Source organism: Nothobranchius furzeri, chromosome 14 (genome assembly GCF_043380555.1).
Source record: "Nothobranchius furzeri strain GRZ-AD chromosome 14, NfurGRZ-RIMD1, whole genome shotgun sequence".
In the NCBI taxonomy this organism is placed as follows: domain Eukaryota; kingdom Metazoa; phylum Chordata; class Actinopteri; order Cyprinodontiformes; family Nothobranchiidae; genus Nothobranchius; species Nothobranchius furzeri.
Genome location: NC_091754.1, coordinates 34128573 through 34200661, shown reverse-complemented (window position 1 = coordinate 34200661; position 72089 = coordinate 34128573). Strand labels below are relative to the sequence as shown.

The 72089-nt window shown below is 42.5% G+C and overlaps 2 protein-coding genes and 3 long non-coding RNA genes across 7 annotated transcripts in view; 3 read left to right on the top strand and 2 right to left on the bottom strand.

The window, feature by feature from the left end:
• The window catches only part of LOC129160003 (E3 ubiquitin-protein ligase TRIM45-like), a 9736-nt gene extending 341 nt beyond the window's left edge, over positions 1-9395 (top strand). Inside the window, exons 1-7 of the mRNA XM_054737143.2 lie at positions 1-347; positions 3269-3557; positions 3673-3818; positions 6889-7205; positions 8264-8393; positions 8490-8818; positions 9079-9395. The exon at positions 1-347 is cut by the window's left edge and continues 341 nt beyond it. Coding sequence (XP_054593118.1) covers positions 1-347; positions 3269-3557; positions 3673-3818; positions 6889-7205; positions 8264-8393; positions 8490-8818; positions 9079-9233 — 1713 coding nt within the window. The 3' untranslated portion in view covers positions 9234-9395. The remainder of the gene's footprint in view (positions 348-3268; positions 3558-3672; positions 3819-6888; positions 7206-8263; positions 8394-8489; positions 8819-9078) is intronic.
• Positions 9396-22909: 13514 nt separating this feature from the next.
• LOC129159998 (uncharacterized) lies at positions 22910-23430 on the top strand. 2 transcript variants are annotated; one of them, XR_008561004.2, is made up of 3 exons: positions 22910-23007; positions 23091-23169; positions 23246-23430. It is a non-coding gene; the product is annotated as an uncharacterized lncRNA (long non-coding RNA). The 2 variants fall into 2 exon arrangements; XR_011516206.1 differs by having other exon boundaries at positions 23249-23428.
• Positions 23431-32799: 9369 nt separating this feature from the next.
• LOC139062639 (uncharacterized) lies at positions 32800-33299 on the bottom strand. The gene is made up of 3 exons (XR_011516205.1): positions 33241-33299; positions 33004-33132; positions 32800-32870 (listed from the first exon to the last, which is right to left on the bottom strand). It is a non-coding gene; the product is annotated as an uncharacterized lncRNA (long non-coding RNA).
• A 1440-nt stretch (positions 33300-34739) lies between these two features.
• LOC129159992 (E3 ubiquitin-protein ligase TRIM45-like) lies at positions 34740-46950 on the top strand (the record flags this gene model as incomplete). Its single annotated transcript, XM_054737135.2, has 8 exons — positions 34740-35044; positions 37966-38254; positions 38370-38515; positions 41586-41902; positions 42961-43090; positions 43187-43301; positions 43389-43515; positions 43776-46950. Coding segments are annotated over 8 exons (1584 nt in total), but the record flags the coding sequence as incomplete, so codon positions are not given.
• Positions 46951-62174: 15224 nt separating this feature from the next.
• LOC129160668 (uncharacterized) lies at positions 62175-62696 on the bottom strand. Of its 2 annotated transcripts, none has more exons than XR_008561232.2 (3): positions 62598-62696; positions 62436-62514; positions 62175-62359 (listed from the first exon to the last, which is right to left on the bottom strand). It is a non-coding gene; the product is annotated as an uncharacterized lncRNA (long non-coding RNA). The 2 variants fall into 2 exon arrangements; XR_008561235.2 differs by having other exon boundaries at positions 62177-62356.
• Between the last annotated feature and the right edge of the window lie 9393 nt (positions 62697-72089).

The following is a 72089-nucleotide window of genomic DNA, read 5'->3' as shown; positions in this document are numbered from 1 at the left end:
CCTAAAATCCTCCCCTGCCTTCACACGTTCTGCTCCGACTGCATCGGCCAGCTGGAGGCGTTCTCGGTGTCTTCTCGTGGGAACGGGAGTTGCGGAGAGGCGGTGAAGACAAGCCGACAAAGCGTCACAACAACGGTACTGTGTCCCGAGTGTGACTCCGAAGTGGACCTCCCTCAGCAGGGTCCGGCCGGACTGAGTACAGACCACCTGGCGCTGGACGAAGTGTTCCTGGAGACCCTGGTGACCAACGGCCCGCTGGGATGCGACCTGTGCGGGGAAGGAGGCGCTGAGAGCCGCTGTGAGGTCTGCTCGGTCAACCTTTGCGAGTTCTGCTGCCAAGCTCACAGGTGGAGTAGGCCCAGACCTCCTAGCTTCATGTCTATTTATGTCACAATCAGATTGAAAAGTTTAGCCCACAGGTGGTGCACATTCTCACAAGCTCCTCATCTTCCTTCTCTGCTGTGCTAAAGCTCTTGGGATAGAACCTTTCTAGAGTTGAAACAAAATCCAAATACCTCTAGTTTGGTACTAAAAATCACATTTTTTAAAACATAGATATTGAGTTGGAGAACATTTCAGAGTCCGACTTTTAAAGAGACTGCAGATATTGAGTTTTAGTAGCCGGAGGTAGAATTTATCTGCTTGGTGTTGATTAAAACTTCTGAGGATACCGTGAATCCTCTAATACAGACCCGGGCCTGTATTTGACTCGAGCTCATCAAGCTCCAGGCCTTTATTGGAAGGGGGGCCAGTATTAGAGGCAGGCCTCTATTTCTATTTGAACAAAATGAACTAATGGTTCGCTGGAGTTTTTGACAATTAAAATTGCGCCCACATTTTCAAAGTTAAACACATTTCTTTTAACAACGGTAGTTTCTGCTTCAGCCCTCTCCCCCCTCCCCCTGCGCAGCGGCCGCAAACTCACTGATGCACCTGCAGCCTCTCAGAGTTCCTGCTGCTCTAAACATTAAAATAATTATTTCATTTTCTGTTCCTCACTTCTGATTACCTTCAATGGTGTCTGTTTGTTGCAACCAGCAGGTACAAAAACTAACTTGTTTTTATTTGACTATTTTTCTGTCCTGTCTGTTTATTATCTTCCTGCATCTCCTCTCAATCCTAAAAAAAACTGCTACCTGGGTTCATATATATTCACCTCATGAGTTACCTTTGAACTGCAGTTCTAAAAGATCTACCGACCGCAAAAACAGCGGAGCGCTTGCTGTTTGGCGGCTGTATCAGTGATCAGTGCGTCGGAGGACAAGGTGATGCGCGCAGCGCCCCGCTCCACAGCATGCAGCGAAACGCATCAGCCGCAAATAAAAGACAGAAAACATTAAAGGAAATGAACTGACATGAACGATCGCGTGTTAAATTAGTTTTTGAGGTGGCGACACCTGATTGTTACTGTGGCCGTGCTCAGGAGGCAGATCTACCGACCGCGAAAACAGCTGAGCGCTCCCTGCTGTGATCTGTGCGTCGGAGGACAAGGTGAAGCGCCCCGCTCCACAGCAGCGATACACATCAGGCGCAAATAAAAGACAGAAAACATTAAAGGAAATGAACCGACATGAACGATCGCGTGTCAGTACCTACGGTCTGGCACTTGAGTTTTACCCCCAAAAAGAGAATGTGATCATACGATAATTCAATAGGGAGCGTGGTTTCACAGACGCGGAAGTGATAGTGTCGGTGAAACGCCGGCTGATCTAGGAAACCCCCAAGCGTTCGAGCGTCAACGAAGTGACACGGAAATGCCGGGCTTTCCAGAAGTAAGTAAGATAACTTACTATGAGCTGATAGTTCGTTGGATTGATCGGTACGTTGGAAACTCTGATCGTGAATCTGAAGAAACGATGACTGAGTGGTGAGCTGGAAAGGCGACTTCCGTTTATACGTTTTTTACAATTTAATTTTAATGTAACGTGTGGTTGTGATAATATTTAACATACAAAACAAAAATAATGAGGAAATTATCATGTAGATAATAAAATCTTAAACCAAAACAGGAAATTGATGTTAACCTTTGACCTCATTTTCCACCTGCGAACGAGTGAAAGGTAGAGCTAGTGGTAAAATGGATCGGTTTTTGTTGCCCACATTTCCACGGGTTCAGTCAGAAACAAATGAATCTTTGGAAGTGATCTCAGACCCACAAAAACATACGGATCTGGATGAAGAGAGTCAACCCTCAACCGCCGCAGTAGTCGAGGGTTTTGCCGCTGGAAATGCTAACACTAACGTTAGCTTACCTTGCAACACTATAGATGGTTTTCTGTGTGGCTGTATGTGTTTATGATTTCATGGACAAGTCAGCGATTGTTCATATGTTTATGATGTATATTAATGATTGTTTCAGGTGTTGTTGAGGTTTTGTGCACGCATGTGTATCTGCTAGTGTTGAAGGTGTTTTAGAGAACAATAGGTACGCATGACCACTTCCTTCATAGCACCCTCAATAAAAAAACTAGCTCCTTCATAGCACCTTCAGAAAAAAAATTTCTGGAGCCGCCACTGCTCTAGCCTATTAAAGAAACAAAGTTCATCCTTCTAGATATGCATTTGGGGGCTGTGCAAAATCACAGAAGGCCACAAATAGCCCTACGGACATTCCTGATTTGGAGCCACTATATTAAAATGCACATGCCTAAAATGTATCTAAACAAAAGCTGAGCCACTACTATCCAAACGGGGTTAGAACTTGTATAAATGTGCTTTTCATGAACCTCGGGGCATGGGAATGTACAAAATAATATCTCTGGAAGCTTTACTACAGGTCAGTTGATGCATGTCATAAATGGTTCAGTGGGTTTTGCCCTCATTCTATCACCTTTGTTGAGCTGATCATTTTTTCAAAACACCTTCAGACTAGCCTTCAGAAGGACAATATGAACATGTTTACAAAGTTTAATGTGAAAACATTTCAATAAGAATACACACTTTTGTTAACTAACTTGTTTAGGTAGTAATTTAGAACAAATAGTTGAATTACACGGCCTTAGTTTGTCTCATTTTGTCCAGATGCTCTCACCCTAACACTCAACAAAGCGTTTGTGTTGATCCAGGGCATGGCCCGTCCACTTAAACCCTCAAGAACTCAGTTAAGCAACAAAGATTAATACTAAAGTGTTCAGAGAATCTTCAGCAAAGCTGAAACCTTCCTTTGTATTTTGATTTGTCATTAATGTGGGAGTTACTGCCACCTAGTGGTGTGGTGCTCATGAGCCTATCCAGATGTGTGAAAACCTGCTCTCTGCATCGTGTCCAGACGTCAGAAGCGAACAGCGTCTCACTCTGTTCAGGCGGTGGAGGACCTGAAGGCTCGTGGACGTCTTGGTCGTCCCATCCTCTGCTCTCTTCACCCCGGCCAGGAGCTCAGGCTCTTCTGTCAGCTCTGCGACCTACCCGTATGTCTGGACTGCGCTTCCACGCTGCACAGAGACCACCACTGCTGTCCTACGCACGACGTCATCGACCATCACGGTGACCGTATTCGAGATCTGGTCAGCACGCGTCTACGACCCCGACTGGAGCAGATGGAGGAAGTTCTACAGAAGGTTCAGAGAGGCCGTCTCTAAGCCCATTCTTTTGTTATCTAAAACACACTTGGTGGTGCGGCTTGTTAAGCTTTGTTTTTTATTTTGTTTAATTTTTCCTGATATCCTGCTACAGGTGGAAACTTCCCAGGAGAATTTGAAGGTACGGGTCGAGGCAACAGCCAGTGAGATCAGAGCCTTTGCTCGAGGCTACGCCAGCGCTGTGGAGGCCCATTGTCTGTCTCTGCTGCGGCGCCTAGAGGAGCTTCAGGTCCAGCGCAGGTACGACGGGGTTTCCGCGCAGTAGTAGCAACCAGGGCTGCTCGATTATGGCAGACATGATCATCACGATTATTTAACTGAAACTGAGATCTTGATTATTTAAGATGATTTTTAAATTAATGTTGATTTTATGTTTATATGTTTGTATTTGCTCATATGATTGCACAATCAGAGAGAAAAAAACATGAAAAATAGAAAGAAACAAGGTAATCGCAAAAACAACTGATTCCTAGTACAAAGGAGCCGATACACTTGCTCATGACTGAAGGAGTTTAACCCTCCACCCCGTCTCACGGCGCGTGCCGCGCACGCACATTTTCTCAGCGGCTTGGGAGCTAGGCCTTAGAGCCGTTTCATTTTGTAAACGAAACACTTCACTACAGCATTCCCTTCCGAATGTCCAGAAGGACGCTCTGACCTGCAGGAATTATAAGCGACAGTAGAAAGTAGCTAAGGGTTACCAGAAGTGTTTTGTAATGATTTAAATTACATGTTATTTAATAAGCCATAAGCCATATGATTCCATAGTAAATATGAAATCCACCTTATGGATCTGACTGTGGGTACTGTTTAACCAGAAGATTGGAACTTTTTATTGCAGGGATTAGATAACAGCTTCGAATTCACTCAGAGACAACAGAAGAGCGAGTCAAGTTTAAAAGTTTAAAGATTTATTACTAAACAAATTAAACTAGACTAACTTTAACACTAAATGTATGGTGTAACTAAGGTGAGTGAGACGGAGAATGGTGTAGTGTGGAATGTTGCTCAGAACCAGCAAATCCGAAGAAACGATTAGTTCTGAGGGGAAATGAAGGTGATGTCTTCGCATTAAGCTTTGGTTAGAAGGTTCATAAACACATTCAACGCCATTTGTCGGTCTACGTACCCGTCTAGATCAGGAGGTGTAGAGGTCCAGCTTGACCTTGTGGAGCCGGAGCATGTAGAAGAGCCACGGCAGCCGACCACCAGTCTTGAGATACTCCCAGGTCACGACAGTTTGTTGGCATCTAGCGAGACCCAAACCTGGGTCGTGATGGTTCAGCTTTTATTGTGAAATGAACCGTTGCAGCAGTTGGAACAGCAACAGATTTTATCCAGCTTGTCGTTGGTTCTTTTGGCTGAAGAGGAAAGTTACGGATTGGCCACTCCGACAACTTCTCTAGAACGCTTTGAACTGGCGTTGGAGATGGCGCGGCCAAAATTGGAGACCCGGCCTTTAATTGAATGCCTGCCTGTATTAGAGGATTTACGATATATATTTGGAGAACACTGTTGCTACACTTACTGCTTGTTTTACTGACGAGAGAGGTGAATGTTCAGCTGCATCCGTGGCGAGTGGCGTGTCAGATGGTTCGCTGAACGTGACAGAAGCGGCAGCTGCAGGAGCTGATTGTCGGCTCAGGAGAGTGTCCAGCGTCTCTCGTCTCTCCGAGGGTGTTTAGGCCCCTTGTGTGGGAAAATGGCCAGTAAAGCATTTAGTTTCTGCCCTCTCTTATACCCAGCCGCTCCGGTGAGCTCTTAAAGTATTTGTGGTTGACTATAAGCCTCAAACGCATCAGGAGAAAAATGTTGGGAACACAGCCTTCTTTTAGAATTCTGAAACTTTCTTTGGGAAGTTGTGTCCGTCCACAGGCATCTTCCCACTGCTTTCTCCTCTTCTTGCCAGTGGGAAAGCTGTGTAAAGTCACATCACTCCCCTTGTTGCCCTCTGACTGGAAATTACATCCAAAAGCAGCACAATGCAGCATTTTACTTAATAATTAATACAGTGAGCGCGTAAACAAACACTAGCGTCAATAGCTATTCTTCCAAGTGCAGCCAATATCCGTCATTGCCCCTAGAGTGCATTGCATGCAGAAAGCATGGCGTCCTGCATATGTCAAAAAATGTACTTAATATTTTAGATATATAAATAAACGGCTATATTTTGTGTGTTTCTAACAACATAGTTTGATACAACAGAAAACTTGTGGCTTATTAGGGCATCCACGTCCTCTTAGCCGGAGTTCCTTTTAAGATGGTGACTTCACATTTCTGTTTATAAATGTTCTTCTGTAGCCGACAAACAGCTAAAACATGTTGTTTTACAAGTATTATTCTCATGTCATGTTTTGTTCTCATATATTTATATCTTAGAGACTTACTTGTTCGTGAAAAGTTCATCAACTCTGCATCAGTCGAGGTATTCCTTAAATTTGAAGCATCTAAGCGGTAGTCTAATGATATTGGTTAGTTCTGGTCTGCACTCCGTTTCCTATTGCACAGAGCTCTGTGGGGCAGGGGGCGTGGTTAGCAAAAACAAAAAAAACTTGTCTTAGTTTCTACATTACATCACAGTACATGATGAGATAATCACTTTTACGGATTTCTGACAATCATACATCATTTCTGAAAGGGGAAAAGCTACTTTAAGGCCCTCGAGGCTAATAAATAAGTTTGGTAGTAACATTTTCTCTGCCCTTAATTATATTAATGTTTATTTGTTTGGTTTTAAGCTCTTTAAACTAAACATCTACGAGTGGGACTTGAGTAAAACATTAATCTAAATGATGCGTTCAATTCCCACCCCTGAACAATCGTATTAACCGCGTTCGTGAAGCTCTTCTAACCAGAACAGAAAGAATGAAGTGATAAAAACATCAAAGCTAAACAGGAAGTGAATGCTTAGGAAACATTTATCCACCCGTCTTCTGCTGCTCAGCTGGAACTGATTGGTGGAAAACGGCCTAATCAGAGATCCCCTTTTTCCCAGTATCCTGCTTATCATTTGATTTTTCCTACTCGGAGGTGGGGATTTCCGAGGACAAATCAAATGCACAGTTTGTCTGGCCATGACCCACACAGCCGTGGGACGGAGTCTACAGTTGTCCTTCAGACTGTCTCTGCTACAGTGCAGAGTGGCTAGACCGGTCTGCAGAGCTAAATCTGTAGCGAGAACCAGAGTTTATGGAACTCCTTCCATTAATCATCCTATCAAATCTGACCCTGAGCAGCTGGTTATTCTTCAGTAATCTGTAACCTTTTAACAGCAGGACCACTGAATCCAAGCCTCATCTGTTTCCCACAGAAACGTCCTCCACCTGCAGAGCGTGCAGCTGCAGCAGGGCCTGCTGGATGTCCGAGGCAGTGTGGCGTTTGCCGAGCGCCTCCTGAGCTGTGGGTCTGACGCCGAGATCCTCAGCGCTAAAGGAGTGACTCTAAGACGACTCGCCAGCCTGGCAGAGAGAGGCTATAACCCTTGTCCAGCGGCGGTCGCCCCAGACGATAGCAGCAGCATTTGCTTCCTGCCCAGAGAGCCAGCCGGAGAGGTGGAGGGCTACCCAGTGGTGGGTGTGATTAACTGGAGGACGCTGGATGTCAGCAGGTGCACCATTGAAGGAGAAGGTAAACAAAGGCAAAGTGGTGTTCTGTCTGTGTTCCTGTAAGATAAAGAGAAGGTGATCTCGGGACTGGGTTTGCACATCCTGTTTTACTGGTCACAGAAACAAGTCAGTGGTCAGACTGAGCTGATAGACCAGTGGGCGTTCCAGAATTCCTCCTGAACCAAAGGAATGCCGGTGTGACTCAACATGCCTTCTGGGAATGTCCTTAGAGGATGCTGTCAGGTCCAGACATGTAGACAGAAAGCTTCAGGACACTTTCTGGAGACAGTCATTTATTTAGAGCAGACTCTTCAGAAGGTCTGGAAACAAAAACGTGTTCTACTCATGTTCTCACCTCAGGAACCCACAGTAGGTTTGCTCGGGTTATATATGGCCCGCGGGCCTTGACTCTGACATATGTGCTGTAAAGGGTTGTTTTAGCACACACTGGCTCAAGAAAGTGACTTGAAAATTTGCAAAGTATTTAAGCTTTAAGGCTTCACGACCTCAGAAATGTAAAAACTTTAACACAAATAATCGTTATTTCAGTTTTGACCCAAATTAATCATCTATCAGCGGTTTAACATCTGAGGCATCTCTGTCCACCGTTTCTGCAGTAGCAGCGGTTTCATCAACATCAGCGGCTTCAGGATCTCAGCTGCTTGTGGACAACACTGAGTGATCAGATAATCAGTCTGACAGATGTCCAGCGTGACATTAATCATTGATGCGAACACAAAGTCTGTCAGCAGTGACACGACTGCAGCAGCAGCTGGATGTCTCGAGTGAGTGAAAGCGGGAGAGTCTGGAAAACTGATCAGCATCCGGAGCTGATCTGGAAGCAGTTGGCAGCGTTAGGAAGGACGGGAGTCATGGGTGGGCTGGGGAATGAGAGTTAATTCCACATTACAGCAGGCTAAACATCCAAATCCACATTAAGAGTCAACAGCAGATCTTAAAAGAGCTTCCTGGCTGGTGCCCCTTACACATGAACAAGCTATGTTTAGATTTATCCTCTTAGTCCTGCAGTACATTGTCTGTGTTCAGCTGTGTGACCTTTAACCTTTAGCCTGGTTACAGGTCTGCGGCGGGGCAGCGAGGGCCAGCCGGGCCGTTTTAGCCTGGTGTGTCGAGACTCAGCCGGGGAGCAGATGGCTCGAGGAGGAGAGCAGGTCCTCGTCAGCATCGTCCACAAAGAGAAGAAGAACTGGTGAGGGCTCTGCCCGCCTCTGTGGGGGATGCTTTGTTGGTAATGATTATTTGGTATGTATACTTTATAATACCCATTAATGGTTGTGTCCTTCAGCGCTGTGGAGACGGTGGTGGTGGACAACGCTGATGGAACGTACAGCGTTTCATACAAGCCTGAGGAACCAGGACCTTACTCTGTGTGGGTTTGTGTCAAAGCCCAGCATGTGAAGGTACTAAGGGCTGCACCCAAACAAAGGATACAGGTAGACAGGTGCTGGACTCACCTGGAGCTCACAGCTCCCCTCTCCTCCCTGCGGGGTTCTCCGTTCCTGCTGAATGTGAAGAAGAAGTTCAGACACCACGGTGGGACGTTCCACTGCTGCTCCTTCTGCTCCAGTGGAGGAGCCAAAGAGGCAATCTGTGGCTGCGCAGGAACGATGTCAGGTACTGGGGACAAGTCCGCTCACACAGGAAGCTGTCACTGTGTCACACCTGGTCTTTGGTATCTTACCAAGATGTGGAAATGAAAAGTTCTAAACTTTTAGTTTGTAGCAGGCGCTCTATAAACACGAGCTAACGCTCCAACCATTCTATCTCTGTTGGGGTCATCATGAGGGTCTTTGTTGGCCTGATGAATGCGAGATGTTTCATTCACATGGACCAGAGCGTGAGCCCGTCTAGATGTCCTTCCTGTGTCTCTGCAGGAGGGTTTAAAGGCTGTGGTCACGGTCATAAGGGACATCCCGGGAAGCCCCACTGGTCCTGCTGCGGCAGCACCACTGAGAAGTCTGAGTGTTTACCTCCGAGCGTGTTGGCTGCTGTCTCTCCTCGTGGACATCTGCGCACCGTGGAGCTGTGAGGGACCCAGAGATGAGAACACAGATCCATCTATATTCTTGTCGTTGTTATAAACAACATTACAATGGAACAAATGCAGAGCTCTCAGTCAAAAACGGTCTGTTCTCTGGTGTTCACATGTCTGTGGACAATTATTTCACCTAAATGAAAATGTGAAATCATTCTTTACTTGTTTCCATCATATAGAGGATTTTTTAATAAATGACATCTAAAAAAAAAACACTATTAAATACAGCCATGATGTGTTGAGCTCCACTGTATCCCCTCTGTGGGCAGATCATGGCTCAGAAGAACAACACATCTCCTGGTAGACCATGCTGACTAACACTAACCCAGCTGAATGTTGCCGACCACAGTCTCCTCCAGTAACTGTAACAGCCCAAACCACTACACCACCTCCACCTTGGGTCTAATCCTAACCCTGGCTCTAACGAGGTTACCCTAACCCAAACCACTACACCACCTCCACCTTGGGTCTAATCCTAACCCTGGCCCTAACAGGGTTACCCTAACCGAAACCACTACAACACCTCCACCTTGCTTTGTTGTGGCTCTAATCCTAAAGGTTGGTTTATGCTTGACGCGTCCGTGAGGTCCGCACGGCTCCGCGCGGAAAAGTTGCGTCATTTTAACAACCACGCCCCTCCACCGCACCTCCGCACGGCCCAAAATTTCCGCAGCGCGCACCTAGGAAATTTTCTAACCACGCGGACGGTCGGACGCGGAAAAGCATGGCGGACCGGCAAGAACTAGTATGGCAGAGGTTCATAAATACAGACATTTGTGTGATTCAGCTCTCAGAGATCACCGCGATCAACATGTTGTTAATAATTCTTGGAGAGAAATAGCTCGCACTGTCAGAAAAGACAAGGACCCTGTTAAAAATGCTGGAATGCCATGTTGTAAACAACAGTAATTTTTACTTCTACTATGGTGTAGTGTTGGATGCATGTCGTAGAGCTCCATGCTGCCCCCTACAGTTTGGGAGAATATCGGCTCACCGCAGAGACAAGCCGCTTGAACCATAAACGCTGCAAGTTGTGAAGCGCGTTCCATCCGCGAGCCGCATCACCAAGCGGAAAGTAAATGCGTCAACCATAAACCAAGCTTAACCCTGGCTCAAACAGGGTTACCCTAACCCAAACCACTACACCACCTCCACCTTGCTAGTGTCTTGCCTCTAACAGGGTTTCTACACCAAAGAGGTTCCTGTGCTTGTCCTTAAAAAATAGTCTTGTGACCCATAATATCTGTCAGACAGATTAGACATACACGACTATTGTAAGAAAACCACCCATTTGTAGCTTTTCCCTCCCCCGCCCCCAAATTCCAGGATTTTAGGTAAGAACATATACAATTCTTGAAAGCAGAAAAACTGAATTTATTGGAGGAAAGAAGCTCTGAGTGTCTCTAAATGAGCTGCTGATCTGAGTAAAAGTGAAACCAACTCAGAGATTTTAGACTTGGAGCTCATGTTTTCCTCAGCTGTTCTCTTGGAACCAGCAGATGGTGCTGGGAGAACAGCCAGAGCTCTTGGTAATGGGAACACGAAGAACTGGTTCACTACTGGAACTGGAAAAAGTGGACCATCCATCCATTCCCAGTTGCTTAACCTTTTTTTCCTTTCAGGTTTTTATGCCATTAATTTGTGTTTTTTCAAGTAGTGCAGAATCACAAAGGTGGATCTGCACCAGAGTCAGCCCCGCCCATTCACGCAAACTCAGCCCAGCCCACTGACTTCTTCTGTTTGTTTTTTTTTTTTGTTTGTTTTGTTTTTTTACTTTATTGCAAACTAACCTGACCTACATGAACTACGGCTGTTACTAGTTTACAGTTGTTAATACTAAATTCCAATTAAGCAAGATAAGTATAATTTGCTACATGAAATGAAAGGTTCTTTTCAGCAAATTTCTGCCCACGGCCGCTCCGACAAAATGCGCCTAAACCAGGGTTTTAGGCTAACCGATTATTGTATGAGCTCTGGTAGTCCAGTGGTGTAACGGTCTGACTTATGCTTCGTTTTGCCCTCTGCTGACGCTGGTTTGACTCTCACTGGGGTCGGCAGTAATGTATTTAGCCAACTGAAACAGATTTAATTTATTAATATTTTAGTTTTATTGATTATTTTCTACAAAATATTTTATGTCTCTAAAAAGGTATTTGAATTTGGTTGTTTCTAAGCAGCATTTTAGTTTAAACTCTGGACCCACACTGGCTAAATAAACAAAGAAGGTAAAAACAAACTGATTAGTTGTTATATTTTAAACCGTTTACCAATAAAGGGTTGAAAACACAATATTGGCAAGAGTAGCTAGGAAAAAAAAAGTTGATGCCACGACCGGGAGGAGAACCTGCACAAAACTACACACCAGTCTGACACCATAGTCACCCCACCACTACATCTGTTACAGTATGGTTGGTGCCACGTATCCTATCTAGTGTGTCTTTGTAGACGGATGGATGGTTTTTCTGGCGGTGTCCCAGTAGAAGTCATTTCAGAAGTCATTTTTCAGAAAATCCACAGAATATCCAGATCTGAGAACCAAGACCAGACCTGCTTCAGGGGGAGAAGAAATGCACAGTAGTGGCTTACTTTCTTCCATTTGCAGGAAAAATCTTTACATTCAATTCAGTTCAGAAATACTTTATTAATCCCAGAGGGAAATTGATTGCTGTAGTAGCTCTGAATAATAATAATAATCAAGTCATCCAAGAGTTATTGTATATTACAATGGCTGTTGGCAGGAAGGATCTCCAGTAGCGGTCAGTGTTGCAGCCAAACTGAAGAAGCCTCTGACTGAAGGCACTCTTCCGTTGTCGGACAGTCTTGTGAAGAGAATGCTCAGGCTGATTTAAATCAGAATAAAATACAAACTTTAGGCTTCAGTTAAGCTGCGTGTTTGCGTGTATCTGATGTCGGCAACAGCCGGGAAACGTTTGTGTTTTCTGAAAATAAAATGTTGCTTTTATGTGAGATCAGCTGATGCTGTTTTAACCTCCAACCCTCTCCAAAGCTGCTCTGACTTCTCCAGAGGTTTTGACCCACCCACCCACTCCTTGTTGCAACATGAAAAATAAAGTTTTCACTCTCAGTCCTGCCTCGTGTGATCATTTAAAAATCATTATTCATGTTATTAAAGCATCTCAGATGAACACATGAAGACCCGCTCTGCAACCCTCCTCTTCCTCACATGCTGCAGTTTCTGTAGCACCTGTATTTTTGGGCTCCCATGTTCACTTCTTCATTATTGTCATTTTTTAACTAATTCTTAAACTTTTTCCTCCATTTTTGATTCTGGTCTTTTTAAGTAATTATTCAGTTTGTTCTGAAGTGGAATTACTCAGACTTTGATTTCCCGAGGGGGTCATGGAAAATCAGTCTGTTTCTTTGGGAGCAAAAGTGTTCCTGAGCAGACTTTTCCTGCGTCATTCTCTAGAAAGAAGAGATCATGATAAGACAAACCTGCTGGCTGTAGTATCATTAACACTTGCCCTGGCCAGCAGATGGCATCAGATAGTTTAAAATGACCCTGTCATGACCATTTAAATGTCTCCTGTTATGTTTTTATTAATGCATATCTTCCATGAGTAGCAGTGACATTTGATTGGAAGCTGTCCCAGAAGGACGCTCCAGCTGTCAGGAGCATCTCTGCTGGATCCAACAGGAAGCTCCAGCAGATTGGATCTGAGTGACTTCCTGATTACCGGGTAAAAGTCTGGGGAGGAGAGGTTAAAGAGCTGAGATTAGAGGTCTCACACACACACACAGGTGTGGGTTGTAGATGACGGAGTGGCTTTAGGTGTGTGTTTCTGATTTCTGGCTCTGGTGTTAGTCTAAAGTCCACACTGAGTCTTTGCCAGAACCCATAAACTCCTTGGCCCTCCGTCGAGCTCTCAGGTAATGTTGCTTGTAATTGGGAGAGCCGATGATCATGATGCAGCGTTTTCTCCCAGCTGGGACACACCTTTTCTCGTGTTGAACATTTGACCCACTGAGCTTTTCATGCTGTCATCATCCGCCTGCTGAGAGTCGGTGGAGCCTGGATCCTGCCTCGGCCTTCAGGTGGTCTAAAAGACTTGAAGGTGGGAATTAAAACCATCACATCAAAAGTTGACATCAAGAGAAGTAAATGATCCCTGGGCTGCTTCATTTTTGAAGCTTTAAAAATAACTAGGACCTGTTTTATTATTGGATCTGCAGCGTGGGAGATGCCTTCAGTTTTTATTCAGCCCCTGAATCACCTGAGACTCCTGCGGCTTCGTGAGAATCACTCCCTTGAAGGCATATTTGTTCATTTTTAAGGGTTTCGGGGTTTAAGATGATGCAATTTTACCTTTTGTAGACAGCTTCCTGAACAGCCTCTGTTTAGAGAAATAGCGCTGACACCAGAACTTCCAGAATTCCAACTTCACTAGAATTTCCAGTAACCGTCAGTTTGACGGCAGCCATTTTGGCCATTAAATGCAGGCTGGTGATGACAGGAACAAAACGGTTCAAGTGTATTATTAATTAACTCTTTATGGATGTGTGAACCTAATAATGAGGTATGGAAATATCCTTTTAATCCAAACCTTGAAAAGAAGTCTCCGTTGTTTGCTGGGCGACCGACATGGATCTTTTTCGTCTGACGGCTTGTGGGAAACAAAGACAAAAACAACCGTGTTTTTGGACACATTATTTTATGGAAATTCTAACCCAAATAAAGAACAAACAGAAATAGGAAAAGCCCGGAGATCCATCTGACTAAAGTTATTACATCCAAATATGAAAACAGTCAAAACGACAGAGTTCTAGTGTTAAAGCTGCAATGACCAATTAGCCTAAAAATGGTTTTCATGCCTCCTAACGTTCTACATGAATGAATATGTTTATTTAAGTGTCATGCACAACACGTGCCCAGACCAGACAGGCTCATAAGACACTTTTAAACATAAAGAAGTGGCCGTACATTTACACAACCTTTATTTTACATCAGGGGTGGAGTAAGGGAGGCACTTATGGGGCTTAAGCCCAAGCTGTTTTTGCAGAAGCCCTGTGTCTTTTGTGATGCATGGCCATCTTGTTTTCCATCAGTTCCAGTTCTGAAGTCCTGCTTTTGAACCAATACCATTTCAGTCCTGGTGTTTGATGTTTTCTTTTCATTCATGATGGTTTGCCTTAACAGTCCTATTACGGATCAGCACCTCCAAATCTGAGGCCATGGTCCTCGACCGGAAAAGGGTGGCTTGCCAACTCCGGGTCGGGAGAGAGGTCCTACCTCAAGTGGAGGAGTTTAAGTATCTCGGGGTCTTGTTCACGAGTGAGGGTAGGAGGGATCGGGAGATCGACAGGCGGATTGGTTCGGCGTCTGCAGTGATGCGGACGCTGAGCTGATCTGTCGTGGTGAAGAGGGAGCTGAGCCAGAAAGCCAGGCTCTCGATTTACCGGTCGATCTACGTCCCAATCCTCACCTATGGTCATGAGCTTTGGGTAATGACCGAAAGAACGAGACCGCGGATACAAGCGGCCGAAATAAGTTTCCTCCGTAGGGTGGCCGGGCTCAGCCTTAGAGATAGGGTGAGGAGCTCGGACATTCGGGAGGGACTCGGAGTAGAACCGCTGCTCCTCCACATCGAAAGGAGTCAGTTGAGGTGGTTTGGGCATCTGGTCAGGATGCCTCCTGGACGCCTCCCTGGGGAGGTGTTTCGGGCATGTCCTGCCGGCAGGAGGCCCCCGGGTCGACCCAGGACACGGTGGAGAGGTTGCATCTCCAATTTGGTCCGGGAACGCCTTGAAGTCCTGCCGGAGGAGCTGGTGGAGGTGAACGGGGAGAGGACGGTCTGGAGCTCCCTAGTTGGGATGCTGCCCCCACGACCTGGACCCGGATAAGCGGAGGAAGACGACGACGAGTCCTATTGCATTCACATTAGCCACTGGATAATAGCCAGCGTCAGGGCTAAGCCCCGGGTGAATGGAATATCTGGCTCCTCCTCTGTTTTCCATAGCAGGATAAAGTACCATTTGTCTGTTTCCACGCTCTCTATAAATTTTGCTAATGTTAAAATTTCTTGGTCAAAAAGCCAACTTAACATTTCACCATCTGCAGAACAAATGAGGATTTTTACTCTGGATCTTTTCCAACAGGGACATTCTTAGATCGTTATGTGATGGACTATAAAACAAGAAATGAAATTGAACTAAGTCACATAAAACACACTGACGTCGCACCTCCGCTAACCCTTGGTGTCGCCCCACTTCAATAGAAAGAGGCTGGTGTCACGGAGTGTGCAGGTGAGTGCAGCGGAGGTGAGGATCCAAAATGCGGGCAAGAAGGCAATTTTAAAGAGTTTATTAATCATGAACACACGGGGCATGCAAACAATAGACAGACAAGGAACACAGAAGTGGGAGGGTTTAACTCTGAATGAACTGCCAAATGAAAACAGGTGCTTCTTTAAATTATTAAATTATTAGATGAAATATTAAAGCTGAGATGGTCCTAAACTAAGCAAACGAGACAAACGATGAGTTCTGAAATCAACAACCTTTCTTCCTCAAATAAATTCAGTTCAGCGACAAAATAAAGTCTCAAAGCCCTGATCTGACGAACTTATCATAACGTACAAAGTAGCAAAGAAGGTGGAAAACAAAGCCGATGCCCACTTCCGGTGTTGCTATGGAAACAGCGTAAACACGTGTCACTACCCGATCCGTACCGGAAATCCGATCGGTACCACGCATGCGTGAATGTTACGTCATTTCCTCTCTTTGCCAACCTTGCGACAGTTACCGACGGCGGAGGGGGGGGCAAGATGGCGGACTAAGCAGTCACATCCGTCTGAACTCCTCACTGAAGTCCCGATGTTTTAATCTTGAAGTTATAAAATCCACTCCTTTGAGCTATATTGACGACGTTTCAGCCCGAACATGAAGAAAACCAACAACACGAAACCTCCGGCAGTGAAAAACCTCCCTTTTACAACCCAGAGAAACAGCAAGCATGACTACCCAGCTCCGATGGAAACGGCTGATTCCAGCAGCAACAAGAGGGACAGACTGTTAACAACCCCTGATAATACTCCTGAGAAACCACATATGGAGAAAAAAGCAAAAGGTACGGCTAGTGATAATGACTCCAACACATCCACTGACACTATACTGAAAGCTATTGAGAGTCTTGGAAAACGTGTTGATGACCGCATGGACGAAGTTAGCAAACAAATTCAACAACATAGCGCCATGCTGGCTTCCATCGCTAAATCAGTGCAGTTTAATTCAGAGGAGCTGCAAGAATGCAAAAAGAAAATAAAACACCTGGAAAAAGAGATGGAATCAATCAAAAAAGATAATGACGATATTAAGGATCGTGTATTGAGCCAGGAAAGATACAAAAGAAGATGGTGTCTTCGTATCAAAGGGAAAAAGGAGAAAACAAATGAAAATATCAGAGAAGAAGTGGTGGAACTTCTAGGAAGGATTGCTCCGGACCTAAAGATGAAGATGGAAGAAGCAGTTGATGTTGTCCACAGAGTGGGAAGAGCGGTGGAGAATAAGCATCGACAAATCATCATTCTGTTTGTGAGACGTGCCGTGAGAGATGATATCTGGAGGCGAACAAAGGCTTCTCCCGTGTGCAAAGAAGAAGGCATCCGCTTTGCTGAAGACCTGACCCCAGAGGACTGGAGAGCCAGACAAGCGTTGTGGCCAAAAATCGACCAGGCTCGGAAGGAAGGCAAGGCTGCAGGCTTCAGGGGCCCTTTTGGTTTCATAGAAGGCAAACGTATCAGGGTAGAGACTCCAGGTACGGGCTGACATCTGACTACGAAAGGAATATACAGTGGAACATTTCGGATGATGGGACTTTTACCTCAAGATTTTCCTACTCCATCTCCTAAACTTCCTCTTTAAAGCTTTTCATGTGTTCCGTGTTCCAACTAAAAACTAATATTTCTTTTTTTTCCTTTAACACAAGGGGACTTAAAGACTCAATTAAGCGCAAAGCTGTTTTTCTGTTCTGCAAGGGGCAACAGGCAAATTGTTTTTTTCTCCAGGAAACTCATTCTGAGGAATCTGATGTGAAATTTTGGTCACAACAATGGGGAGATAAAATTTATTTTAGTCATGGTACAAACAGGTCAGCTGGGGTTGCTATTTGTTTCAACAGATGTCCTGGAAGATTTTTGTGCAACATGGCAGACAAAAATGGACATTGGGTTGCCTGTGTGTTAAATACTGATAATACTCTGATTATTTTGGTTAATGTTTATGGATACAACAATGATCAAGAGAATAAGAACCTGCTGCATCAAATTTCTACAGTTATAAAGGAACTTTATACCAAATTCCCTACTGATTATATAGTAGTGGGAGGTGATTTCAATGTGACTCCTGATGAATGGTTGGATAGATGGCCTTCAAAGTTTTCAAGAGAACGTATAAACCCAATATTTGAAAAACTCATTAATGATACTAAATTAATAGATGTATGGAGAGTGTTAAACAAAGATGTAAAACAATTCACCTGGCACAAACCTAATGGTCAAAGCAGGTCACGTATTGATTATTGGTTGGTATCCAATTCAATTTTACAATATGTTAAGGAAACAGTCATCTCTAACAGTCCCTTAAGTGACCATTGCGCCATTACTTCTGAGACTACAAAGCAAAGACCAAAACAACACATTTAAGGATTATTGGAAATTTAATTGTCAGTTGCTGAGAAATGAGGAGTATTGTAATTCTATTAAAAAATTAATTTTAGATATCCAGAATGATGAAGCCATCAATACACCGATACTCAAATGGGAATACAGTATCTTAAATTTAGAATCAGAAAAACCTCAATTGCATTCGGTAAAAAGTTAAACAGACAAAGAAAAGAAGAGGAATCAAATGTAGTAAAAGAACTTATGAATCTGTATGGCAAAGTGAATTGGACTGAGGAAGAAAAAGGGAAAATTAATAATTTACAATCTAAGTTGGACGAAATGTACCTTTATAGAGCCAAGGCTGCTTATTTGCGATCCAAAGCCAAGTGGATAGAAGAGGGTGAAAAGAACACTGCCTATTTTTGCAATCTAGAAACACGTAGACAAGAATATAACTCAATATGTAACCTAATAATCGACGGAGAGGAATGTACAGACCCTAAACGCATTTCAAATGAAGTATTTACTTTTTACAGTAACCTTTATAAGTCTTCATACTCAGAACAAAATGTCACCTCCTTCTTTGACAAAATCAGTAATTGGATTCCAGTAATTGATGATAATTTTAGAAAAATTTGTGATGAAGACCTGACTATAGAAGAATTTGATTTTGCTATTAAGAGCATGGCATCTGATCGTTCACCGGGACCAGATGGCATAACAACTAATTTCTATAAGCACTTTTGGGAAGACCTAAAATTACTATTATTCAGTGCAATAAATGAATGTATAAATCAAAAGGAGCTTATGACAACAATGAAACAGGGAGTTATAAAATTAATTCCAAAACCGGGGAAAGATAAGAAAAAACTAAGTAATCTAAGACCTATAACACTTTTAAATACAGACTACAAAGTTTTTACAAAAGTTTTAGCAACAAGACTAAAAACAGGTATTTCTGAAATAATTAGCCCGACACAATCAGGATTTCTCAAAGGACGGTTGATCCAAAATAATATCCGCTTGGTTTTGGACCTCATCGATTACAATTACCTAATTAAGGATGATGGTTTTATGTTGTTCTTGGACTTCCATAAAGCATTTGATTCTATTGAACACTCTTTTATTATTAAGACATTTAAACATTTTGGGTTTGGTGATGCATTTCTGGATATGATCACTATGTTTTATACAGATATTAATAGTTGTGTTTCTCTTTTAGAAGGCACATGTCCCAGGTTCAGGGTGGAGAGAGGTATCAGGCAGGGCTGCAGCATCTCACCTCTTTTATTTATTGTAGCCACTGAATTACTTGCTATTACTGTCATAAACTCAAACATCAAAGGATTAGACATAAATAATCACAAATTAATAATAAGTCAGCTTGCCGATGATACAACAGTCTTTCTAAAAAATAAAGAACAAATTCCATTGGCCTTAGATACAATAAAGATCTTTTCTGATGCTTCTGGACTACGCCTGAACCTGGACAAATGTGAACTCATGAGTATCCACAATTGTTCTCACTCTTCTTTGTATGATATACCTGTCAAAAATGAAATCAAATATCTTGGAATCTGGATAACTAAATGCATGGCTGATAGTGAAGAAAAGAATATTCAGAATACAATTAATAAATGCAAAAAAAACTCTGAACCATTGGCTACAGAGAGATTTAACGTTGTTCGGCAGGATAATGTTGACCAAGGTTGAATCTTTGTCCAGATTTATCTATCCAGCTTATTCCCTAGCCATCCCACCAAGAATTATAAAAGACATCAATAAGGTGAATTTTAATTTCATATGGAAAAATAAACATCATTATGTTAGTAACAGGGACTTGATAAAAGATTATGAAGAGGGGGGTTTAAAAGCAATCGATTTTGAAATAATGAATGGCATTTTAAAGATTAATTGGCTACGATCTTTCTTGAAAAATGATAATGACATCTGGTTCTTGATACCATCTCTTATTTTCAACAAAGTTGGGGGGATCCAACTCCTTTTAGTATGTGATTTTGAAATTTCTAAACTACCCATAAAACTTTCCAAATTTCATCAACAAGTTTTGTTAAATTGGAAATTAATGTTTAAACATAACTTCAGTCCCCACAATGTTCCATTGTGGAATAATAGGGTGATATTGAATCGGGGGAAATCTATGTTTGTGGAAGAATGGATGACAAAACAAATTTGGTCTGTGACACATATAATAGATGAAAATGGAGATATACTTGAATTAAACAGGCTTAATGAGAAATATAACATGAGTTGCTCGCTCGAGCTTTATAAAAAGGTTTCACAAAATATCCCAACAGTCCTTGTAAATACGGTAAAGAACAATTTTTCAAATATGCAGACTCCAAATTTACATAAAATTAAACTAGATGGTCTTGACTTGGTTGATGGAAAATGCAATAATCAGTTTTTAAGGAAGTATTTGATTAACACTTTATATCCAGGAAGGACAAAACATTCACTCATTTTTAGAGATTATAACAAATCTGAGATTTCGTTGATCAGAACCAAATATTTAACATTTCCAATTCCCCCCAAATTTAAAGAAGTCCATTTTAGAACTACAAAAAATATTTACCCCTCAAATGAATTTATGAGAGACAGATTTAAATTTGTGTTAGACAACTGTTATATTTGTAAAACAACTTCGGAAACAACAGAGCACATGTTCTATGGATGTGTGACAATCCAGAATTTATGGAAATCTCTCCATGTCCTAATATTGTCCCAGTATGGATATATTGATTTTTGGTCTTTTCAAAATATTCAAATTGGAGTAATCCTTATGGACAAAAATAGTGAGTTTTTAGTTAACAATCTCATTATTATAACAAAGTATTACATACATAAATGCTGATATGCTAAATCCCCCCCTTCATGACCTGCTCTTAAAAACGAACTCTCCCTGTTCCGTAAATCTCTTAAGCTAATAAATAAGCCCCAAGCAATCAAACTGCATAGATTTTTAGAAGAGTTTGATTTTTCTTAGCCCCTTATTTAAGTTATGTGTCTTGTCTATGGATTGGAACCTCACTTTTAGAGATTTTTGATCCCCCTTGTCTTTTTTTGTTTCTCTTCCTTGTTTTTCTTTTTTCATTTTTCATTCTTTTTTTATTCTTATTTATTTTTGTATTGGTTATTCATCTTTTTATATTATTTTATATAGATGTGTGAATATGGTTGTGTATGTACACATGTGTATATGCAAATATATGTATATATGTGTGCGTGTATATGTTTACTATTAGTTATTGTCGATCTCACTGTGATGTATAGGAGATGTGACTCTGTTCTGTTTGTTTTAATATGTCGCTTTTCTCCTTGAGATTGGTATGGAAGCCCATTCCCGCCACTCAGATAAAATTTAAAAAAAGTATTATCTCATAATTATGACTTAGCTATCTCATTATTATGAGATACTATCTCATTATTATGACTTAGTATCTCATAATAATGAGATAGCATCTCATTATTATGAGATACTATCTCATAATTATGACTTAGTATCTCATAATTATGACTTAGCTATCTCATTATTATGAGATACTATCTCATTATTATGACTTAGTATCTCATAATTATGACTTAGTATCTCATAATTATGACTTAGCTATCTCATTATTATGGGATAGTATCTCATAATTATGACTTAGTATCTCATAATTATGACTTAGCTATCTCATTATTATGAGATACTGTCTCATTATTATGACTTAGTATCTCATAATTATGACTTAGTATCTCATAATTATGACTTAGCTATCTCATTATTATGAGATACTATCTCATTATTATGACTTAGTATCTCATAATTATGACTTAGTATCTCATAATTATGACTTAGCTATCTCATTATTATGAGATAGTATCTCATTATTATGACTTAGTATTTCATAATAATGAGATAGCATCTCATTATTATGAGATACTATCTCATTATTATGAGATAGTATCTCATAATTATGACTTAGCTATCTCATATTTATGACTTATCTCATAATAATGAGATAAATTCTGCTGGCCTCCACGGACTTCCGTTTTTGCACTTCCGTATTTTTCAAACTGCAGCAGCAGCGCAGCACACAACTTCGTTCGCGCTGAGTGGTCAGAATGGCTATTTGTACGCGTTTGCTGCTAGACCTCCCAAGAATAATGGTTAACGATGTACACCGAATCTTTCTTGCCTCGTCCGAAATGCCAAAATCTAGTATGGACAAAGCTTGTATTGTATGTGCCCGGCTACATACACAGCTATGAAGGTAAGCTAACAAACTTCTGCTGTGAGTTACTAAAGATGCTACACGCTAGCTCTCCACTAGCCTAAGTTAACACAATAAGGAAACGTTATTGGAGCGATAAGTAAGGTCATGCGTGTTTTTCGTGTCTGAAATTTAAAAAAAAAAACAGTTTTTATGTTATTCTCAGTTTTAATCATGCAGTCAGGAGAGGTCACGGTTAGGTCCGAGTGTTTCAGGTCAATGAGGAAAAACCAGAAGCCCCACCGTCTGAGTGTAGGGAAACGTTTCCCTGCAGGTTCAGTGCAGGATTGATTCAGGTTCAAAAGAAGACTGTTCATGTTTTTAAACGTCACATTTTTGCGAGTCATATCATTGCTTTTAGTTTGATAACAGGTTAATGACATGCCTGAACTACGTGTGTCATGTGGTATCAGAGATAAAATGTGTCCCAGAAAGAATATAGTAAGTAAAGTTTGTATAAATAGCATGTCACAGAAAGTCAAACATTAGATGACTCGCAGAAGCACAACATTGTTTACAGTTATTTTATTTTTGTCCACTACTTGTTCTACTCTTCTATTTTAAAATGAGTTAAGTGAAGTTAATCATCAATGTTTGTCTCTCCTTAAATGCAGTTGTACTCTAACAAATATTCTGTGTTGTAACAGATTGTGCTAAGGGATTCAAAGCCGGTGGGGGTGCCAGTGTATGTGTGGCAGGTGCAGCCTTGTGATGTCATGTGGCAGCTCAACTCTACCAGACGGCACATTTCTCCTAGCTGAAACTTACATCGGCCCCCCCCCCCCCCCCCCCCCACACACACACACACACACACACACAGTGTTCAGCTGCACAGAAACTGAACAACAGTGGCACAAAACGGGGACCAAGGTTACAATCTTTTAATGATACTATTATTATGTGTATACATATTTCTGTTATAACATTTAAACTTGTTTTTATTTGGAAACAAGGTATTAAACCAGGTCCAGTTAATGACATGGTCATCATATCAGCCAGACAAAGAGAGAAGAGACCGGTAGAATGAACAAGGTATGTTTTTCTTTCTGGACTGCACGCACACACACACATGCACACACCCCATTTGACTTTTGTTTTTCTTCCCAAGAAGCAGTTTGTAAAAAGGAGTCAGCTTCCCCGATGACAGCTTCATTCTGAAGGTGCAGGAGGCGTACCACAGACTTGGTGCAGATGAGGCTCCGGTGATGACAACCATGGCTGTCTCTGGTGATGTACCTCTGGTTGGGTCCACGTTTGGTTCGGTGCAGGAGGGAAGCGGGCCATCTTACCAACTACCAGTGAGGACGGCCCCCAGGACGCGTCCACACAAAGACAACCCTTCTCTCCCACAACTGTCTCTCTCATTATAGACTGGGACCCTCTGCATGTGCATTTGTGTTTACTGAACATCATCATTTCACATCCCTCACAACATCATTGGGGAAATCATACAAAGCTGAGAACAGAACACAATCGCAGAGTTTCTGTGTGGAGGGGCACCAACTAAGGAGATGCCACATCACTTCGTCCATTTGTAGCAGCGAATATCTCCTCGCTGTGCGTTCTCCTTTTTTAACACCTTAATCTACCAGTAGAAACGTCTCCCAGCATTCCTAGTTGTCTACTGGAGGGATTCATCACTAAATTAAACAAACCAGCTGGGTTCATAATCTAAAACTTGCAGGACAGCGGACCGGGGATGAGAAGCACTGTGTTACTCAAAAAAGTAAAAGGGGACGGGAATGCCAAACTCTAAATATAAACTGGATAAATTGCATTTCTTGTGGTAATGCTGTTTAATTGCTGACAGCTCAGCAGATCCATTGGTAACGTGTTGTGATTTTAGTGTTGGGGGCGAACTGGAGCTCCCAGAGAAAACCCCCATGCAGCACAAGGAGACAGAAATAATCTGTTTCCTGTGAAAACTTGTGCTGCAATATTTTTTATTTTGTTTAGGTTTTTTTGTACTCCGTGGTTCAAGGAGGCACTTCCTTGACGCAATCAACTACTCGGCTCTCTTCACGTAATACTAACTAGACCATTCGGCCGAGCCGCTCCTTTTGATGTATAATTAGTGGGGGTGCCCTCTGCCCTTCGAGCCACATTAACATCCGGAAGGAGAATAAAGAAGGGCTAAAAATCCTCCGGTGAATAGCAATTATAAAGAGCTCAAATCTTCTAGTGCAGAACAATAAGTGGCTTTCAGGGTCAGGGCCTTGAATAAAGAGGAACAGGGAAAGAATGTTTACAGCGTTCAAATACTGAGTGAAATTCTGTAGTGTTATGGATTAGGAAGGATCAGGTTGGTCCCACTAGACCTGAGTATAACTAATAGCAGACCTTTTATCAGCGCTAACTTGTATTAAAGGGATACTAGGCAGTTATGCTTGCTTTTATCACCCCTAGTGTCCTCTTCTTTTAAACATCTTAATCTACCAGTACAAACGTCTCCCAGCGTTCCTAGTAGTCTACAAGAGGGATTCATCACTAAATAAAAAAACCAGCAGATGAAAACATTGCAAATTGTCCCTCAAAAACTCTAAAAACTAAATTGGATGTGACTTACCCTAACGGTTTGGGCCTAAAATAAGAACAAACTTGGGCAATCCTATCTGAACGCTTATTCAGTCACAACGTAAGACCCTGTTTATGGTATGGTTGTGAGTGTGGTGTACGGCATTTCAAACGAGGTTTCTGAGTTGGAGGTGTTTGACTCCGTGTGTGGGGCGATAGTGGGGGCTGTTCGGCATCTGGGGTTTAACGCACGTGATGTCAGGGCTATGGTCTCATTTGCTTAGTTTAGGTTCATCTTACTGAGCAGTTTTGCTTGCTTTTATCATCCTCTAGTGTCCATTTGTAGCAGCGAATATCTCCTCGCTGTGCGTTCTCCTTTTTTAACACCTTAATCTACCAGTAGAAACGTCTCCCAGCATTCCTAGTTGTCTACTGGAGGGATTCATCACTAAATTAAACAAACCAGCTGGGTTCATAATCTAAAACTTGCAGGACAGCGGACCGGGGATGAGAAGCACTGTGTTACTCAAAAAAGTAAAAGGGGACGGGAATGCCAAACTCTAAATATAAACTGGATAAATTGCATTTCTTGTGGTAATGCTGTTTAATTGCTGACAGCTCAGCAGATCCATTGGTAACGTGTTGTGATTTTAGTGTTGGGGGCGAACTGGAGCTCCCAGAGAAAACCCCCATGCAGCACAAGGAGACAGAAATAATCTGTTTCCTGTGAAAACTTGTGCTGCAGTATTTTTTATTTTGTTTGGGTTTTTTTGTACTCCGTGGTTCAAGGAGTTACTTCCTTGATGCAATCAACTACTCGGCTCTCTTCACATAATAATAACTAGACCATTCGGCCGAGCCGCTCCTTTTGATGTATAATTAGTGGGGGTACCAGTAGAAACGTCTCCCAGCGTTCCTAGTTGTCTACTAGAGGGATTCATCACTGAATTAAACAAACCAGCTGGGTTCACTATCTAAATCTTGCAGGAAATATCCTGAAGCCAGACAGCAGCGTCAGGAACCTCAGCTCAATTTTTTCTAAGTCTCAGCAGACCGCACCGGAAACGGTGAAGTTGCAAGTGGACTATTCTGGCCGTGGGGGGGGGGGCGATAGGGGCTGGGTGGCCTTTCATTATCCCTCTAAAGGGTCACTATAGCACATAAAGGCTCAAGAAAATTATTTAAAAATACAAATTTGTTGAAAATTGTCCCTCTACTTCAACCTTGATCAAACATTCTAAAAACTAAATTGGACGCAACATACCCTAACGGTTTGGGCGTAAAATAAGAACAAACTCGGGGTGTCCTATCTGAACGCTTAGGCATTCGGTCACAACGTAAAACCCTGTTTATGGTAATAGTCTGAGTGAAGCGTTTGCTCTCTGTAAATATCGCCACAACAGTGTGATTTAACCGTCATGTGTATGCAGAGAAAATGAGCTTTCTGATTTGTGACGTTTCCACACTGTTAAATATGTTCCACCTGAGCTTTTCTACTTGATTCACTCATCCTTGCTTGGTCTTGGCTGACCGTCTTGCCCTTGCAAGTTGAAACTCTTTATGAGCCAGTTTATTCTTCAGCTCTCCATTCTCTTTCTTTAGTTCAGCGAATTCTACTATAACATCAGCGCACTCTTTCTGCAGTTCAACTTGCAATTTAATTTTCGTCAATTCAAACTGCTTTTTGAGTTCAATGATTTTATGTTCAAATGAGTTTCTGACGCTCTCCACATCTCTTTTGTGGTTCTCCAGTTCATTCTGGTGGCCCTCAGACCACGTTAGAAACCTGGACAACTCTTCATCTTTGCTGTCTACATACATTCTCATTATATCCAAAAATGCTGATTTAAATTTGACTCTGCTATCTATTACTTTATGACAGCTGGTCAGATCTCGCTTCATTTTCAGAAACTCGAATTTCAGAGGCTCCACTTGTCCCAGGATTTCTGTATGTTTCTTGTGTAACTTCTGGTAGTCCTCCAGGAGCTCACGGTGTGTGCTTGAATACTTTTCCTTTTGGGCAGCTGCTTCTAAAGCCACTTTCTGTTTAGCTATTTCATTACGCAGCTGTTTCTCCGTGCGTTGAGCCTGAGCTAACTTGTTTTGGCATTCTTCCAACATTGGATTCTGTGTCATTAATTTGTCCTCAAGGATAGCAATTTTCCTTTCTTTTGTTTGGAGTTCTGTTGAATGATTGTTTCTGGTTCCTCTGAGAAAATCCAGTTCACGAAGAAGTTTTTCTATGTCTCTAGACTGGTTCAACCTAACTTCTGTCATTTGCATAATTATTTTTTCATACCTGTCCACTCTTGTGTCCAAATCTATTTTCATTTCAGACAATTCCAGCTCATATTTTTTTCTAAGAGGTCGTTCAGTCAAGACTTTCTCGTTCAGCTGTTTATTTTTATTGCGGGTTTTACTGAGAATTGTCGTTAAGTTCTTAAGTTTGGTGTCATTTATTTGAATTTTCTTTTCTTTTGACCTCTTTTCTTCTTGGCATTGTGAGGTACAATTGGTGATTTTCTGGTCCAGCTGAACCTTTAATTCTTCATTCCTTTGTTCCAATTTCATTATATTCTGCTTGGCTTCTTCAAGTTGACGTTCACAAACTCTAAACGGTGTGTTAAATCTGTCTGAATATTTTAAGTCCTGTAATTCTTTTGATAATTCTTCTACCTGCTGTGTCAGATCCTCAGTCCTCTGACGAAAACACTCATTTAATCCAGTAGATTTGTCTAAACTCTCTTTCAAACTCTCTAATGCTTTACATGAGCTTGTCTCTCTCAATGTCGTGAAGGCATTATCCAATGTCTGATATTTATTTTCCATGGCTCTGATTGTCTCCTGGAGAGTAGAAATTTGAGAAAGGAGTTTGTCTTCAGCAAGCTGTTTTTCGTCTACAACAAGCTGTTGTTCCTCTAATTTCTGTTGCAGGATTTCTACCATACGTTCAGCTTCTCCTGGATCGGAGACTTTCTTTGACCATTTCGACAAGGTCGACCCTAAAATGCGATTATATTTACGATTTATGTCTTCATATGACTTTGTGAGTTCTTCAATTTTCAAAGTCAGTTTCTGTTCTGTACTCTTTTTCTCGTCTAAAGTACGTTGCCAAGTTAAATTAGAGCATTTAGAAAGTTTCTCAGCCGTTTTCAGATCCCCTCTAAGTTTTTTAACTTCTTCATTGTGGGCCGCCTTCATCAGCGCTATTTCCTCGTTTTTCTTTTGTAAGATAGACTCCAATTCCTTTATTTTAGAAGGCATGTTTATTCCTCTTCTCTCAGCGGCTAGCTGCGAACTGTGGTGTGTGCTAGTTGTGTGCAGTCGGTAAGACGGCTGTCTTTGATGACGTCACGCGCTCTTTGCTTTAATTTGTCACGCGTCACGTGATGTACGGTCGTCCAGCGTCAGCGTAAGAAGTGATCGGTACCACGCATGCGCGACAGGCGTCTACTTCCGCTCGAAGCATTTTACGATAGTTACGGGTCAGAGTATCTGTTAAGACGTTAAAAAATAATAAGTATCTATTAAAATGTTTGCAATAGTGAAACATTTCAATATAATGTAGATAAAAAGAAAAAAAAAGAAAACGTCGGACCGTACAGATCGGGTCTACCGCGCATGTGCAGATGCTATATTCGTCTTGTGATCCGTTCAATGGCAGTTTACTCCGCAGTGTACGAGGATACTGCCACTTGCTGACCGAGCGAATAAGCCCGATTGTAAACTGAATTTGCGTTGTTACAAATCGTGTTTTTACATGCGTGTTAAATTTGATTTAGTGTGTTTATGCTTGTATGTGTGGAGACGATTGATTTGAATTATCTTGATGTTCTGTTGATAATGTTCACTGTAAATTGGCTGATTAGTCTTCAGGTAACCTATTACATGTTTGTTTTTTCTCCACACAATAGGTTATATTTTCATTTAAAAGCTGAAAATATGTCACTGTGATACAGCAGATATTCTTAATTTGCACTACATGTCCTATGAATGTTTTCCCATATGAAATGTAATATATTCTTGCACAAAAGCCAATTTGGCTCATCACCTAAAATTTTACTTTCTACTTTTGTGTTAGATTTCTTAGTTTGCCACTTTGTCTTGAAATAACTTAATTCTTTGTAATACCATAGTGATCATTTTCACAATGTTGCAAAATTAATGTTTGAAAATAGTTTCTCAAGGTATTCATAGGTTAAACATGTTAAATACAGATTTAACTACACTCATGTTTATATCCATATAAAATAACACAGGTCCACTTTATAATTTCCACAGGTTTACTGTAATAATGCAGAACACAAACAACAGATTACAAGAGCATGAACAACAGAAAAAGGATTGAGAGGATGGTTACAACCCAGATTATTTGAATAAGGAGACACATATTGATGGAAATAAAAAGCTTTTTATTTTCAGCCTGTCCTTTCTGGCGGTGTGGTACTCTGAGTACCAGGTACAAGCCCAACAGATTCACTTTCTCAAACAGAGTGTTACAGTGTGTGTCCTGTCACAGTGTCCCGATTGATCATGCGCCCTGGCTACTTGACCAAGGGGATGTCCCTTTGGCTGACTGGTTAGAGTGTATGACTCTCACCCGGGAGTCTGGAGATCGAATCCCGCCCGGGCCCTCGTTTATCCACCTTGCCACAAGAGCATTACAGTTTTTGCTATAGAACTCCAAGAAGAATGATCAAAAACTCTCACAAAGAAAAACAGGCATCAAAGCACAAACCAAGATGTGGGAGAACCACTGATGGGGAACCTGGTCACTACAACCAGTGTGGTGTGTGTGTGTGTTCTTGTACATACTACATACTGAGGACCATTTTGACCATTTTCCCTACAAAGTGAGGACATTTTTTGGTCCTCGCTTTTTTTAGAAGCATACCAGAAGCTTACTATACCAGTTAGAGGCATAGTGTGAATTAAGTTTTAGTTAAGGTTAGGGTTAGGAAAAGATAAGCGTTGGTTATGGTTAGGGTTGGGGTATGGGTTAGGCATGGTGAAATCACAAAAATGAATGGAAGTCAATGAAGGGTCCTCACTATGATAGAAAGACAGACGTGTGTGTGCGTGCGTGTGAGTGTGTGGTTGTGTGTGGAGACGGGGGCGGCGACAGAGCAGACACATTAATTGTTCATTTGGCTGCAAAAGTGGCTGCAGTAGCCTGGGAGCATCTCCTCCGAGTAAAGTGCCCTTGGTTCTCCTCTTTTTCCTTTCCCTTCCCCAGGTCATCACCATGGACAGGGAAGCTTGCCGGAGGGCAGTGGAGAGGTTATGCTTCTGTGATGGCCTAGATGAAGAGGAGATGAACGATTGCAGGGAACCGTTCCTGTTCATGTTTAGTTTTCAGTCAGACTATGAGGAGTTCTGCAGAGAAATTGAGGAAAAAAGGAAGATCAGGGTGTTTTCTGGCTTTGAAATGCCATAGTACAGCGGTGTCACAGTTTTTGCATTCTTTTTCCTCCTCACATTGTTTTTTTGGAGGTTCTCTTGCTTTTTGTGTGCTTTTTGGTTCATTTGTTTGTACTTTTTTTTTCCTGTGTTGGCTGTTTGCTCTATTAAATTTACCTTTATTGAAAAATTTAGTCTGCATTCTTGGGTGTCTCACACAATGTCTCACCACCCCGCCTCAAACCCTGGCATGTTTTAAGAAGTATCAGCACAATTTAAGTCTCTGGTCCTCTTAATGTAGCTGATATAACTGAGTGTACAACAAATTTACCCGTGTCTGTACTGTTTTACACTCACTTGGGAAATGACTATTAAAATAAAGGCGGCATTGATAAAATCAACTATTAAAATGGTTTTGACAGGTTTAAAGAATAGTCTATCAAATGCCTGAACCTTTTATATAGGTACCAAAAGTATAGCTAAAAGACACAAATACCTATGTGCTATAAATACACATACCATACAAAAGTAGAAAAAAGAATAAAAATATCAGAACAGATTGGATCAAAAATGGCACCTGTAATTATCTGCTCTTTAAAATTATCATGACATCCAGCAAATAAGTCATTTGATTACCAATGTTATGCTTTACATGGGTTTTGTGGGTTTTTAGGGCTTTTTAATCCTTAGAAAGGCAAGAGCATCTGGCTGCAGACATCAGCTGGCGTCTTTGCCGTGACAGGAAATGACGTATCCGGAAAATTAAGTGTCATTACCTTCGCCGGAAGTCATTACCTTCGTCGGAAGTAGATTTTTTTCGGGTCATTACCTTTGCCGGAAGTAGTTTTTTTTTCTTGAATACGCTTTATTGACAAAGCACAAAAGAAGTTTGGATTTGTCAAAACCATACCGTGTCGTTTTTCTCTTCGATTTGTACACATTTAAGAGAAAAATTACACGGTGGGTCATTACCTTAACCAGAAGTCATTACGTTCACTGGAAATAGTTTTTTAAAAAACAAAACTTACCGGAAAAAGCTTTTTATTTCGGATTTTTTTTTTCTCTTCAGATCTGGACTGGCAAACTTAAGTAACATTGTTACCTGCGTTGCATGAAAATTGAATATTAAATCCCTTTGTTCTTCAGACAGGGAATTTTTATGACAGTAGCACATACATACATACATATATATATATATATACATACATATATACATATATACATATATATATATATATATATATATATATATATATATATATATATATATATATATACACACACATATATGTATATATACACACAGACAATAAAAGGCTGTAAAGTGAATTAAAAAAAACATATGGAAAAAATGAGAACACGTTAAACTAAGACTTTTCAAAATGTGCAAACAAAATAGTACTGGCTAAATATTCAGTTTTATTGTTAAGCCCAAGATGAACTTTTGACCTACACCAATGGCTAAAGTACAGGACTCCCAGAAGCAGTGAAAAACATTTCAGCAACACTCCTCTCTCACCAGCAACAAAAATTAGTTATTAAATATCCATAACACTGTCCTATTGTGTATCACAGCAGCTCATTGCAACACAATTTAACTACTACAGCTGATAACTATTTAGCTAGTTGGTATTTATTTTGAGTGAAAGACAATAAAACCAAAGAAACACTTGATTTCACAACCATTTTATTTTGGGTGCAAATGAATTTGCTGAAGCATGACTTTCTCAGCTGCATATCGATTCATCCCCTCCCATTTTTCCAACACTTTTATTGTTACCTGAAAAACATGCAGGATTACTTCAACGTCGTCGTCTTCCTCCGCTTGTCCGGGTCCAGGTCGTGGGGGCAGCATCCCAACTAGGGAGCTCCAGACCGTCCTCTCCCCGGCCACCTCCACCAGCTCCTCTGACAGGACCCCAAGGCGTTCCCGGACCAGATTGGAGATGTAACCTCTCCAACGTGACCTGGGTCGACCCAGGGGCCTCCTGCCGGCAGGACATGCCCGAAACACCTCCCCGGGGAGGCGTCCAGACCAGATGTCCAAACCACCTCAACTAACTCCTTTCGATCCAGAGGAGCAGCAGTTCTACTCCGAGTCCCTCCCGGATGTCCGAGCTCCTCACCCTATCTCTAAGGCTGAGCCCGGCCACCCTACGGAGGAAACTCATTTTGGCCGCTTGTATCCACGATCTTGTTCTTTCGGTCGTTACCCAAAGCTCATGACCATAGGTGAGGATTGGGACGTAGATCGACCGGTAAATCGAGAGCCTGGCTTTCCGGCTCAGCTCCCTCTTCACCACGACAGATTGGTTCAGCGTCCGCATCACTGCAGACGCCGAACCAATCCGCCTGTCGATCTCCCGATCCCTCCTACCGTCACTCGTGAACAAGACCCAGAGATACTTAAACTCCTCCACTTGAGGTAGGACCTCTCCCCCAACCCGGAGTTGGCAAGCCACCCTTTTCCAGTCGAGAACCATGGATTTGGAGGTGCTGACCCTCATCCCAGCCGCTTCACACTCGGCCGCGAACCTACCCAGCAAGAGCTGAAGGTCAGAGCTGGGTGAAGCTAGGAGGACCACATCATCCGCAAAAAGCAGAGACGAGATTCTCCTGCCACCAAACTCTGTTAAGGATTACTTCATACACTGTCAAATGTTTTCGAAAAGTAACTTTTATACCAATCACTGCTGAAGACTGCTTTGTACCTCTGGAACAAGGACATCAAACACCAAGTTCAGAAACTGGAACTCTCTCTTCTTTATTAGTTTATCTATTCCTGAGCATGAACCAATCCGCTCTGTCAGCTCGTCAACCTATAAAACACGTTAACATAAAAATGAACAAAACGTTCCTCTCAGCATTAGACAACGGACCCAGGTGGCCCACTGACCATGCATCCACATAAATAAATGTGATGCAGCTTATTGTAAGTCAGTATACATTTACCTGTGCATCAGCAAAGTGGAACATCAGTGGCTTTAGTCTTTGCTTTAATTTAAGCGAGACACCTGGATTGTGCCACAGATACATGAGGCCAGACTTCACTCCACCGCTGCAGAGATCCTTATACACAGTCTGAGTAGAGACAAGAGTTAAAAATAAGCAACATTACCACAGATAACAAGAGATTGCATTATCCTATGTCCAATTTTAGAGTCTTAATTTATTATAATTAAACATGACCTTGATTTCACCATCTGAAATCACTGCCTGGGTTCCATTTTTCAAAGCCTTGATTGTCCTGTAATTTAGATAAAAATACATCTTATTAGCAAATGAAGAATACAAGCACATGTAAGGAGTTTTGTCAGTGTCACTTGAAGAAGTCCGATATTCATTTTAGATCTATATTTAAGGCCTGTAACTCCTGAATGATTTGCAGCTACATGTGCTTAAATCCGGTAATATTAATATAAACCAAACCCGATCAAAGCAGTCAGTCGACAAAAATATCTATTTTTTATAAGGTTGGGATTATTCTGAAACAGAATCAGAAGGAGGGCGGCATTAATTAGAGAAGCGGCTACTATTTCAAAGTTATTGTACCTGTTGCAGGACACCTGATTTGTGCAACCACAGTAGAATGACCCAGCACACCACACACAATAACTGAAAAATATTTAGAGATATTGAAAGCTAAGCTTGTCCAGAAAATACATTTTATTTCTGGGTGCACAGGACCAGTTCCAGTGTGGGCCAGATGCTGAAAAATAAATTCATAAATCTGTCTTTTTGAAGTTTCACAAATCAGAGGAAGGTTTCACAAATCACAAACTATGTTTTATGCATTCCTACAAGCCCAGAATAATCTAAAACAGGTTTGAAGAGTGTATGTATTGTAGGTTTTGAGCTAGAGCAGAATAAAAATGGTCAGAGTAGAGAAAAATTGGGTGTATTGGCCCTTTAGCCATTTCCCGAATTGGAAGCTAACTTTAGCCTCGTATGAAAACTAGTGATTGAAACCACTTACAAATCTCTGAAAATCTACGCTTTTTAATTAAAAAAGGGTATTAATAACGTTTCAGTCAAGTCAGTATTAGAAATCGTGGTCTTTATATCATATCTAAATTATATATAAAGTTAAAATTATTACTTTAACTGTTTTAACAAACAGGGAGACCAGAAAAATCAAATAGCTAAGTTAAAGCTAAGCTACAGTTGCTGATAGCTTTATTTATGTAGCTTTTGTGTAAGCTAGCTTGTGATCTCCCTGCATTCGTTTTAAGACTGCGTGTTAATATTGATACAATTAGCTATGAAACACGGTGCCTTTGCAATAATTCTCTGGTAAAGCTTTAAACGCTACAGTGCCTACATTTAAGAACTAAGAACGGTTGCAACAATTAGTTAATTTCATCCTTATCTTTCTTTCTTTATCTATCACCTTATCCTTACCTTTCCTCAATTGAAACCCGCCGAGTATGGTTGAAACAAAAACAACGTAGAGGCCGCCAAAAAAAGACCAACTTCCTGCCGAGGTCTTTCGCTCGTCGATTTTCCGGTAAAAGTAATGACACGCCATCTTGCTCTAGACACACCAGCTGATGTCTGCAGCCAGGTCCTACTCTAGAAAGGGGCTACTCGCGGTTTCCTGGTTCCATTGAGAGAGGGGCAGGAGTCAAATAGTTGTCTCCACCCACCTCTAAACGTTTAACTCCGCCCACATTTAGCCCCGCCCCGATCTCCGGGATGCAGCCAGGGGCTACTCGTCTTCTCGTGGGAACGGGAGTTGCGGAGAGGCGGTGAAGACAAGCCGACAAAGCGTCACAACAACGGTACTGTGTCCCGAGTGTGACTCCGAAGTGGACCTCCCTCAGCAGGGTCCGGCCGGACTGAGTACAGACCACCTGGCGCTGGACGAAGTGTTCCTGGAGACCCTGGTGACCAACGGCCCGCTGGGATGCGACCTGTGCGGGGAAGGAGGCGCTGAGAGCCGCTGTGAGGTCTGCTCGGTCAACCTTTGCGAGTTCTGCTGCCAAGCTCACAGGTGGAGTAGGCCCAGACCTCCTAGCTTCATGTCTATTTATGTCACAATCAGATTGAAAAGTTTAGCCCACAGGTGGTGCACATTCTCACAAGCTCCTCATCTTCCTTCTCTGCTGTGCTACAGCTCTTGGGATAGAACCTTTCTAGAGTTGAAACAAAATCCAAATACCTCTAGTTTGGTACTAAAAATCACATTTTTTAAAACATAGATATTGAGTTGGAGAACATTTCAGAGTCCGACTTTTAAAGAGACTGCAGATATTGAGTTTTAGTAGCCGGAGGTAGAATTTATCTGCTTGGTGTTGATTAAAACTTCTGAGGATACCGTGAATCCTCTAATACAGGCCCGGGCCTGTATTTGACTCGAGCTCATCAAGCTCCAGGCCTTTATTGGAAGGGGGCCAGTATTAGAGGCAGGCCTCTATTTCTATTTGAGCAAAATGAACTAATGGTTCGCTGGAGTTTTTGACAATTAAAATTGCGCCCACATTTTCAAAGTTAAACACATTTCTTTTAACAACGGTAGTTTCTGCTTCAGCCCTCTCCCCCCTCCCCCTGCGCAGCGGCCGCAAACTCACTGATGCACCTGCAGCCTCTCAGAGTTCCTGCTGCTCTAAACATTAAAATAATTATTTCATTTTCTGTTCCTCACTTCTGATTACCTTCAATGGTGTCTGTTTGTTGCAACCAGCAGGTACAAAAACTAACTTGTTTTTATTTGACTATTTTTCTGTCCTGTCTGTTTATTATCTTCCTGCATCTCCTCTCAATCCTAAAAAAAACTGCTACCTGGGTTCATATATATTCACCTCATGAGTTACCTTTGAACTGCAGTTCTAAAAGATCTACCGACCGCAAAAACAGCGGAGCGCTTGCTGTTTGGCGGCTGTATCAGTGATCAGTGCGTCGGAGGACAAGGTGATGCGCGCAGCGCCCCGCTCCACAGCATGCAGCGAAACGCATCAGCCGCAAATAAAAGACAGAAAACATTAAAGGAAATGAACTGACATGAACGATCGCGTGTTAAATTAGTTTTTGAGGTGGCGACACCTGATTGTTACTGTGGCCGTGCTCAGGAGGCAGATCTACCGACCGCGAAAACAGCTGAGCGCTCCCTGCTGTGATCTGTGCGTCGGAGGACAAGGTGAAGCGCCCCGCTCCACAGCAGCGATACACATCAGGCGCAAATAAAAGACAGAAAACATTAAAGGAAATGAACCGACATGAACGATCGCGTGTCAGTACCTACGGTCTGGCACTTGAGTTTTACCCCCAAAAAGAGAATGTGATCATACGATAATTCAATAGGGAGCGTGGTTTCACAGACGCGGAAGTGATAGTGTCGGTGAAACGCCGGCTGATCTAGGAAACCCCCAAGCGTTCGAGCGTCAACGAAGTGACACGGAAATGCCGGGCTTTCCAGAAGTAAGTAAGATAACTTACTATGAGCTGATAGTTCGTTGGATTGATCGGTACGTTGGAAACTCTGATCGTGAATCTGAAGAAACGATGACTGAGTGGTGAGCTGGAAAGGCGACTTCCGTTTATACGTTTTTTACAATTTAATTTTAATGTAACGTGTGGTTGTGATAATATTTAACATACAAAACAAAAATAATGAGGAAATTATCATGTAGATAATAAAATCTTAAACCAAAACAGGAAATTGATGTTAACCTTTGACCTCATTTTCCACCTGCGAACGAGTGAAAGGTAGAGCTAGTGGTAAAATGGATCGGTTTTTGTTGCCCACATTTCCACGGGTTCAGTCAGAAACAAATGAATCTTTGGAAGTGATCTCAGACCCACAAAAACATACGGATCTGGATGAAGAGAGTCAACCCTCAACCGCCGCAGTAGTCGAGGGTTTTGCCGCTGGAAATGCTAACACTAACGTTAGCTTACCTTGCAACACTATAGATGGTTTTCTGTGTGGCTGTATGTGTTTATGATTTCATGGACAAGTCAGCGATTGTTCATATGTTTATGATGTATATTAATGATTGTTTCAGGTGTTGTTGAGGTTTTGTGCACGCATGTGTATCTGCTAGTGTTGAAGGTGTTTTAGAGAACAATAGGTACGCATGACCACTTCCTTCATAGCACCCTCAATAAAAAAAACTAGCTCCTTCATAGCACCTGCAGAAAAAAAATTTCTGGAGCCGCCACTGCTCTAGCCTATTAAAGAAACAAAGTTCATCCTTCTAGATATGCATTTGGGGGCTGTGCAAAATCACAGAAGGCCACAAATAGCCCTACGGACATTCCTGATTTGGAGCCACTATATTAAAATGCACATGCCTAAAATGTATCTAAACAAAAGCTGAGCCACTACTATCCAAACGGGGTTAGAACTTGTATAAATGTGCTTTTCATGAACCTCGGGGCATGGGAATGTACAAAATAATATCTCTGGAAGCTTTACTACAGGTCAGTTGATGCATGTCATAAACGGTTCAGTGGGTTTTGCCCTCATTCTATCACCTTTGTTGAGCTGATCATTTTTTCAAAACACCTTCAGACTAGCCTTCAGAAGGACAATATGAACATGTTTACAAAGTTTAATGTGAAAACATTTCAATAAGAATACACACTTTTGTTAACTAACTTGTTTAGGTAGTAATTTAGAACAAATAGTTGAATTACACGGCCTTAGTTTGTCTCATTTTGTCCAGATGCTCTCACCCTAACACTCAACAAAGCGTTTGTGTTGATCCAGGGCATGGCCCGTCCACTTAAACCCTCAAGAACTCAGTTAAGCAACAAAGATTAATACTAAAGTGTTCAGAGAATCTTCAGCAAAGCTGAAACCTTCCTTTGTATTTTGATTTGTCATTAATGTGGGAGTTACTGCCACCTAGTGGTGTGGTGCTCATGAGCCTATCCAGATGTGTGAAAACCTGCTCTCTGCATCGTGTCCAGACGTCAGAAGCGAACAGCGTCTCACTCTGTTCAGGCGGTGGAGGACCTGAAGGCTCGTGGACGTCTTGGTCGTCCCATCCTCTGCTCTCTTCACCCCGGCCAGGAGCTCAGGCTCTTCTGTCAGCTCTGCGACCTACCCGTATGTCTGGACTGCGCTTCCACGCTGCACAGAGACCACCACTGCTGTCCTACGCACGACGTCATCGACCATCACGGTGACCGTATTCGAGATCTGGTCAGCACGCGTCTACGACCCCGACTGGAGCAGATGGAGGAAGTTCTACAGAAGGTTCAGAGAGGCCGTCTCTAAGCCCATTCTTTTGTTATCTAAAACACACTTGGTGGTGCGGCTTGTTAAGCTTTGTTTTTTATTTTGTTTAATTTTTCCTGATATCCTGCTACAGGTGGAAACTTCCCAGGAGAATTTGAAGGTACGGGTCGAGGCAACAGCCAGTGAGATCAGAGCCTTTGCTCGAGGCTACGCCAGCGCTGTGGAGGCCCATTGTCTGTCTCTGCTGCGGCGCCTAGAGGAGCTTCAGGTCCAGCGCAGGTACGACGGGGTTTCCGCGCAGTAGTAGCAACCAGGGCTGCTCGATTATGGCAGACATGATCATCACGATTATTTAACTGAAACTGAGATCTTGATTATTTAAGATGATTTTTAAATTAATGTTGATTTTATGTTTATATGTTTGTATTTGCTCATATGATTGCACAATCAGAGAGAAAAAAACATGATAAATAGAAAGAAACAAGGTAATCGCAAAAACAACTGATTCCTAGTACAAAGGAGCCGATACACTTGCTCATGACTGAAGGAGTTTAACCCTCCACCCCGTCTCACGGCGCGTGCCGCGCACGCACATTTTCTCAGCGGCTTGGGAGCTAGGCCTTAGAGCCGTTTCATTTTGTAAACGAAACACTTCACTACAGCATTCCCTTCCGAATGTCCAGAAGGACGCTCTGACCTGCAGGAATTATAAGCGACAGTAGAAAGTAGCTAAGGGTTACCAGAAGTGTTTTGTAATGATTTAAATTACATGTTATTTAATAAGCCATAAGCCATATGATTCCATAGTAAATATGAAATCCACCTTATGGATCTGACTGTGGGTACTGTTTAACCAGAAGATTGGAACTTTTTATTGCAGGGATTAGATAACAGCTTCGAATTCACTCAGAGACAACAGAAGAGCGAGTCAAGTTTAAAAGTTTAAAGATTTATTACTAAACAAATTAAACTAGACTAACTTTAACACTAAATGTATGGTGTAACTAAGGTGAGTGAGACGGAGAATGGTGTAGTGTGGAATGTTGCTCAGAACCAGCAAATCCGAAGAAACGATTAGTTCTGAGGGGAAATGAAGGTGATGTCTTCGCATTAAGCTTTGGTTAGAAGGTTCATAAACACATTCAACGCCATTTGTCGGTCTACGTACCCGTCTAGATCAGGAGGTGTAGAGGTCCAGCTTGACCTTGTGGAGCCGGAGCATGTAGAAGAGCCACGGCAGCCGACCACCAGTCTTGAGATACTCCCAGGTCACGACAGTTTGTTGGCATCTAGCGAGACCCAAACCTGGGTCGTGATGGTTCAGCTTTTATTGTGAAATGAACCGTTGCAGCAGTTGGAACAGCAACAGATTTTATCCAGCTTGTCGTTGGTTCTTTTGGCTGAAGAGGAAAGTTACGGATTGGCCACTCCGACAACTTCTCTAGAACGCTTTGAACTGGCGTTGGAGATGGCGCGGCCAAAATTGGAGACCCGGCCTTTAATTGAATGCCTGCCTGTATTAGAGGATTTACGATATATATTTGGAGAACACTGTTGCTACACTTACTGCTTGTTTTACTGACGAGAGAGGTGAATGTTCAGCTGCATCCGTGGCGAGTGGCGTGTCAGATGGTTCGCTGAACGTGACAGAAGCGGCAGCTGCAGGAGCTGATTGTCGGCTCAGGAGAGTGTCCAGCGTCTCTCGTCTCTCCGAGGGTGTTTAGGCCCCTTGTGTGGGAAAATGGCCAGTAAAGCATTTAGTTTCTGCCCTCTCTTATACCCAGCCGCTCCGGTGAGCTCTTAAAGTATTTGTGGTTGACTATAAGCCTCAAACGCATCAGGAGAAAAATGTTGGGAACACAGCCTTCTTTTAGAATTCTGAAACTTTCTTTGGGAAGTTGTGTCCGTCCACAGGCATCTTCCCACTGCTTTCTCCTCTTCTTGCCAGTGGGAAAGCTGTGTAAAGTCACATCACTCCCCTTGTTGCCCTCTGACTGGAAATTACATCCAAAAGCAGCACAATGCAGCATTTTACTTAATAATTAATACAGTGAGCGCGTAAACAAACACTAGCGTCAATAGCTATTCTTCCAAGTGCAGCCAATATCCGTCATTGCCCCTAGAGTGCATTGCATGCAGAAAGCATGGCGTCCTGCATATGTCAAAAAATGTACTTAATATTTTAGATATATAAATAAACGGCTATATTTTGTGTGTTTCTAACAACATAGTTTGATACAACAGAAAACTTGTGGCTTATTAGGGCATCCACGTCCTCTTAGCCGGAGTTCCTTTTAAGATGGTGACTTCACATTTCTGTTTATAAATGTTCTTCTGTAGCCGACAAACAGCTAAAACATGTTGTTTTACAAGTATTATTCTCATGTCATGTTTTGTTCTCATATATTTATATCTTAGAGACTTACTTGTTCGTGAAAAGTTCATCAACTCTGCATCAGTCGAGGTATTCCTTAAATTTGAAGCATCTAAGCGGTAGTCTAATGATATTGGTTAGTTCTGGTCTGCGCTCCGTTTCCTATTGCACAGAGCTCTGTGGGGCAGGGGGCGTGGTTAGCAAAAACAAAAAAAACTTGTCTTAGTTTCTACATTACATCACAGTACATGATGAGATAATCACTTTTACGGATTTCTGACAATCATACATCATTTCTGAAAGGGGAAAAGCTACTTTAAGGCCCTCGAGGCTAATAAATAAGTTTGGTAGTAACATTTTCTCTGCCCTTAATTATATTAATGTTTTTTTGTTTGGTTTTAAGCTCTTTAAACTAAACATCTACGAGTGGGACTTGAGTAAAACATTAATCTAAATGATGCGTTCAATTCCCACCCCTGAACAATCGTATTAACCGCGTTCGTGAAGCTCTTCTAACCAGAACAGAAAGAATGAAGTGATAAAAACATCAAAGCTAAACAGGAAGTGAATGCTTAGGAAACATTTATCCACCCGTCTTCTGCTGCTCAGCTGGAACTGATTGGTGGAAAACGGCCTAATCAGAGATCCCCTTTTTCCCAGTATCCTGCTTATCATTTGATTTTTCCTACTCGGAGGTGGGGATTTCCGAGGACAAATCAAATGCACAGTTTGTCTGGCCATGACCCACACAGCCGTGGGACGGAGTCTACAGTTGTCCTTCAGACTGTCTCTGCTACAGTGCAGAGTGGCTAGACCGGTCTGCAGAGCTAAATCTGTAGCGAGAACCAGAGTTTATGGAACTCCTTCCATTAATCATCCTATCAAATCTGACCCTGAGCAGCTGGTTATTCTTCAGTAACCTGTAACCTTTTAACAGCAGGACCACTGAACCCAAGCCCCATCTGTTTCCCACAGAAACGTCCTCCACCTGCAGAGCGTGCAGCTGCAACAGGGCCTGCTGGATGTCCGAGGCAGTGTGGCGTTTGCCGAGCGCCTCCTGAGCTGTGGGTCTGACGCCGAGATCCTCAGCGCTAAAGGAGTGACTCTAAGACGACTCGCCAGCCTGGCAGAGAGAGGCTATAACCCTTGTCCAGCGGTGGTCGCCCCAGACGATAGCAGCAGCATTTGCTTCCTGCCCAGAGAGCCAGCCGGAGAGGTGGAGGGCTACCCAGTGGTGGGTGTGATTAACTGGAGGACGCTGGATGTCAGCAGGTGCACCATTGAAGGAGAAGGTAAACAAAGGCAAAGTGGTGTTCTGTCTGTGTTCCTGTAAGATAAAGAGAAGGTGATCTCGGGACTGGGTTTGCACATCCTGTTTTACTGGTCACAGAAACAAGTCAGTGGTCAGACTGAGCTGATAGACCAGTGGGCGTTCCAGAATTCCTCCTGAACCAAAGGAATGCCGGTGTGACTCAACATGCCTTCTGGGAATGTCCTTAGAGGATGCTGTCAGGTCCAGACATGTAGACAGAAAGCTTCAGGACACTTTCTGGAGACAGTCATTTATTTAGAGCAGACTCTTCAGAAGGTCTGGAAACAAAAACGTGTTCTACTCATGTTCTCACCTCAGGAACCCACAGTAGGTTTGCTCGGGTTATATATGGCCCGCGGGCCTTGACTCTGACATATGTGCTGTAAAGGGTTGTTTTAGCACACACTGGCTCAAGAAAGTGACTTGAAAATTTGCAAAGTATTTAAGCTTTAAGGCTTCACGACCTCAGAAATGTAAAAACTTTAACACAAATAATCGTTATTTCAGTTTTGACCCAAATTAATCATCTATCAGCGGTTTAACATCTGCTGCATCTCTGTCCACCGTTTCTGCAGTAGCAGCGGTTTCATCAACATCAGCGGCTTCAGGATCTCAGCTGCTTGTGGACAACACTGAGTGATCAGATAATCAGTCTGACAGATGTCCAGCGTGACATTAATCATTGATGCGAACACAAAGTCTGTCAGCAGTGACACGACTGCAGCAGCAGCTGGATGTCTCGAGTGAGTGAAAGCGGGAGAGTCTGGAAAACTGATCAGCATCCGGAGCTGATCTGGAAGCAGTTGGCAGCGTTAGGAAGGACGGGAGTCATGGGTGGGCTGGGGAATGAGAGTTAATTCCACATTACAGCAGGCTAAACATCCAAATCCACATTAAGAGTCAACAGCAGATCTTAAAAGAGCTTCCTGGCTGGTGCCCCTTACACATGAACAAGCTATGTTTAGATTTATCCTCTTAGTCCTGCAGTACATTGTCTGTGTTCAGCTGTGTGACCTTTAACCTTTAGCCTGGTTACAGGTCTGCGGCGGGGCAGCGAGGGCCAGCCGGGCCGTTTTAGCCTGGTGTGTCGAGACTCAGCCGGGGAGCAGATGGCTCGAGGAGGAGAGCAGGTCCTCGTCAGCATCGTCCACAAAGAGAAGAAGAACTGGTGAGGGCTCTGCCCGCCTCTGTGGGGGATGCTTTGTTGGTAATGATTATTTGGTATGTATACTTTATAATACCCATTAATGGTTGTGTCCTTCAGCGCTGTGGAGACGGTGGTGGTGGACAACGCTGATGGAACGTACAGCGTTTCATACAAGCCTGAGGAACCAGGACCTTACTCTGTGTGGGTTTGTGTCAAAGCCCAGCATGTGAAGGTACTAAGGGCTGCACCCAAACAAAGGATACTGGTAGACAGGTGCTGGACTCACCTGGAGCTCACAGCTCCCCTCTCCTCCCTGCAGGGTTCTCCGTTCCTGCTGAATGTGAAGAAGAAGTTCAGACACCACGGTGGGACGTTCCACTGCTGCTCCTTCTGCTCCAGTGGAGGAGCCAAAGAGGCAATCTGTGGCTGCGCAGGAACGATGTCAGGTACTGGGGACAAGTCCGCTCACACAGGAAGCTGTCACTGTGTCACACCTGGTCTTTGGTATCTTACCGAGATGTGGAAATGACAAGTTCTAAACTTTTAGTTTGTAGCAGGCGCTCTATAAACACGAGCTAACGCTCCAACCATTCTATCTCTGTTGGGGTCATCATGAGGGTCTTTGTTGGCCTGATGAATGTGAGATGTTTCATTCACATGGACCAGAGCGTGAGCCCGTCTACATGTCCTTCCTGTGTCTCTGCAGGAGGGTTTAAAGGCTGTGGTCACGGTCATAAGGGACATCCCGGGAAGCCCCACTGGTCCTGCTGCGGCAGCACCACTGAGAAGTCTGAGTGTTTACCTCCGAGCGTGTTGGCTGCTGTCTCTCCTCGTGGACATCTGCGCACCGTGGAGCTGTGAGGGACCCAGAGATGAGAACACAGATCCATCTATATTCTTGTCGTTGTTATAAACAACATTACAATGGAACAAATGCAGAGCTCTCAGTCAAAAACGGTCTGTTCTCTGGTGTTCACATGTCTGTGGACAATTATTTCACCTAAATGAAAATGTGAAATCATTCTTTACTTGTTTCCATTATATAGAGGATTTTTTAATAAATGACATCTAAAAAAAACCACTATTAAATACAGCCATGATGTGTTGAGCTCCACTGTATCCCCTCTGTGGGCAGATCATGGCTCAGAAGAACAACACATCTCCTGGTAGACCATGCTGACTAACACTAACCCAGCTGAATGTTGCCGACCACAGTCTCCTCCAGTAACTGTAACAGCCCAAACCACTACACCACCTCCACCTTGGGTCTAATCCTAACCCTGGCCCTAACAGGGTTACCCTAACCGAAACCACTACAACACCTCCACCTTGCTTTTGTTGTGGCTCTAATCCTAAAGGTTGGTTTATGCTTGACGCGTCCGTGAGGTCCGCACGGCTCCGCGCGGAAAAGTTGCGTCATTTCAACAACCACGCCCCTCCACCGCGCCTCCGCACGGCCCAAAATTTCCGCAGCGCGCACCTAGGAAATTTTCTAACCACGCGGACGGTCGGACGCGGAAAAGCATGGCGGACCGGCAAGAACTAGTATGGCAGAGGTTCGTAAATACAGACATTTGTATGATTCAGCTCTCAAAGATCACTGTGATCAACATGTTGTTAATAATTCTTGGTGAGAAATAGCTCGCACTGTCAGAAAAGACAAGGACCCTGTTAAAAATGCTGGAATGCCATGTTGTAAACAACAGTAATTTTTACTTCTACTATGGTGTAGTGTTGGATGCATGTCGTAGAGCTCCATGCTGCCCCGTTCAGTTTGGGAGAATATTGGCTCACCGCAGAGACAAGCCGCATAACCATAAGCTCTGCAAGTTGTGAAGCGCGTTCCATCCGCGAGCCGCATCACCAAGCGGAAAGTAAATGCGTCAACCATAAACCAAGCTTAACCCTGGCTCAAACAGGGTTACCCTAACCCAAACCACTACACCACCTCCACCTTGCTAGTGTCTTGCCTCTAACAGGGTTTCTACACCAAAGAGGTTCCTGTGCTTGTCCTTAAAAAATAGTCTTGTGACCCATAATATCTGTCAGACAGATTAGACATACACGACTATTGTAAGAAAACCACCCATTTGTAGCTTTTCCCTCCCCCGCCCCCAAATTCCAGGATTTTAGGTAAGAACATATACAATTCTTGAAAGCAGAAAAACTGAATTTATTGGAGGAAAGAAGCTCTGAGTGTCTCTAAATGAGCTGCTGATCTGAGTAAAAGTGAAACCAACTCAGAGATTTTAGACTTGGAGCTCATGTTTTCCTCAGCTGTTCTCTTGGAACCAGCAGATGGTGCTGGGAGAACAGCCAGAGCTCTTGGTAATGGGAACACGAAGAACTGGTTCACTACTGGAACTGGAAAAAGTGGACCATCCATCCATTCCCAGTTGCTTAACTTTTTTTCCTTTCAGGTTTTTATGCCATTAATTTGTGTTTTTTCAAGTAGTGCAGAATCACAAAGGTGGATCTGCACCAGAGTCAGCCCTGCCCATTCACGCAAACTCAGCCCAGCCCACTGACTTCTTCTGTTTTTTTTTTTTTTTGTTGTTTTGTTTTTTTACTTTATTGCAAACTAACCTGACCTACATGAACTACGGCTGTTACTAGTTTACAGTTGTTAATACTGAATTCCAATTAAGCAAGATAAGTATAATTTGCTACATGAAATGAAAGGTTCTTTTCAGCAAATTTCTGCCCACGGCCGCTCCGACAAAATGCGCCTAAACAAGCGTTTTAGGCTAACCGGTTATTGTATGAGCTCTGGTAGTCCAGTGGTGTAACGGTCTGACTTATGCTTCGTTTTGCCCTCTGCTGACGCTGGTTTGACTCTCACTGGGGTCGGCAGTAATGTATTTAGCCAACTGAAACAGATTTAATTTATTAATATTTTAGTTTTATTGATTATTTTCTACAAAATATTTTATGTCTCTAAAAAGGTATTTGAATTTGGTTGTTTCTAAGCAGCATTTTAGTTTAAACTCTGGACCCACACTGGCTAAATAAACAAAGAAGGTAAAAACAAACTGATTAGTTGTTATATTTTAAACCGTTTACCAATAAAGGGTTGAAAACACAATATTGGCAAGAGTAGCTAGGAAAAAAAAAGTTGATGCCACGACCGGGAGGAGAACCTGCACAAAACTACACACCAGTCTGACACCATAGTCACCCCACCACTACATCTGTTACAGTATGGTTGGTGCCACGTATCCTATCTAGTGTGTCTTTGTAGACGGATGGATGGTTTTTCTGGCGGTGTCCCAGTAGAAGTCATTTCAGAAGTCATTTTTCAGAAAATCCACAGAATATCCAGATCTGAGAACCAAGACCAGACCTGCTTCAGGGGGAGAAGAAATGCACAGTAGTGGCTTACTTTCTTCTATTTGCAGGAAAAATCTTTACATTCAATTCAGTTCAGAAATACTTTATTAATCCCAGAGGGAAATTGATTGCTGTAGTAGCTCTGAATAATAATAATAATCAAGTCATCCAAGAGTTGTTGTATATTACAATGGCTGTTGGCAGGAAGGATCTCCAGTAGCGGTCAGTGTTGCAGCCAAACTGAAGAAGCCTCTGACTGAAGGCACTCTTCCGTTGTCGGACAGTCTTGTGAAGAGAATGCTCAGGCTGATTTAAATCAGAATAAAATACAAACTTTAGGCTTCAGTTAAGCTGCGTGTTTGCGTGTATCTGATGTCGGCAACAGCCGGGAAACGTTTGTGTTTTCTGAAAATAAAATGTTGCTTTTATGTGAGATCAGCTGATGCTGTTTTAACCTCCAACCCTCTCCAAAGCTGCTCTGACTTCTCCAGAGGTTTTGACCCACCCACCCACTCCTTGTTGCAACATGAAAAATAAAGTTTTCACTCTCAGTCCTGCCTCGTGTGATCATTTAAAAATCATTATTCATGTTATTAAAGCATCTCAGATGAACACATGAAGACCCGCTCTGCAACCCTCCTCTTCCTCACATGCTGCAGTTTCTGTAGCACCTGTATTTTTGGGCTCCCATGTTCACTTCTTCATTATTGTCATTTTTTAACTAATTCTTAAACTTTTTCCTCCATTTTTGATTCTGGTCTTTTTAAGTAATTATTCAGTTTGTTCTGAAGTGGAATTACTCAGACTTTGATTTCCCGAGGGGGTCATGGAAAATCAGTCTGTTTCTTTGGGAGCAAAAGTGTTCCTGAGCAGACTTTTCCTGCGTCATTCTCTAGAAAGAAGAGATCATGATAAGACAAACCTGCTGGCTGTAGTATCATTAACACTTGCCCTGGCCAGCAGATGGCATCAGATAGTTTAAAATGACCCTGTCATGACCATTTAAATGTCTCCTGTTATGTTTTTATTAATGCATATCTTCCATGAGTAGCAGTGACATTTGATTGGAAGCTGTCCCAGAAGGACGCTCCAGCTGTCAGGAGCATCTCTGCTGGATCCAACAGGAAGCTCCAGCAGATTGGATCTGAGTGACTTCCTGATTACCGGGTAAAATTCTGGGGAGGAGAGGTTAAAGAGCTGAGATTAGAGGTCTCACACACACACACAGGTGTGGGTTGTAGATGACGGAGTGGCTTTAGGTGTGTGTTTCTGATTTCTGGCTCTGGTGTTAGTCTAAAGTCCACACTGAGTCTTTGCCAGAACCCATAAACTCCTTGGCCCTCCGTCGAGCTCTCAGGTAATGTTGCTTGTAATTGGGAGAGCCGATGATCATGATGCAGCGTTTTCTCCCAGCTGGGACACACCTTTTCTCGTGTTGAACATTTGACCCACTGAGCTTTTCATGCTGTCATCATCCGCCTGCTGAGAGTCGGTGGAGCCTGGATCCTGCCTCGGCCTTCAGGTGGTCTAAAAGACTTGAAGGTGGGAATTAAAACCATCACATCAAAAGTTGACATCAAGAGAAGTAAATGATCCCTGGGCTGCTTCATTTTTGAAGCTTTAAAAATAACTAGGACCTGTTTTATTATTGGATCTGCAGCGTGGGAGATGCCTTCAGTTTTTATTCAGCCCCTGAATCACCTGAGACTCCTGCGGCTTCGTGAGAATCACTCCCTTGAAGGCATATTTGTTCATTTTTAAGGGTTTCGGGGTTTAAGATGATGCAATTTTACCTTTTGTAGACAGCTTCCTGAACAGCCTCTGTTTAGAGAAATAGCGCTGACACCAGAACTTCCAGAATTCCAACTTCACTAGAATTTCCAGTAACCGTCAGTTTGACGGCAGCCATTTTGGCCATTAAATGCAGGCTGGTGATGACAGGAACAAAACGGTTCAAGTGTATTATTAATTAACTCTTTATGGATGTGTGAACCTAATAATGAGGTATGGAAATATCCTTTTAATCCAAACCTTGAAAAGAAGTCTCCATTGTTTGCTGGGCGACCGACATGGATCTTTTTCGTCTGACGGCTTGTGGGAAACAAAGACAAAAACAACCGTGTTTTTGGACACATTATTTTATGGAAATTCTAACCCAAATAAAGAACAAACAGAAATAGGAAAAGCCCGGAGATCCATCTGACTAAAGTTATTACATCCAAATATGAAAACAGTCAAAACGACAGAGTTCTAGTGTTAAAGCTGCAATGACCAATTAGCCTAAAAATGGTTTTCATGCCTCCTAACGTTCTACATGAATGAATATGTTTATTTAAGTGTCATGCACAACACGTGCCCAGACCAGACAGGCTCATAAGACACTTTTAAACATAAAGAAGTGGCCGTACATTTACACAACCTTTATTTTTTATCAGGGGTGGAGTAAGGGAGGCACTTATGGGGCTTAAGCCCAAGCTGTTTTTGCAGAAGCCCTGTGTCTTTTGTGATGCATGGCCATCTTGTTTTCCATCAGTTCCAGTTCTGAAGTCCTGCTTTTGAACCAATACCATTTCAGTCCTGGTGTTTGATGTTTTCTTTTCATTCATGATGGTTTGCCTTAACAGTCCTATTACGGATCAGCACCTCCAAATCTGAGGCCATGGTCCTCGACCGGAAAAGGGTGGCTTGCCAACTCCGGGTCGGGAGAGAGGTCCTACCTCAAGTGGAGGAGTTTAAGTATCTCGGGGTCTTGTTCACGAGTAAGGGTAGGAGGGATCGGGAGATCGACAGGCGGATTGGTTCGGCGTCTGCAGTGATGCGGACGCTGAGCTGATCTGTCGTGGTGAAGAGGGAGCTGAGCCAGAAAGCCAGGCTCTCGATTTACCGGTCGATCTACGTCCCAATCCTCACCTATGGTCATGAGCTTTGGGTAATGACCGAAAGAACGAGACCGCGGATACAAGCGGCCGAAATAAGTTTCCTCCGTAGGGTGGCCGGGCTCAGCCTTAGAGATAGGGTGAGGAGCTCGGACATTCGGGAGGGACTCGGAGTAGAACCGCTGCTCTTCCACATCGAAAGGAGTCAGTTGAGGTGGTTTGGGCATCTGGTCAGGATGCCTCCTGGACGCCTCCCTGGGGAGGTGTTTCGGGCATGTCCTGCCGGCAGGAGGCCCCCGGGTCGACCCAGGACACGTTGGAGAGGTTGCATCTCCAATTTGGTCCGGGAACGCCTTGAAGTCCTGCCGGAGGAGCTGGTGGAGGTGAACGGGGAGAGGACGGTCTGGAGCTCCCTAGTTGGGATGCTGCCCCCACGACCTGGACCCGGATAAGCGGAGGAAGACGACGACGAGTCCTATTGCATTCACATTAGCCACTGGATAATAGCCAGCGTCAGGGCTAAGCCCCGGGTGAATGGAATATCTGGCTCCTCCTCTGTTTTCCATAGCAGGATAAAGTACCATTTGTCTGTTTCCACGCTCTCTATAAATTTTGCTAATGTTAAAATTTCTTGGTCAAAAAGCCAACTTAACATTTCACCATCTGCAGAACAAATGAGGATTTTTACTCTGGATCTTTTCCAACAGGGACATTCTTAGATCGTTATGTGATGGACTATAAAACAAGAAATGAAATTGAACTAAGTCACATAAAACACACTGACGTCGCACCTCCGCTAACCCTTGGTGTCGCCCCACTTCAATAGAAAGAGGCTGGTGTCACGGAGTGTGCAGGTGAGTGCAGCGGAGGTGAGGATCCAAAATGCGGGCAAGAAGGCAATTTTAAAGAGTTTATTAATCATGAACACACGGGGCATGCAAACAATAGACAGACAAGGAACACAGAAGTGGGAGGGTTTAACTCTGAATGAACTGCCAAATGAAAACAGGTGCTTCTTTAAATTATTAAATTATTAGATGAAATATTAAAGCTGAGATGGTCCTAAACTAAGCAAACGAGACAAACGATGAGTTCTGAAATCAACAACCTTTCTTCCTCAAATAAATTCAGTTCAGCGACAAAATAAAGTCTCAAAGCCCTGATCTGACGAACTTATCATAACGTACAAAGTAGCAAAGAAGGTGGAAAACAAAGCCGATGCCCACTTCCGGTGTTGCTATGGAAACAGCGTAAACACGTGTCACTACCCGATCCGTACCGGAAATCCGATCGGTACCACGCATGCGTGAATGTTACGTCATTTCCTCTCTTTGCCAACCTTGCGACAGTTACCGACGGCGGAGGAGGGGGCAAGATGGCGGACTAAGCAGTCGCATCCGTCTGAACTCCTCACTGAAGTCCCGATGTTTTAATCTTGAAGTTATAAAATCCACTCCTTTGAGCTATATTGACGACGTTTCAGCCCGAACATGAAGAAAACCAACAACACGAAACCTCCGGCAGTGAAAAACCTCCCTTTTACAACCCAGAGAAACAGCAAGCATGACTACCCAGCTCCGATGGAAACGGCTGATTCCAGCAGCAACAAGAGGGACAGACTGTTAACAACCCCTGATAATACTCCTGAGAAACCACATATGGAGAAAAAAGCAAAAGGTACGGCTAGTGATAATGACTCCAACACATCCACTGACACTATACTGAAAGCTATTGAGAGTCTTGGAAAACGTGTTGATGACCGCATGGACGAAGTTAGCAAACAAATTCAACAACATAGCGCCATGCTGGCTTCCATCGCTAAATCAGTGCAGTTTAATTCAGAGGAGCTGCAAGAATGCAAAAAGAAAATAAAACACCTGGAAAAAGAGATGGAATCAATCAAAAAAGATAATGACGATATTAAGGATCGTGTATTGAGCCAGGAAAGATACAAAAGAAGATGGTGTCTTCGTATCAAAGGGAAAAAGGAGAAAACAAATGAAAATATCAGAGAAGAAGTGGTGGAACTTCTAGGAAGGATTGCTCCGGACCTAAAGATGAAGATGGAAGAAGCAGTTGATGTTGTCCACAGAGTGGGAAGAGCGGTGGAGAATAAGCATCGACAAATCATCATTCTGTTTGTGAGACGTGCCGTGAGAGATGATATCTGGAGGCGAACAAAGGCTTCTCCCGTGTGCAAAGAAGAAGGCATCCGCTTTGCTGAAGACCTGACCCCAGAGGACTGGAGAGCCAGACAAGCGTTGTGGCCAAAAATCGACCAGGCTCGGAAGGAAGGCAAGGCTGCAGGCTTCAGGGGCCCTTTTGGTTTCATAGAAGGCAAACGTATCAGGGTAGAGACTCCAGGTACGGGCTGACATCTGACTACGAAAGGAATATACAGTGGAACATTTCGGATGATGGGACTTTTACCTCAAGATTTTCCTACTCCATCTCCTAAACTTCCTCTTTAAAGCTTTTCATGTGTTCCGTGTTCCAACTAAAAACTAATATTTCTTTTTTTTCCTTTAACACAAGGGGACTTAAAGACTCAATTAAGCGCAAAGCTGTTTTTCTGTTCTGCAAGGGGCAACAGGCAAATTGTTTTTTTCTCCAGGAAACTCATTCTGAGGAATCTGATGTGAAATTTTGGTCACAACAATGGGGAGATAAAATTTATTTTAGTTATGGTACAAACAGGTCAGCTGGGGTTGCTATTTGTTTCAACAGATGTCCTGGAAGATTTTTGTGCAACATGGCAGACAAAAATGGACATTGGGTTGCCTGTGTGTTAAATACTGATAATACTCTGATTATTTTGGTTAATGTTTATGGATACAACAATGATCAAGAGAATAAGAACCTGCTGCATCAAATTTCTACAGTTATAAAGGAACTTTATACCAAATTCCCTACTGATTATATAGTAGTGGGAGGTGATTTCAATGTGACTCCTGATGAATGGTTGGATAGATGGCCTTCAAAGTTTTCAAGAGAACGTATAAACCCAATATTTGAAAAACTCATTAATGATACTAAATTAATAGATGTATGGAGAGTGTTAAACAAAGATGTAAAACAATTCACCTGGCACAAACCTAATGGTCAAAGCAGGTCACGTATTGATTATTGGTTGGTATCCAATTCAATTTTACAATATGTTAAGGAAACAGTCATCTCTAACAGTCCCTTAAGTGACCATTGCGCCATTATTCTGAGACTACAAAGCAAAGACCAACACAACACATTTAAGGATTATTGGAAATTTAATTGTCAGTTGCTGAGAAATGAGGAGTATTGTAATTCTATTAAAAAATTAATTTTAGATATCCAGAATGATGAAGCCATCAATACACCGATACTCAAATGGGAATATCTTAAATTTAGAATCAGAAAAACCTCAATTGCATTCGGTAAAAAGTTAAACAGACAAAGAAAAGAAGAGGAATCAAATGTAGTAAAAGAACTTATGAATCTGTATGGCAAAGTGAATTGGACTGAGGAAGAAAAAGGGAAAATTAATAATTTACAATCTAAGTTGGACGAAATGTACCTTTATAGAGCCAAGGCTGCTTATTTGCGATCCAAAGCCAAGTGGATAGAAGAGGGTGAAAAGAACACTGCCTATTTTTGCAATCTAGAAACACGTAGACAAGAATATAACTCAATATGTAACCTAATAATCGACGGAGAGGAATGTACAGACCCTAAACGCATTTCAAATGAAGTATTTACTTTTTACAGTAACCTTTATAAGTCTTCATACTCAGAACAAAATGTCACCTCCTTCTTTGACAAAATCAGTAATTGGATTCCAGTAATTGATGATAATTTTAGAAAAATTTGTGATGAAGACCTGACTATAGAAGAATTTGATTTTGCTATTAAGAGCATGGCATCTGATCGTTCACCGGGACCAGATGGCATAACAACTAATTTCTATAAGCACTTTTGGGAAGACCTAAAATTACTATTATTCAGTGCAATAAATGAATGTATAAATCAAAAGGAGCTTATGACAACAATGAAACAGGGAGTTATAAAATTAATTCCAAAACCGGGGAAAGATAAGAAAAAACTAAGTAATCTAAGACCTATAACACTTTTAAATACAGACTACAAAGTTTTTACAAAAGTTTTAGCAACAAGACTAAAAACAGGTATTTCTGAAATAATTAGCCCGACACAATCAGGATTTCTCAAAGGACGGTTGATCCAAAATAATATCCGCTTGGTTTTGGACCTCATCGATTACAATTACCTAATTAAGGATGATGGTTTTATGTTGTTCTTGGACTTCCATAAAGCATTTGATTCTATTGAACACTCTTTTATTATTAAGACATTTAAACATTTTGGGTTTGGTGATGCATTTCTGGATATGATCACTATGTTTTATACAGATATTAATAGTTGTGTTTCTCTTTTAGAAGGCACATGTCCCAGGTTCAGGGTGGAGAGAGGTATCAGGCAGGGCTGCAGCATCTCACCTCTTTTATTTATTGTAGCCACTGAATTACTTGCTATTACTGTCATAAACTCAAACATCAAAGGATTAGACATAAATAATCACAAATTAATAATAAGTCAGCTTGCCGATGATACAACAGTCTTTCTAAAAAATAAAGAACAAATTCCATTGGCCTTAGATACAATAAAGATCTTTTCTGATGCTTCTGGACTACGCCTGAACCTGGACAAATGTGAACTCATGAGTATCCACAATTGTTCTCACTCTTCTTTGTATGATATACCTGTCAAAAATGAAATCAAATATCTTGGAATCTGGATAACTAAATGCATGGCTGATAGTGAAGAAAAGAATATTCAGAATACAATTAATAAATGCAAAAAAAAAAACTCTGAACCATTGGCTACAGAGAGATTTAACGTTGTTCGGCAGGATAATGTTGACCAAGGTTGAATCTTTGTCCAGATTTATCTATCCAGCTTATTCCCTAGCCATCCCACCAAGAATTATAAAAGACATCAATAAGGTGAATTTTAATTTCATATGGAAAAATAAACATCATTATGTTAGTAACAGGGAATTTATAATTACAAATAGAAAACGCCTGCAAAGGGTTCCTGAGCCTTTAAATAGTCTCTCTGTCTAGTTGAATGACTGAAATAAATTTGACTTTGCACCAGATTCTAATTTTTCCAGTTTTACTTGTTTGTATAATTGGGAGTTTTTATTAGCATTTCTACTCATAATGTAGTAAAAACACATAAATAATAATCCTTCAAAATGACAGTAGAACAGGCACAAATATGATCTAGGACAGGGGTGTCAAACTCATTTTAGCTCAGGGGCCACATTGAGGGAAATCTAGTCCCAAGTTGGCTGGACCGGTAAATTAAAAACAACTTCAGATTGTTTTCTTTGTTTTAATACAATCAATATAAAACAAAGTTGGAGCCTGAAGACAGTGTATCCAAAATAGTACAAGTACAACACCTGAAGTGTACTTGAAAATTTGAAAAGTAAATAAAAATAAAAAACATTCCTTAGCGATTCAAAGAGCTTACAGATCACATGGCTAGATCAGTTTCATGCAGCACTTAAAGTATATTTGACTCATTTTACTTTACATCTTTTAGCTTTCACCAGCACATCAACATCAGAAGTCACATCCTGAGTGGCGGCCAACTTCAGGGTGTGATTCAAGTTCTTGTGTGAGCCTTGAGCGCAGCTTTGTTTTAGTTATACTCATTACAGAGGAAACTTGCTCACAAAGATAAGTTTATTTTCACTCTACATTGTAAAGTAGGAAAATAAAGTTCACACAACCATCTCGGGCCACATGTTTGACACCCCTGACTAGGACTTAAATGTGCTCTTTTAACACCAGAGCAGGTATGACATATTCTGAGAATGATCAGGAACACTAACTGGTTCCAGTTGGATGACTGGAGGATGATGGGAAGATAAAAGATCATGGCGAGGAAATAATGATCTGACGAACAGGTGAGCGGACCTTCCTTACATGGGAAGTCCTGATGTCACGTTAATACGGGGATACTGCAGACAGTGGCGGAGCTTGATATGTGCAATATGTGCGGCCGAACAGGGCGGCAGTCTGCAGGGGGCGGCATTTAATTTCCTTTTTTTTTTTTCTTCTAAAAAAATTTTTTTAAGCATCAACCAATACATAAACAAAACATAGAAATCGCATGTTCTTAATAATAGTGATGATAATAATACTATTTCTGTAATAAAAGCACAACAAAGTGTAACCCATATCAACTACTCCCTGTCACATGACCCACGTCAGCTGATGTGAGGTCCCTCTCCTGATTGGCTCCTTCGACGTCGCGGCAACAATGAAAGCTGGCTGTGGGGAAATACTTCCGGGCTAAAAACAAAGCGTTTTTCTCCCCTCAATTCATTTATACTCTCATTTTACCTCAGCGGTAAGTGTTCTTAACATCTACCAATAACACCCTTTTACTTGTCAGTGACCAGTCGATCGTTTTCGCTATAAAAAATGACCCTGTTCGGCGGAGTTCCCACCGCGAGCAGAACTCCGGTTCAAAAACGCTGTTTTTGAAACACTTTTATTTACTTAAGCACTTTAATGGGCTTAACTTAAAACCAAGAGCAATCGAATGATTATTGTTATGTGTTGCCTTGAATTCGGCTATGTTGTCTGTCAGACAGTTGCTTTCCTTTATTGTTGTTTTTGTATTTGTTTGTAGCAAACGCTACTGGAATGTATAGATTAAGCTACGTAGCCAAGATGATTAATAATTGACCTGTTGTACATTCGTGATATGTTTACCGGTAAACTGAATCGAACTTGATGTGCTAATGAACGTTTCTCTGGCCTACAGGTCAGGTTTTTTTCCCCCATGTTGAACTGATCTTCTTCATATTGAAGTGGCGAGCTGGTAGGACCATTCTTTCTTTTTGGAATCGGGAAATGAGCTATTATTTACCCCATGAAAAACGAAGCGGCAGCGGGCTGCTGGAGGTGCCCTGCTAGTAAGATCCCGTTTAAACTGAAAACTGCCATAAAATAAAAACTATAATAGCTAGAGCGTTCTTTTTTTAGCTGAAAGTTGAGACTCTCGCCTTTCAGCACATCTGTACTGTACAAGTCGATGATGCCATCATGTTGCGTTAAGTGTGTCTATTTCAGTAGAACTTTGACAAGTGGTGAGAAGGTGGCCAGGAGCTGGATGTTGTATTCAGTCAGCAAACGTTGTTATATATAATACACTCCACGCAATTTGAAACAAAGTTGTAGGTGTAATGTTTTTTCTTGTGTGTGTGTGTGTGTGTGTGTGTGTGGGGGGGGGTCACAGGGGGATCTCGCACAGGGCGCCATTTAGGCCAGCTCCGCCTCTGACTGCAGACCCGCAGATTCACACCTGCAGCAGCGAATCTGGTGTGATCTCCAGCCTGATCACAACTTCCTCGTTCCTCGCTGCCCCTGATGCACTTAATCATCCGCCCCTTAGCTGATGACAGCTTCAACACACCTCGTTGCTTAATGATAGTAATGCATGTGGTGTTTAGACAGAGACTCGTCTCAGAAACGTATAACTCCCCGACAGAATTGTTTAGAAAATCATCAGAAAAGTTTTAGAGTGTTTCTGTTTTAACTTAAACTTCTGTGTTCAACTTTAACTTTCACGTTGTTTGTGATTGTTTAGAGTAGTGAGAACACGGAGCGTTCTCCCAGCGGCAGCCAGGTGCCTCTCGTTTGTTTAACTACTTTCATGAACTACTGTTAAGGCACAGAATTATTCTGTCTGGTGCTTTCAGCGCTGCACAGATGTTACGTAAATGTTAAAAATATAGCTTACCGCAACTTTTGTAAAGTTTCCAGTGCCATCGGGCAGCCGAAGAAGAGACGATCTCTGAAAAATGTCCACGACACGGACTCCGTTGTTGCCTGGAAGTTTTTTTTTTCAAGTTAAGAAAAGAGGCGGACGTGTTTCCTAAATCCTGCATCAGTCCAAGCAAGGCATTCCGTTTTAGTAGCCATTAGCACTGTGCATTGTTGTGTGCGTCAGTGATATTCTGTCTACGAGGAAGTCGTGCAATGACAAAGGTTCCGTCGTGCTCGAAATGCATGCTGCGATTAAATGCGTGAAATTTTTTTAGCGTGTCGTTTTTTTTTCTAATTAATCAAAATAACGCGTTAAGGTCCCAGCCCTAAAAAACTCAAAGATAGGGGGGCTTGTGATTATTTTAGGGGGGCTGAAGCCCCCCTAAAACGGACCTAACGACGTCAGCGCTATGGAACCTCACTTTTAGAGATTTTTGATCCCCCTTGTCTTTTTTTGTTTCTGTTCCTTGTTTTTCTTTTTTCATTTTTCATTCTTTTTTTATTCTTATTTATTTTTGTATTGGTTATTCATCTTTTTATATTATTTTATATAGATGTGTGAATATGGTTGTGTATGTACACATGTGTATATGCAAATATATGTATATATGTGTGCGTGTATATGTTTACTATTAGTTATTGTCGATCTCACTGTGATGTATAGGAGATGTGACTCTGTTCTGTTTGTTTTAATATGTCGCTTTTCTCCTTCAGATTGGTATGGAAGCCCATTCCCGCCACTCAGATAAAATTTAAAAAAAGTATTATCTCATAATTATGACTTAGCTATCTCATTATTATGAGATACTATCTCATTATTATGACTTAGTATCTCATAATAATGAGATTGCATCTCATTATTATGAGATACTATCTCATAATTATGACTTAGTATCTCATAATTATGACTTAGCTATCTCATTATTATGAGATACTATCTCATTATTATGACTTAGTATCTCATAATTATGACTTAGTATCTCATAATTATGACTTAGCTATCTCATTATTATGGGATAGTATCTCATAATTATGACTTAGTATCTCATAATTATGACTTAGCTATCTCATTATTATGAGATACTATCTCATTATTATGACTTAGTATCTCATAATTATGACTTAGTATCTCATAATTATGACTTAGCTATCTCATTATTATGAGATACTATCTCATTATTATGACTTAGTATCTCATAATTATGACTTAGTATCTCATAATTATGACTTAGCTATCTCATTATTATGAGATAGTATCTCATTATTATGACTTAGTATCTCATAATAATGAGATAGCATCTCATTATTATGAGATACTATCTCATTATTATGAGATAGTATCTCATAATTATGACTTAGCTATCTCATATTTATGACTTAGTATCTCATAATAATGAGATAAATTCTGCTGGCCTCCACGGACTTCCGTTTTTGCACTTCCATATTTTTCAAACTGCAGCAGCAGCGCAGCACACAACTTCGTTCACGCTGAGTGGTCAGAATGGCTATTTGTACGCGTTTGCTGCTAGACCTCCCAAGAATAATGGTTAACGATGTACACCGAATCTTTCTTGCCTCGTCCGAAATGCCAAAATCTAGTATGGACAAAGCTTGTATTGTATGTGCCCGGCTACATACACAGCTATGAAGGTAAGCTAACAAACTTCTGCTGTGAGTTACTAAAGATGCTACACGCTAGCTCTCCACTAGCCTAAGTTAACACAATAAGGAAACGTTATTGGAGCGATAAGTAAGGTCATGCGTGTTTTTCGTGTCTGAAATTTAAAAAAAAAAACAGTTTTTATGTTATTCTCAGTTTTAATCATGCAGTCAGGAGAGGTCACGGTTAGGTCCGAGTGTTTCAGGTCAATGAGTTTCTGTGTGGAGGGGCACCAACTAAGGAGATGCCACATCACTTCTACAAAATTTAGATAAGTGTGTCACACCAGGGCAGAAGGTTCTGCTGAGAACCTTGTGAAACAGCCTATGTGAACAAGTAGTCAGACTGATGACAAATGTTGGGGTCTTGCTTTGGAGCCTACAGCCATCAAGGAGTACTGCAAGGTAATAGAGGTAAACCACTACCCTTGTGGGGTCCTGATCCACCTTGAGGCACCATGGATGGGTTCAACACCAGATGGGATTATGTATGATCCTGAGGGCAGCCTGAGTGTGGCCTGCTGGAAATAAAATGCCTAAATGTGTGTAGCTTTGTGGATTATTATGTTCAGAAAAGGTTTACTCTCTGTGGCGATCTCATCCTCATTACTGGCAGGTCGGTGTTGACTGTTGATTTCTCCATGTGAGTGGTGTGACTTTGTTGTTTACACCACAGATGACATGTTTATTCAGCGAGTTCCCCGTGACATGGAAGTCATACAGACACTATTGTAATGTTTTCATTGCTGTTTAAATGTAAAGACTTACTGTGGGGGAAATTCAATGTAAATCTGCAGTAAAATTAAATAGTTCTGCACTTTCTTGTTTGTGATGTTTTGTTTGCTAGCTGAGTAATCATTTTTAAATGGCTTCAGTTTAGTTTCAAAAGATAAGATTTAAATTAAACGAATTAAAGAAGACTAAACAAAAAACGATGACTTATTTACCACAAAAGTGTTTGAAACCATAAACTTTCAATTTCTTTTTTTATTACAAAACCATTTTAAACATACAAATACACATTTAAGCATGATATAGGTTTTTTTTTAATTTTAAGAACTCTATCAATTGAGAAATTAATCATAACTTACTTTATTGCTGAGGTTTTGTAAAGGTACCGCATCTCAAGCCCTCAGAAGGGCACAGCACCGTTGAAGATCATCTGAGTGAAAGCTTTAAATGCAGTACCTTTATGGAAGTGTGTAAATATACAGTGTGGTTGCCCTACATGACTTGAGGTGCTCAGACATCAGGCTCCTTTGTGGGAGTGACTTGTAGGAGGAAAACACCTCACTCTGGAGGAGAGGGGAAGATGGACATTGACACATCAGCTCAGTGCAGTCAAGAATGACTGTGGTGTCTGGGTGGTCCTAAAAGTCTGCAGGCAGATTTGGCCTTATCTCCTCCTCTGGTATCCAGATCCTCACAGAGCCAAGTTCTTGATTTTCATCAGACCGACTACAGTTGTGTTTCAGAAAATCTGTCTCTGCAACTAGCAATAACCCACATACATACTTCTCAGCTCCCCATCAGAGGGAATGAAAAAAATACAGAATTGTACCTTGCTGATGCCTCTGTGTGTGTGTGTGTGTGTGTGTGTGTGTGTGTGTGTGTGTGTGTGTGTGTGTGTGTGTGTGTGTGTGTGTGTGTGTGTGTGTGTGTGTGTGTGTGTGTGTGTGTGTGTGTGTGTGAGCAAACTCGCATGGTACACCCTGGACAGGTTGCCATTATTTACATTAAATAACATATATATGTTAATTTAATAAAATACAGTATATGTTATTTAATAACATATACTGTATTTTATTACTGTGGAAACATTTTAGGCAGGTGTGGAAAATGCTGAAAATAATGCTTTCAAAAATGGAAGTGATAATCATTCATTTTCATCAGTCAGCAAAAATCAGTCAATGAACCTAATAGAAATGTAAATCTATATTCAGTGTGATCACCCATTGACTCAAAAACAACATCAATTCTTCTAGGTACACTTGAATGCAGGTGTTGGAAGAACTGGGTTGGTATGTTGTTCCAGACATCTTGGAGAACAGCAGAGAGGGGAAACCTGATAAAAAGAAAATGGCAATTCTGACACCCCCGTAGTAAGTGGACAGCAGAAAAATCAGAAACTTCTTTTAACAGTTTGGATTACAATTATATATTTTACCACATTATTAGGTCTACACATCCACAGTGAGTTAAATTATAGTGCCATAAAACCATTTTACTTTATGATGCGAACAACAATCGCCAGAATGGCAGCTGTCAAACTGACGGCTGGTGGGAGAAAAAAAGCACAAAGTGAAGAAACCTTTACAAAACCTCAGCAATAAAGTAAGTTATGATTAATTTCTCAATTGATAGAGTTCTTAAAATTTAAAAAAAAAACTATATCATGCTTAAATGTGTATTTGTATGTTTAAAATGGTTTTGTAATAAAAAAAAGAAATTGAAAGTTTATGGTTTCAAACACTTTTGTGGTAAATAAGTCATCGGTTTTTGTTTAGTCTTCTTTAATTCGTTTAATTTAAATCTTATCTTTTGAAACTAAACTGAAGCCATTTAAAAATGATTACTCAGCTAGCAAACAAAACATCACAAACAAGAAAGTGCAGAACTATTTAATTTTACTGCAGATTTACATTGAATTTCCCCCACAGTAAGTCTTTACATTTAAACAGCAATGAAAACATTACAATAGTGTCTGTATGACTTCCATGTCACGGGGAACTCGCTGAATAAACATGTCATCTGTGGTGTAAACAACAAAGTCACACCACTCACATGGAGAAATCAACAGTCAACACCGACCTGCCAGTAATGAGGATGAGATCGCCACAGAGAGTAAACCTTTTCTGAGCATAATAATCCACAAAGCTACACACATTTAGGCATTTTATTTCCAGCAGGCCACACTCAGGCTGCCCTCAGGATCATACATAATCCCATCTGGTGTTGAACCCATCCATGGTGCCTCAAGGTGGATCAGGACCCCACAAGGGTAGTGGTTTACCTCTATTACCTTGCAGTACTCCTTGATGGCTGTAGGCTCCAAAGCAAGACCCCAACATTTGTCATCAGTCTGACTACTTGTTCACATAGGCTGTTTCACAAGGTTCTCAGCAGAACCTTCTGCCCTGGTGTGACACACTTATCTAAATTTTGTAGAAGTGATGTGGCATCTCCTTAGTTGGTGCCCCTCCACACAGAAACTCTGCAATTGTGTTCTGTTCTCAGCTTTGTATGATTTCCCCAATGATGTTGTGAGGGATGTGAAATGATGATGTTCAGTAAACACAAATGCACATGCAGAGGGTCCCCGTCTATAATGAGAGAGAGACAGTTGTGGGAGAGAAGGGTTGTCTTTGTGTGGACGCGTCCTGGGGGCCGTCCTCACTGGTAGTTGGTAAGATGGCCCGCTTCCCTCCTGCACCGAACCAAACGTGGACCCAACCAGAGGTACATCACCAGAGACAGCCATGGTTGTCATCACCGGAGCCTCATCTGCACCAAGTCTGTGGTACGCCTCCTGCACCTTCAGAATGAAGCTGTCATCGGGGAAGCTGACTCCTTTTTACAAACTGCTTCTTGGGAAGAAAAACAAAAGTCAAATGGGGTGTGTGCATGTGTGTGTGTGCGTGCAGTCCAGAAAGAAAAACATACCTTGTTCATTCTACCGGTCTCTTCTCTCTTTGTCTGGCTGATATGATGACCATGTCATTAACTGGACCTGGTTTAATACCTTGTTTCCAAATAAAAACACGTTTAAATGTTATAACAGAAATATGTATACACATAATAATAGTATCATTAAAAGATTGTAACCTTGGTCCCCGTTTTGTGCCACTGTTGTTCAGTTTCTGTGCAGCTGAACACTGTGTGTGTGTGTGTGTGTGGGGGGGGGGGGGGGGGGGGGACCGATGTAAGTTTCAGCTAGGAGAAATGTGCCGTCTGGTAGAGTTGAGCTGCCACATGACATCACAAGGCTGCACCTGCCACACATACACTGGCACCCCCACCGGCTTTGAATCCCTTAGCACAATCTGTTACAACACAGAATATTTGTTAGAGTACAACTGCATTTAAGGAGAGACAAACATTGATGATTAACTTCACTTAACTCATTTTAAAATAGAAGAGTAGAACAAGTAGTGGACAAAAATAAAATAACTGTAAACAATGTTGTGCTTCTGCGAGTCATCTAATGTTTGACTTTCTGTGACATGCTATTTATACAAACTTTACTTACTTTATTCTTTCTGGGACACATTTTATCTCTGATACCACATGACACACGTAGTTCAGGCATGTCATTAACCTGTTATCAAACTAAAAGCAATGATATGACTCGCAAAAATGTGACGTTTAAAAACATGAACAGTCTTCTTTTGAACCTGAATCAATCCTGCACTGAACCTGCAGGGAAACGTTTCCCTACACTCAGACGGTGGGGCTTCTGGTTTTTCCTCATTGACCTGAAACACTCGGACCTAACCGTGACCTCTCCTGACTGCATGATTAAAACTGAGAATAACATAAAAACTGTTTTTTTTTTTATTTCAGACACGAAAAACACGCATGACCTTACTTATCGCTCCAATAACGTTTCCTTATTGTGTTAACTTAGGCTAGTGGAGAGCTAGCGTGTAGCATCTTTAGTAACTCACAGCAGAAGTTTGTTAGCTTACCTTCATAGCTGTGTATGTAGCCGGGCACATACAATACAAGCTTTGTCCATACTAGATTTTGGCATTTCGGACGAGGCAAGAAAGATTCGGTGTACATCGTTAACCATTATTCTTGGGAGGTCTAGCAGCAAACGCGTACAAATAGCCATTCTGACCACTCAGCGCGAACGAAGTTGTGTGCTGCGCTGCTGCTGCAGTTTGAAAAATACGGAAGTGCAAAAACGGAAGTCCGTGGAGGCCAGCAGAATTTATCTCATTATTATGAGATACTATCTCATAATTATGAGATACTAAGTCATAATAATGAGATAGCTAAGTCATAATTATGAGATACTATCTCATAATTATGAGATACTATCTTATAATAATGAGATAGCTAAGTCATAATTTTGAGTTACTAAGTCATAATTATGAGATACTATCTCATAATAATGAGATAGCTAAGTCATAATTATGAGATACTAAGTCATAATTATGAGATACTAAGTCATAATTATGAGATAGTATCTCATAATAATGAGATAGCTAAGTCATAATTATGAGATAATAATTTTTTTTATTTTATCTGAGTGGCGGGAATGGGCTTCCATAATATGGTCATTGTTACTGTTCTAAATAAAGTTCATTAAAAAAAAAACAGTTACCGACGGCGGGACGTTTAAACAATGGATACCTCCGTATAGAGCTCCGGGAGCTGACGTCACTTCTCCCGGCATGCAACAGTTCAAATCGAAACGGCGCCATATTGGCATGCAGAAGCCGGCAGCTGGACTATTTATTATTGTCAGAAAACTCAATCAAACGGGAAATATGGTAGATTCCTGTTGTGCCCCAGGATGCAGAATAGACGCGGACGACATAAGGAATGAGCCATCTACAGGATTCCCCAAGATCCGGAGCGCCGCAAACGTTGGATCATTGTAATAAAACGCACTAGTGACCGGACGAAAATGAAGCTGTGGGATCCCGAGAGTAAAGGTTTTCGCTTATGCAGTGACCACTTCATATCAGGTACTTAAACCAACGTTTCCTCAACTGTGTATGGTATTTATTTTAAATGTTTTTATTATGATTCTTAGTGGGCTTCCTAAACTTATTTTGGCGTGGCTTTTTCTGTCTTATTACTCATAGCAGCAAGTAAACATCACGTAAAACGTTGCCTCGTGAGTTCTGCGTGCTGCCGTTTACGTGTTTTATGATGACAGCAATTAACCGGCTAAGCTGTATTTAATTTTTAAGCAATGGTTGATCAATCGTCAGATCACACATAAAAAGCACTTTGGATTGCTATTATCTGTGTCACCGAGACTACTTACGTGTAAATCTGTTATTTGTCCGTCCATCCATCCATTTTCATCCGCGTATCCGGAGTCGGGTTGCGGGGGCAGTAGCGTGACTTCCCTCTCCCCAGCCGCCGGAGCCAGCTCCTCCGGGTAAGTCCCAAGGGGTTTCCCCGGCCAGGTCCGGTGTTGTGCCGGTAAGAAGTCCGCTACGACAGCTTCTGGCGTTTTTAAAAAGTATCCCAGGGGCACGGTAAGGGTCGGAGATGTTTAGTCTATTTAATTTCTGACTATATAAAACGATTTCTTCTGTTTTAAAGTGTGAAGTAAACTCCGACGAAGTAAAATCCAAGCGGATCCCGTTCATGTTCATGGTTACATCCGTGTTTGTTTACCTTTTTTGCATGCCAAAATGGCGTCCACTAACTGAAAGCCACGTGGGGTCCGGAGCTCTATACAACGAAATTCATGATTTTCTCCTCAACGGAGAGCTTCCGGCGATTGAACAAAAGCGCTGTAAAATAAGAAGAATGGCGCCTAATTACAGACTTAAAGGTAAGTACGATAATTAAAGATGATCTTTTATCATGGTCTACAGGATGCAGGATGGCGCCGCAGATGGCAGCCTCGGTACATTGCTCTCTTTTGTTTGTGTTGTTATTGTATATATTTTTTGGAAATCAGCGATGCAAAACGGATTACTTTCAGTAGAGATGAACTACTGGGTATCAGGCAACAAACCACAGAAACGGATTTTCAAAAATTTGAGGACCCGGGGAGTTTATTGGAAGTTTTGATCGGAGGAACTGCTGTTTGTTGGAGAAGGAAGCGCAGGAGGGGTAAACGAGCAGGATCGCTGGTGAGACTCCGCCAACGGGGATTTCGTATGCCTCTCCCAGCAATACACCTAGCGAACGTCCGATCCCTACCTAATAAAATGGACAAGCTGGTCCTTCTGAACAGGACCAACCGAGACTTTGCACACTCCGCTGCCCTCTGCTTTACGGAAACGTGGCTCAGTGACTTGATTCCTGATAATGGCTTATACCCAAGGCCGAATTAACCATATGGGCAACTGGGCAATTGCCCAGGGCCCACAAATTCTAAAGGGCCCAGGGCAGCAAGGGCACGAGCAAAATACTGTATCTGTAATCTCCCGCTTTATATTAAACTAGTGTGACCGTATACGTCCTGTTTTCCCCGGACATGTCCGCTTTTCACTTTGTCCGGGATGTTCGGGTTCTTGTATTGATGAAAATGTCCGGCTTTTCATCCAGGAGCAGGGATGGGGGGAGCTGTATATCCTACACATCCAGGGGAGCCGGAGAAAAGTTTTCCACCTATATTACTATATTATCATTCATGGATTCTTTTCAGCAGAGAGTGGCAGAGCGATGATCGGTGCGCAGCGCTCCAGGCTGCTGCGTCCAGCGCACGGTCCATTCTCAAAGTGTATGGGGTGCCATTTGTAAAGTCAAACAGTCATAATCTAACAGCAGTATTTTTGGTTATTTAGCATATCGTAAGAGAAAAAATTGGGAGTTCACTTTTTCGAAGTCATATTTTCACCATGTTATTCATACATTTATAAATGTTAAAGTTTCCAAATAAATATTTAGTTAGCAAGCTAAATATTTAATTTACAGTTAAATATTTATTTTGCAAACTAAATATTTAGGTCTGATCTAAATATTTAATTTGTAAAATAAATATTTAATTCACTAACTAAATATTTAATTTACTAATTAAATATTTATTTTGGAACTAAATATTTAATTTGTAAATTAAATATTAATTTTGTTAGTTACATATTTATTTTCCAAAATAAATATTTAGATCCCAGCTAAATATTTATTTTGGAGCTAAACATTTAGTTTGCAAAATCAGTATTTGGGAAATAAATATTTAAGTCTGACCCAAAAATATAGTGTGGAGCTAAATAACATTGTGGAAAATAAATATTTAGCTGGTACTTAAACATTTAGCTAATATGCAAATTCGCTTGCCAATAAGCGGAAGTTGGTTACCAAAATAAAAGCTGGATCTCGCTAACCTCTTTGTGAACTCTTGCTCCGAACCAGAACTTGTTTTGTCTCCGGTTCTATTCTTCTGAACATATCTGACGTGTTGGCTGAAAACATAGGACGAGCCGTTCTTACAGCAATACGGTCTTTTACAAATGGATCGGCACCAGCATCCGTCACAGAACCACCGCAACCAGTGGTAAGTTCATGACCGACCTGTATTAGCCTTAGCCCAGCTAGCTATAGCGCTAGCTAAGCTAAAACAGTTATATAAATGCTTTTTAAATTATTTTTTTAGCGGGGAATTTGTGTATTTCTGACTATTGGGTTAACGTTTTATCTAGCTAAATGATATTTCTTTTAAAAACAGGTTTCCTCTCGGGCCACCGATGCAAATCTGAGACCAATCGTTGCAACCACCTCCAATGGAGGAGCATCGAGCCGCTCGGTAAGCATTTTCTCAAGTTTCCTATTATTTGACAAGCCCTTTGAACATTAATCAACTATTAATTTTTAATATTGTAATAACTATTTTAGCTTATACAAATATTATATTTACTAGTCATATTTGAAAATAAAGATATACACTACTATACTGTTATAAATTATATTTAATGTCATCCATATAATACCTGGAAGTTTGGCTGTCCGGAAAATCTCAAGATCCTAACCCTAACCTAACTCTAACCCTAACTTCAAAGGAGGCAATTTTAACAATTATTCGGCAGGCTGGATATGTTCCAGATATCAATAAATCCATTAGATTTTAATAAAAATAAATATTCCAAATAGCCAGTAGCATTATTACTATTCACAATGCACATTTAAGATATCTTGAAAGTAATTCTAAGACAAATGTCGCATATAAACATCATTCCAGCTATCTATTTTTGTATTTTACATCTGAACATATTTTTCAACTTGTACTATTTTAACTTTAGATGGGCAGAACTACAATCTTAAATGGCATAATTATATTCTGACCATCTGTTTTGGAATTGTTCATTCCTCCTATCCATAATGCTGTTTTTGACAGCTTGAAATTGGAATCAAAAACATTTTCAACTAGAAAGATTTCAGTTTCTACTATAATGTCCATTCAAGACAGAAAGAACCATAAATGCTCAAATGTAAGCAAAAAGTAAAATACTGCTGCTTCTAATATTAAATGTAACTACACTGTTTACAAACACATTTATGGTGACAACGTTTACACCTCACTCCATTCATTAGATATTAATCTAATGATCCACAATTTAATTAACACAAATATTATTTTTATTTTTCTGCTTTTTAGGTTCATGAGAACACTAACCACCCAGAACTCCCGCAAGACGCCAATTACTCGGTGAGTGTTGGATATTTTTCTAGAGTTGATTGTGTTACCACTTTTAATTGCTTATTCTAATAATTACCTTGTTGGTAACAAGAATACATTATTTGGGCGACGGTGGCACAGGAGTTAAGAGCTCGCCCCGTAATCTGAAGGTTGCAGGTTCAAGCCCTACTCAGTCTGTCGCTGTCATTATGTCCTTGGGCAAGACACTTAACCCACCTTGCCTGCTGGTGGTGGTCGGAGGGACGAGTGGCGCCAGTGATCAGCAGCCTCGGCTCTGTCAGTGCGCCCCAGGGCAGCTGTGGCTACATCGTAGCTCATTCCCACCAGTGTGTGAATGTGTGTGTGAATGGGTGAATGTTGTAAAGCGCCTTGATGGGTTCCAGGACTCTAGAAGGCGCTATATCAAAAACAGGCCATTTTGTCAATGACTGGAAAAAATTTGGGTAAAAAATGTCTAATATTTCTTTTTACCAATTTAATTTAAGTTGACAAATGGGGTCATAGCATCTGATGTTCCACAATTTTATGTTCGTCTTCGTCTTCGTCTTCCTCCGCTTATCCGGGTCCGGGTCGCGGGGGCAGCATCCCAGTTAGGGAGCTCCAGGCCGTCCTCTCCCCGGCCTTGTCCACCAGCTCCTCCGGCAGGACCCCAAGGCGTTCCCGGACCAGATTGGAGATGTAACCTCTCCAACGTGTCCTGGGTCGACCCGGGGGCCTTCTGCCGGCAGGACATGCCCGAAGCACCTCCCCGGGGAGGCGTCCAGGAGGCATCCTGACCAGATGCCCAAACCACCTCAACTGGCTCCTTTCGATCCGGAGGAGCAGCGGTTCTACTCCGAGTCCCTCCCGAATGTCCGAGCTCCTCACCCTATCTCTAAGGCTGAGCCCGGCCACCCTACGGAGGAAACTCATTTCGGCCGCTTGTATCCGCGATCTCGTTCTTTCGGTCATTACCCAAAGCTCATGACCATAGGTGAGGATTGGGACGTAGATCGACCGGTAAATCGAGAGCCTGGCTTTCTGGCTCAGCTCCCTCTTCCCCACGACAGATCGGCTCAGCGTCCGCATTACTGCAGACGCCGAACCAATCCGCCTGTCGATCTCCCGATCCCTCCTACCCTCACTCGTGAACAAGACCCCGAGATACTCAAACTCCTCCACTTGAGGTAGGACCTCTCCCCCGACCCGGAGGTGGCAAGCCACCCTTTTCCGGTCGAGAACCATGGTCTCAGATTTGGAGGTGCTGATCCTCATCCCAGCCGCTTCACATTCGTCCGCGAACCTACCCAGCAAGAGCTGAAGGTCAGAGCTGGATGAAGCTAGGAGGACCACATCATCCGCAAAAAGCAGAGACGAGATTCTCCTGCCACCAAACTCGACACACTCCACACCACGGCTGCGTCTAGAAATTCTGTCCATAAAAGTGATGAACAGAACCGGTGACAAAGGGCAGCCCTGGCGGAGTCCAACCCTCACTGGGAACAGGTCCGACTTACTACCGGCTATGCGGACCAAACTCACGCTCCTCTGGTAAAGGGACTGAATGGCCCTTAACAGAAAGCCACCCACCCCATACTCCTGGAGCGTCCCCCAAAGGGTGCCCCTGGGGACACGGTCATAAGCCTTCTCCAAATCCACAAAGCACATGTGGATTGGTTGGGCAAACTCCCATGCCCCCTCAATCACCCTTGCAAGGGTATAGAGCTGGTCCACAGTTCCACGGCCAGGACGAAAACCACATTGCTCCTCCTCTATCTGAGATTCAACTATCGATCGGACCCTCCTCTCCAGTACCTTGGCGTAGACCTTTCCAGGGAGGCTGAGGAGTGTGATCCCCCTATAGTTGGAACACACCCTCAGGTCACCCTTCTTAAAGATGGGGACCACCACCCCGGTCTGCCACTCCCTAGGAACTGCCCCCGATGACCACGCAATGTTGTAGAGACGTGTCAACCATGACAGCCCTACAACATCCATAGCCTTGAGATACCCAGGACGAACCTCATCCGCCCCCGGGGCTCCGCCGCTGTGTAGTTGTTTGACTACCTCAGCAACTTCTGCCCCCGAGATCGGACAGTCCATCCCCAGGCCTCCCAGCTCTGGTTCCTCCTCGGAATGCGCATTGGTGGGATTGAGGAGCTCCTCAAAGTATTCCTTCCACCGTCCGACTATAGCCTCAGTTGACGTCAGCAGCTCCCCATCCCCACTGTAAACAGTGTGAGCGAGTTGCTGCCTTCCTCTCCTGAGGCGCCGGACAGTTTGTCAGAACCTCTTTGGAGCCGATCGATAGTCTTTCTCCATGGCCTCCCCAAACTCCTCCCACGCCCGAGATTTTGCCTCGGCAACTGCCACTGCTGCACCCCGCTTGGCTATCCGGTACCTGTCTGCTGCCTCCGGAGACCCACAGACCAGCCACGCCCTGTAGGCCTCCTTCTTCAGCCTGACGGCTCCCCGAACCTCTGGTGTCCACCAGCGGGTACGGGGGTTGCCACCACGACTGGCACCGGCCACCTTACGACCACAGCTAGCAACAGCCGCCTCGACAATCGCAGAGTGGAACAAGGCCCACTCGGACTCAATGTCCCCCACTGCTCTCGGGACGTGGTCAAAGCTCTGCCGGAGGTGGGAGTTGAAGACCGTCTTGACAGGTTCTTCTGCCAGGCGTTCCCAGCAGACCCTCACTATGCGTTTGGGTCTGCCAGGTCTACGTGGCATGTTCCCTTGCCATCTGATCCAACTCACCACCAGGTGGTGATCAGTTGACAGCTCCGCCCCTCTCTTCACTCGGGTGTCCAAAACATACGGCCGCAGGTCAGATGATACGACTACAAAATCTATCATCGACCTGTGACCTAGGCTGCCCTGGTACCAAGTGTACCGGTGGGCATCCTTATGTTCGAACATGGTGTTCGTTATGGCCAAACTGCGGCTTGCACAGAAGTCCAATAACAAAACACCGCTCGAGTTCAGATTAGGTGGGCCGTTCCTCCCAATCACACCCCTCCAGGTCAAGCTGTCATTGCCCACGTGAGCATTGAAGTCCCCCAGCAGGACAATGGAGTCCCCTGATGGAGCACTATCTAGCACTCGTCCCAGGGACTCCAAAAAGGGTGGGTACTCTGAACTGATATTTGGCCCATAAGCACAAACAACAGTCAGGACCCGTTCCCCGACCCGAAGGCGCAAGGAAGCTACCCTCTTGTCCCCCGGGGTAAACCCCAACACACAGGCAGAGAGTCTCGGGGCTAACAAAAGGCCAACCCCAGCCCTCCGCCTCTCACCCGGAGCAACTCCAGCAAAGTAGAGTGTCCAACCCCTCTCCAGGTCTCGGGTTCCAGAGCCAATGCAATGTGTCGAGGTGAGTCCGACTATATCTAGCCGGTACCGCTCAACCTCTGCCACAAGCTCCGGCTCCTTCCCCGCCAGCGAGGTGACGTTCCATGTCCCAAAAACTAGTTTTCTTGTCCGGGGATTGGACCGCCAAGGCTCCCGCCTTGGTCTGCCACCCGATTCACATTGCACCGGACCCTTCATGTTCCTCCTGCGGGTGGTGGGTCCACAGTTGGACGAGCCCATGTATCCGGTTCGGGCTGGGCCCGGCCGGGCCCCATGGGCGAAAGCCCGGCCACCAGGCGCTCGCTCACGGGCCCCAACCCCAGGCCTGGCTCCAGGGTGGGACCCCGGTAACCCTCCGGGCCGGGTACTCCGACTCTTCGTTTTAACCGCCATGAAAGATCCTTCGAACCGTTCTTTGTCTCACCCTTCACCTAAGACCAATTTGTCATGGGAGGCCCTACCAGGGGCACTAAGTGGCCCAGACAACATAGCTCCTAGGATCATTAGGGCACTCAAACTCCTCCACCACGATAAGGTGACGGTTCAAGGAGGAGACAATTTTATGTTCCATTCTAATACTCTTTTTTTCTTTTCAAGGATGAATTCCAAGGAAGGCATCAGATATCCAAAGAAGAGTTGGAAAATGTTCT